This window comes from Bufo bufo, chromosome 8, assembly GCF_905171765.1.
Source record: "Bufo bufo chromosome 8, aBufBuf1.1, whole genome shotgun sequence".
In the NCBI taxonomy this organism is placed as follows: domain Eukaryota; kingdom Metazoa; phylum Chordata; class Amphibia; order Anura; family Bufonidae; genus Bufo; species Bufo bufo.
The window spans coordinates 98,138,435-98,210,523 of NC_053396.1; the positions used below are offsets into that span (position 1 = coordinate 98,138,435).

Below are 72,089 nucleotides of genomic sequence, written 5' to 3' on the forward strand. Positions count from 1 at the left end.
ACGGGTGTCCCGGATTTTCTCCGGATGCATTGTGGGAAACCCGCGCGAGCGTGCACACAATTTCAGTCAGCGATTGCTGAATGTGGTACCCAGACCCGAACCCGGACTTCTTCACTGAAGATCAGGTTTGGGTTCGGTGTTGTGTAGATGTTATTATTTTCCCTTCTAACATGGTTATAAAGGAAAATAATAGCATTCTGAATACAGAATGCTAACTAAAATGTTGCTTGAGGGGTTAAAAATTAACTCACCTCATCCAGGTCCTCAAAGAAGAAGAAAGAAAACGATGCCTGCTGCGCGATCAAGAGGATGAGTTGAGTTAATTATTTTTTTTAACCCCTCAAGCCACATTTTAGTAAGCATTCTGTATTAAGAATGCTATTATTTTCCTTTATATCCATGTTATAAGGGAAAATAATACAGTAAATTGACTTTTATCAATTTACTAACATCATCTCCTAGCAACCATGCGTAAAAATCGCACCGCATCCGCACTTGCTTGCGGATGCTTGCGATTTTCACGCAGCCCCTTTCATTTCTATGGGGCCTGCATTGCGTGAAAAACGCAGAATATAGAACATGCTGCGATTTTCACGCATCGCACAAGTGATGCGTGAAAATCACTGCTCATCTGCACAGCTCCATTGAAGTGAATGGGTCCAGATTCAGTGCGGGTGCAATGCGTTCACCTCACGCATTGCACCCATGTGAAAGGGGCCTTAGAGTTTCTGCCTCCCATACAGAAGGTCCTAGGGTTGAAACCCAACAGTGACAATCTGAAAGAAAAGACATAATGAAAGTTAAAACGGTTTTCTGAGATTTTTATGCTGATGACCTATCCTTTGGTCATCAGTATCTGATCAGTGGGGGGCCAACACGCAGGACCAGTGTCGGACTGGAGTGCCTAGGGCCCACCAGTAAAATTTATTTTGGGGGCCCACCGTACAGGTACATTCAAATATGACCTGCACACACAGCAGCAAGATGCTACCAGATAATTGAATATGGGGGTCCCTGCAGAAGCTTTGAGAAGGTGGGTCCTGGGGAGAAGAGGACACTGGTAGCTTTCCTCTATACCTAGAAGTCATCTCAGCTCTGACCGTGTCTATAGTAATAAACTGGGGAGTTTCTTTAATAATCTATCAGGTTTTTTATATGAACATCGGCTGGTTGAGGTGCTATACATTGAATATACAGTACAGACCAAAAGTTTGGACACACCTTCTCATTCAAAGAGTTTTCTTTATTTTCATGACTATGAAAATTGTAGATTCACACTGAAGGCATCAAAACTATAAATTTAACACATGTGGAATTATATACATAACAAACAAGTGTGAAACAACTGAAAATATGTCATATTCTAGGTTCTTCAAAGTAGCCACCTTTTGCTTTGATTACTGCTTTGCACACTCTTGGCATTCTCTTGATGAGCTTCAAGAGGTAATCCCCAGAAATGGTTTTCACTTCACAGGTGTGCCCTGTCAGGTTTAATAAGTGGGATTTCTTGCCTTATAAATGGGGTTGGGACCATCAGTTGCGTTGAGGAGAAGTCAGGTGGATACACAGCTGATAGTCCTACTGAATAGACTGTTAGAATTTGTATTATGGCAAGAAAAAAGCAGCTAAGTACAGAAAAACGAGTGGCCATCATTACTTTAAGAAATTAAGGTCAGTCAGTCAGCCGAAAAATTGGGAAAACTTTGAAAGTAAGGGCTATTTGACCATGAAGGAGAGTGATGGGGTGCTGCGCCAGATGACCTGGCCTCCACAGTCACCGGACCTGAACCCAATCGAGATGGTTTGGGGTGAGCTGGACCGCAGAGTGAAGGCAAAAGGGCCAACAAGTGCTAAGCATCTCTGGGAACTCCTTCAGGACTGTTGGAAGACCATTTCATGGGACTACCTCTTGAAGCTCAAGAGAATGCCAAGAGTGTGCAAAGCAGTAATCAAAGCAAAAGGTGGCTACTTTGAAGAACCTAGAATATGACATATTTTCAGTTGTTTCACACTTGTTTGTTATGTATATAATTCCACATGTGTTAATTCATAGTTTTGATGCCTTCATAGTCATGAAAATAAACTCTTTGAATGAGAAGGTGTGTCCAAACTTTTGGTCTGTACTGTATGTATGTAGTGCAGTAAGTCTACTGTGTTATGTGCACTTGTGCAGGGGTGGGACACTAGGGGCCCACCGGGGATTCACCTGTACCCCTGTGGGCCAGTCTGAGTTTGCCCAGGACCCCCGCTATTCAACTGTTTGAGAAGGCACTGGTGCTCCTGTGAGTGCTGTGGCCTTCTCTGTGCTTGGGCAACTTTCACACTAGCAATTTGGTTGGATCCAGCAGGACTCAGCAAAAACACTTCCGTTACTAATAATGCAACCGTCTGCATCCGTTATGAACGGATCCGGTTGTATTATCTGTAACATAGCCAAGACGGATCCGTCATGAACTCCATTGAAAGTCAATGGGGGACGGATCAATTTTCTATTGTGTCCGTTTTGCTCCGCATCCCAGGACGGAAAGCAAACCGCAGCGGTTTGCTCTCCGGTATGAGAACAGAACGGAATGCATTTTGGAGCATTCAGTTTTGTTCAGTTACGTTTTGTCCCCACTGACAATGAATGGGGACAAAACTAAAGCGTTTTCTTTTTCCGGTATTGAGACCCTATGACGGATCTCAATACCGGAAAATAGAAACGCTAGTGTGAAAATAGCCTTACCAAGCACAGCGCCGTACATTGTATAGCAGCAGTGCTTGGTATCGCGCTCAGCTCTATTCACTTCTATGGGGCTGAGCTGCGTCTAGGCCACGTGACTGATGAACATGTAACTACTTGGCCTAGGAAAAGTTGTGAGAAGGTCTCAACGCTCACAGGATCACCACTGCCTTTTCGAACAGCTGATCGGCGGAATCCCAGGTGTCGTACATCAACCAATCATATACTGATGATCTATTCTGAGGATAGGTCATCAGTATTAAAATATCGGAAAACCCCTTTAAATATACAGAGGTATCCCCAAGCACTGATACCTCTGACCTCCTCACTGTACATAGGCTGACTCCATAGAGCAGAGGGAAATGACAGGACCCCTAAGCCACAACTGAGACTGCAGAGAGCAGAAGTACTGGACTCCTAGGCAGCAAGGAAATGACAGGCTACAGTGCTGACTCCATACACAGCAGGGTGGGAGAGCATGGGACTCCTAAGCCAGGGCAGGGACTCCTAAGCCGGGGCAGGGATTCCTAAGCCGGGGCAGGGATTCCTAAGCCAGGGCAGGGACTCCTAAACCAGGACAGGGACTCCTAAGCCAGGACAGGGACTCCTAAGCCAGGACAGGGACTCCTAAGCCAGGGCAGGGACTCCTAAGCCAGGGCAGGGACTCCTAAATTAAGGCATAAAATCCTAAGCCAGGACAAGGACTCTTAAGCCAGGGCATGGACTCCTAAGCCAGGACAGGGACTCCTAAGTTAAGGCATGGAATCCTAAGCCAGGACAGGGACTCCTAAACCAGGGCAGGGACTCCTAAGAAGAGGGAAAGTACTCTCTAGAGAGCAGAAGGAAATGATAGCAGCACCTGCGAAGGACTGACCTCCCTTGGGCCCACCAGAGGAAATGATTGAGGCCCCATCGTCTGTGAATATTGTTTTATTAGGGGTCCATTATTATGAGCCTGGGCCTCCTGGAGGATCCGACCTCTGGTATTCTGGTGGGCCAGTCCAACGCTGAGCACCAGTAACCACCAGTTATAATAAAATACTGCCACTGGTGATTTACCATTTAGGTGCATAAAGTCCCCCACGTTGTGCAGAGTCAAAACCTCATCTTGCATTAACATCAGCACATCATGGCCGAGCAGCTGCAAGCCTCCATCTCCAAGCACAATGCCAATTGTGGGAAGGATGAATAGCTCTAGCATACAGGCTTGCATCAAACATATAATAACGGTGCTGCTCCAGTGACTTCGTCATCCACCTCACCCCACCATTCCCCGTCTTCTCTATAGCACGTCTTTTACAATTCCACCGAATTCCCGGTTCATAATAACAAGTTCCCACAACAAAAATGGCTGCGCAAGCTCCAAGGCGGCGCATGCGCAGCCTGCTCTGTTTGTCGCATTGCACTAGGCGGAAGGATACTTTGCGTTTTCTGTGCACAAATCACGAATAACCTTCACAAATCGCCCATTCATCGAATTAATGCCTTGTTCATTTTTGAAAACATTCGTTTTTACGAAACCGTTCTCTTAAGAAACCGTTCCTATCAGGCTAATTAAAGCGGGCGCGGAAGGAGACAGCGTTCTATTCCCCCCCCCCCCATCTGTAAGTAGATCCGGCGCTACAGCTAGGCGCCATTTCATCTTGCTGAGTGAGGCCGGAGCAGGGTTGAGCACGGACTCTCACCGACGACATGGCTGCATCAGTGGGGAGCGTTGCTGATAGTACAGGTAGGATGTGTGATGAGATTGCTGCTTTTATGTCGTGACATGGTGTCTGTCGAGGCGGCGGGCTGCGAGTCTCCCAGGGCGGGGTGTCCAGACAACAAAGCGGCGGGTGATACATTGTATGTGGCGGACACGCAGTCCCGCCGGCATAGCTACACTATATTGTATTCATCCGCGAGGCCGCACAGTCAGAGGGCCTATAGCAGTACCCCAGTCTAGTATTGGAGGGCATTACATGTGCCCAGGTGGCCTTTGTCACCCCTCGGGCCTCCAAGTATGGGCACCTACATGTAGAGGCATTGAATTGTCCCCAACCTCCCACAGTAAGCTCCTACACCGAGCTGAGAATGCAAAAACCCATCCGTGTGAACATGAACCAAGCCCAGATGTTACATTGGGACCTAATGAAATGCTTCCATTATTCAGAGCGTCTTTCCAGGTTAATGATGTGGGGCCGTCGGGGCAGACACGGGGTTAAAACGGGCCCATCCTATTTCTGCCTGAATTCAGATGATCCTGGGGGGAAGGCAGTTCCATCCTGAGCTAGGACGGCTTGTTTCTCTGCTTAAAGGGGTTGTCCCATCTCAGACAATGGGGGCATATCGCTAGGATATGCCCCCATTGTCCGATGGGTGTGGGTCCCGGACCCCCATAGCTCTGTGTGCTTTTATTGTGTAAAAAACCCGATTTGATACATATGCAAATTAACCTGAGATGAGTCAGGGATAGGACTCGGGTTAATCTGCATATGTATCAAATTGTTTTTTTTACACAATAAAAGCACACAGAGCTATGGGGACTGGGTATTGCGGATGTGCTAGCGGCCATCTAGCAACCCATGTCCTCAGCTCTATACACAAAATCCCGGTGACAGGTTCCCTTTAAAGTAAATGGGTCCGCGATTCGCTGCGGCTGCCCCATGGTCAGTGTTCGTGCATTTTGCGGTCCACAGCACGGCCACGGGGTGCACATGTTCGTGTGCAGGAGGCCTAAATGATAAAACTGTAGAAGAGGTTATAATGGAAAGCCTCTGAGCGGCGTGCCATAGCCCCCCCCCCCCCCCCCCCGGCATTATTATTCCTCGTTGTTACCATTCCCCTTTGTCACAGCAGTGTGTCCTTATGTACAGACCGACCCCCCCCAATAATGACACCCAGTTGTTTATAAGTTTCTATTGGAAATACCCGAGGAGCTATAGAACAGACGTGGTAAGAGGACCTGTCGCCACAAAATGCAATGTATGCTACAGCCGCAGGTTATAGAGCAGGAGGAGCTGAGCAGATTGATATACTTTTGTGGGACAAGATTCAGGAAATTTATAAATTTACAGCTCTGCTTTTTGTATCTTAAAGGGGTTCTGCATCTTTTTTAAACTGATCTATCCTCAGGATAGGTCATCAGTATCTGATCGGTGGGGGTCCGACACCCGGGACCCCCGCCGATCAGAAGGCAGCAGCGCTGCGACCTTCTCGCTGTTTACCGCAGACCCAGTGACGTCACGACTAGTATCAATGGCCTGGGCGGGGTTAAGCTCTGTTCACTTGAATGGAGCTAAGCCACGCCCAGGCCATTGATACTAGTCGTGACGTCACTGGGCCAGCGAGAAGGCTGCGGCACTACTGCGAGCACCATTACCTTCTCAAACAGCTGATTGGCGGTGGTCCCGGGTGTCGGACCCCCGCCGATCAGATGCTGATAATCTATCCAGAGGATCATCAGTTTAAAAAACTGCAGAACCCCTTTAAAGGGGTTGTATTAGACTGGAGGGACCTGTAAAGGGAAGATTACTTCCCGCTCCTCCAGCCCCGCGATGCTCCGCTGGGTCCATCCATGTGAATATCCAGTTTGACATTGCTGCAGTCAACCACTGGCCCGTCTCTGTACAGCATTGAAATGTATGGGCTTAGCGGAGGTGAAATTCGTTATAGCCGAAGTCTCGCAAGACTTTGAATAACTTCAGACTTCGATTATTCAAATTGAAAACGGTGAAACCCATACATTTCAATGCTGTACGGAGATGGGCCTTCCTACTGCATTCAAACAAAACGTCTTCGGATCTGTGATCCAAGGTGCACTTCGCTCCACACTAGGTAGGACAAATGGTCACATGACACAAGGGGATCCGGTCTCTGCTGCGGCCAGTGAGGGAGCCCAGCGGAGGAGCCAGTGCCGGAAAGCGGGGAACTCCTTCCCTTTACAGCTCTGGCCAAGTGTGAGGTTTTGCCAACACCACCCCCCAAACAGCAAAGCATGGCAAGTTTTACTGAATCTTTTCCCACAAATCGATATAATTCTGTTAAGAACGTGCCGCCTGCAGACTGCATTTTGTGGTGACAGGTCCTCTTTAAAGGGAACCTGTCACCATGATTTTGCGCATAGAGCTGGGGACATGGGCTGCTAGATGGCCGCTATCACATCTGCAGTACCCAGGTCCCATAGCTCTCTGCGCTTTTATTGTGTTAAAAAACCGTTTTGAGTGATATGCAAATTACCTGATATGAGTCCTGTAGCCGGAGAGGAGTCAAGCGGAAAGGAGCCCAGCACCGCCCCGCGTCCTCCGAATCTCCTCCTTGCCGGCTGACGTCACAGAGCTGGAGCGCTGAAATCTCGCGATGCGCGAGTTAGCGCATGCGTAGTTTGTTCCCTGTGCTGATGCCAGCACAGGGAATGAACATGATGCCGACACTGCGCATGCGCTAGCTCGCGCATCGCGAGATTTCGGCGCTCCAGATTTGAATCTCCAAATCGCGAGATTTGACGTCAGCCGGCAAGGAGGAGATTCGGAGGACGCGGGGCGGTGCTGGGCTCCTTTCCGCTTGACTCATCTCCGGCTACAAGACTCATATCAGGTAATTTGCATATCACTCAAAACGGTTTTTTAACACAATAAATGCGCAGAGAGCTATGGGACCTGGGTACTGCAGATGTGCTAGCGGCCATCTAGCAGCCCATGTCCCCAACTCTGTGCGCAAAATCATGGTGACAGGTTCGCTTTAAAGTGGTTACTAAAATGGACCTGTCAATTGAAGGTGACGGGTCCTCTAAGACAAATGGCATCATGCTTCATCTCAGATGCTGGTTTCAGGGCCTCTTGGGGAGAACATGATGTGATCCACAGCCCCAATAGAGAGCGGTGATTCATTTCCTTGTGCTTGAGATTTGTCTTCTCTGAGCTAATTATACACTGCTCAAAAAAATAAAGGGAACACAAAAATAACACATCCTAGATCTGAATTAAATATTCTTCTGAAATACTTTGTTCTTTACATAGTTGAATGTGCTGACAACAAAATCACACAAAAATAAAAAAATGGAAATCAAATCTTTTAACCCATGGAGGTCTGGATTTGGAGTCACACTCAAAATTAAAGTGGAAAAACACACTACAGGCTGATCCAACTTTGATGTAATGTCCCTAAAACAAGTCAAAATGAGGCTCAGTAGTGTGTGTGGCCTCCACGTGCCTGTATGACCTCCCTACAACGCCTGTGCATGCTCCTGATGAGGTGGCGGACGGTCTCCTGAGGGATCTCCAGGAGTTGGCAGATGCTTTAGTCCAGGACAGTCTGTGGATAGAGCGAGACATTATGTTCCAGATGTGCTCAATTGGATTCAGGTCTGGGGAACGGGCGGGCCAGTCCATAGCATCAATGCCTTCGTCTTGCAGGAACTGCTGACACACTCCAGACACATAAGGTCTAGCATTGTCTTGCATTAGGAGGAACCCAGGGGCAGCCGCACCAGCATATGGTCTCACAAGGGGTCTGAGAATCTCATCTCGGTACCTAATGGCAGTCAGGCTACCTCTGGCGAGCACATGGAGGGCTGTGCGGCCCTCCAAAGAAATGCCACCCCACACCATTACTGACCCAATGCCAAACCGTTCATGCTGGAGGATGTTGCAGGCAGCAGAACGTTCTTCACAGCGTCTCCAGACTCTGTCACGTCTGTCACATGTGCTCAGTGTGAACCTGCTTTCATCTGTGAAGAGCACAGGGCGCCAGTGGCAAATTTGCCAATCTTGGTGTTCTCTGGCAAATGCCAAACGTCCTGCACGGTGTTGGGCTGTAAGCACAACCCCCACCTGTGGACGTCGGGCCCTCATATCACCCTCATGGAGTCTGTTTCTGACCGTTTGAGCAGACACATGCACATTTGTGGCCTGCTGGAGGTCATTTTGCAGGGCTCTGGCAGTGCTCCTCCTGTTCCTCCTTGCACAAAGACAGTCCTCTAGACAGTAGGCCTGCTACTGCCCACCGCAGCAAGGGACGAAGCACACCAAAGCCAGCTGGTAGCGGTCCTGCTGCTGGGTTGTTGCCCTCCTACGGCCTCCTCCACGTCTTCTGATGTACTGGGCTGTCTCCTGGTAGCGCCTCCACGCTCTGGACACTACGCTGACAGACACAGAAAACCTTCTTGCCACAGCTCGCATTGATGTGCCATCCTGGATAAGCTGCACTACCTGAGCCACTTGTGTGGGTTGTAGACTCCGTCTCATGCTACCACTAGAGTGAAAGCACCGCCAGCATTCAAAAGTGACCAAAACATCAGCCAGGAAGCATAGGAACTGAGAAGTGGTCTGTGATCACCACCTGCAGAACCACTCCTTTATTGGGGGTGTCTTGCTAATTGCCTATAATTTCCACCTGTTGTCTATCCCATTTGCACAACAGCATGTGAAATTGATTGTCACTCAGTGTTGCTTCCTAAGTGGACAGTTTGATTTCACAGAAGTGTGATTGACTTGGAGTTACATTGTGTTGTTTAAGTGTTCCCTTTATTTTTTTGAGCAGTGTACGTTACAGGTTGAGCTAATTCCTAACTCATCCACTCGGAGGAAAGATTTGGAAGGCCCTGTTAACACCATGTTTTTGTACTGTCAGACATGGTCTTCCATAGGAAAAGCGTGCAGATGTTTATTGTAACTTGCGTATAGACTTTTATTCTGCAGAACGTTTAGCCTGTCGATATGACAGGTTGAGTCTGTATATGTGATATACACTGATCCGCCCTAGCCTGATAAGGCTACTTTCACATCTGCATTAGGTGCGGATCTGTCTGGTATCTGCACAGACGAATCCGTACCTATAATGCAAACGATTGTATCTGTTCAGAACGGATCAGTTTGCATTATGAAGAACAAAGTCAAAACGGATCCGCCCTGACTTGCATTGAAAGTCAATGGGGGACGAATCTGTTTTCAATTGCACCATATTGTCAGTGAAAACGGATCCGCTCCAATTGACTTACATTGTGAGTCAGGATGGATCCGTTTGGCTCTGCATCACCAGGCGGACACCAAAACGCTGCAAGCAGCGTTTTGGTGTCCGCCTCCAGACCGGAATGGAGCCAAACTGATGCATTCTGAACTGATCCTTATCCATTCAGAATGCTTTGGGGCTGAACTGATCCGTTTTGAACCATTTGTCAGAGCCCTGAAATGGATCTCACAAACGGAATTCAAAACGCCAGTGTGGAAGTAGCCTAACCTCCACAAGACCTCTGAATGTGTCCTGTGGTATCCGTCACCCAGACATTTGCAGTGAGGGAGGGTCTCCATGGATCAGACCTGTTGTTCCAGCACATCCCATAGATGCTCTATCAGATTGGAGTCTTGAGAATTTGTTGGCAAAGTCAATACATTAAGCTCTTTATCATGATCCTTAAAGGGGTTCTCTGGGAATTAAAAAAACTGAAAATACTTAATATTATTTTATAATATATTCACAAATACTTTTCATTACTTAGAATGGCTTGTTTGGTCTGGGGAGCAATCATTAGGAGAAATAAAATGGCCGCCATCCTATGAGTACACAGAGAACCTGTCCTAATCACACAGAAGGACAAGTTACTTCACCACACTGAGCCATAGTGCTGCCTTATCCTCCTCTCTGCTCTGCTTGTCAGGAATCCTGATCCTGAATACAGGTGAATCTCTGTGGGAATGGAGATGATGAGGAGACATGAGAGGAGGGTGAGGTGTGGATAATGAGCAGCAGCACTTGTTTACAGTCTCCATTACCACAGCCTGTCCTGTCCATCCTCTATGTACTTCATGTCTCCTCATGAACTAAATTCTCCAGAGATTCAGCTAATCCCTGACTAGCAGAGAGGAGGATGAGGCAGCTCTTTACCTCAGTGTTGTAAAGTAACTTGTCCTCCTGTGTGATCAGCACAGGTTTTGTGTGAACTAATAGGACAGCAGCCATTTTGTTTCCCCTGATTGCTCCCTAGACAAAACGAGCAGTTATAAGTAATGAAAGGTATTTGAGAATATATTTATGATTAAAGTAATATTTAAGTACCGGTATTTTCTTTTTCTCAATTCCCAGAGAACCCTTTAAACTATTCCTGAAGAGTTTCTGCGGTGTGGTAGGGTCCATTATCCTGCTGAGAGGCCACTGCCTTCAGGGAATGGCCTTGGTCCACAATGTTCAGATAGGTGGTACATGTCGACGTAACATCCACATAAATGCTGGGACCCTAGGCTTCCAAGCACCTGATTGTGCCGTCTTGTCTTCTACTGTAATCTGTTCCCCAGTCAGTGTCACGCAGGCAGTCCACATGAGGCAAACAAAATCTGATTGATCAGACCAGGCCTCCTCCCATTAATTCGTGGTCCAGTTCTGATTCTGATTTGCCCATTGTAGGCTTTGTGTGTGGGACGACAGGCGTCAAGACTAGCAATCTGTGGCTCTGCAGCCCCTTGTACTCAAGCTGTGATCTTCTGTGTTGAGACATTTCTACCGCAGCCAGCTTTTCCAGCAGTTTGTGCTGTAGTAGCTCTTCTGTGTGATGAGACCAGACAAGTAACCTGCGCTCCCAGCAAGTATCTGTGTGCCTTGGGCGCCCCACCACTTTGTCAGGTTACTGGTGGTTGTTCCTTGGACCATTTTTGGTAAGTACCAACCACTGCATATCTGGAAGACCCCACAAGATCTGCCATTTAAAAGATGCTTTCAGCCAGTCATATACCGTAGTCATCATAATTTGGTCCTTTCCCAAATCCTCTTTACGGAATTTGTCGTAGGCTAAGCATCTCAGTGCTGGAAATATACCCTAATCTGGTAAAACATTAAAGGGGATCCGGCTCCTGATATTGATGAACTGTCTTCAGGATAGGTCAATAGTACCTAATCAGTAAGGATCCCACACCCCACTCCCCCACCAGCTTCTGAATGGAGCAGTGAGCGCAGCTCTGGTCAATGTGTAGCGGCCGTGCCAGATTACTCTGCTCCCATTGAATGAAACCGATAGACTGGAGCAGCACCCTCCTACGACAGAAGATCCGATCAGATCCCATACTTGTAGTAATCAAAGTAGATCTACGGGTGCTGAAGGCTAAAGTTATTTTTTTTTGAGAACACTAAAATGTAATAAAAACTAAAACCTAGAGTGATACCATGTTAGCCTGAACAATCTGTGATGTTGTACTTTTGTGTTAAAAAAGAACAAAAGTATTATAGAGGAAACTTGCCTTTGGCTAACCCAAAAAAATTATCTCCGCTATATTTTATAATTTTTTTTATTGTCTTTTTAACTCAAAAGTATTTAATCACTTCCTGACCGCCCATAGGATATAAACGTCCTATGAGAGAAGGCAGGGACAGTTCCCAGATGTCCCTGCCTTCTAGATCGCTGTATACACAGCGGTCAGCGAGCGCTGTGTATACAGATCAAGAAGCGCTATGCGCTTCCTGTTCTGGCCCGGTGGTCATGTGACCGCCGGGGCCAAGTGGGTGCAGGAGCTGTCGGGTCTTCCACAGACCATAATCAGCCCTGCACTGAGGCTGTACAGTGCTGTATTATGCTGTACAGCCTCTCTGGAGGGTGTATTTTCCCTGTAACTGGGGCTACTATGTCAGCCCCAGTTACAGAAGAAATCATTATTTAAAAAAAAAAAAAGTTAATGTCCCCCAGAGGTCTTGTATGACCTTATGTGGGACGCTAAGTGTAAAATAAAAAAAAGGGGTTCGCATGTAAAAAAAAAATCCCCAATTAAGTAATTTAAAAAAATGTTTAAAATCGAAAAAAATAAGACATATTTGGTATTGCCCCATCCATGACGGCCGGTGTAATGTTATACTTCCCTACCCTCGTCACTTCCGGTCGCACCGGACATGACGTGAGGAGGTGTGCCGCGCAGGCGCACAATGACGGGGTAGGGAAATTTCACAGCAGAGTGCGCATGCGCCGGGAGCCTCGCCGGCGGATAGGGTAGGGAAGAATTATGGGCCAGTGCGCAGGCGCGGTGATCGGATGGATGTTCTCAGCTGGAGCTTCACTAGTGGTTAGGGTAGGGAAAAAGCACTGGCCCGTACGTCATTTTTCCCTAACCGCTGGTGATGCTCCCGGCGCATGCGCAATGTTGGCCGGTGTCCAGCTGAGAACATCCATCTGATCACCGCGCCTGCGCACTGGCCCATCATTTTTCCCTACCCGCCGGTGAGGCTCCCGGCGCATGCGCACTCTGCTGTGAAATTTCCCTACCCAGTCGTTGTGCGCATGCGCGGAACACCTCCTCACGTCTCGACCGGAAGTGACGAGGGTAGGAAAATATAACGTTACACCGGCTCTATAAATATATCACATTATCCACTCCGTCCGATAAACACCATAAAAAAAGCCATGTCACCTTACATCACAAAAAGTGCAACACCAAGTACAAAAAGGCGTATTTCCCACAAAATGGTACCAATAAAACCGCCATCTCATCCCACAAAAAATGAGCCCCTACATAAGAAAATTGCTAAAAAATAAATAAAAATGTAGCTCTCAGAACATTGAGACATTAAAACAGCATTTATTTTTGTTTTAAAAATGCTATTGTGTTAAAGTGAAATAAATAAAAAGTATACATATTAGGTATCGCCGCATCCGTAACAACCAGCTCTTTAAAAATATCACATGACCTAACGCCTCACGTGAACACCGTAATAAAAGTAAAATAAAAAGTGGCAAAAAGGAAATTTTTTGTCACCTAACATCACATAAAGTGCAACACTAAGCGATCAAAAAGGCGTATGCCCCCCCCCCCAAAATAGTACCAGTCAATCCGTCACATGATGCAACAAAAAATGAGACCCTAAGGCCTCTTTCACACGGGCGTCATGTTTTAGGGCCGGATCAGATGCGAGTGTGTCGCGGGAAAATGCACGATTTTTCCGCGCGAGTGCAAAACATTTTAACAGAAGTTTGGGATCGGTGTTGTGTAGATTGTATTATTTTCCCTTATAACATGGTTATAAGGGAAAATAATAGCTTTCTTAAAGGGTTTCTATCACTTCGTATGACATAATTAGCTCTCAGACACTAGCGATCCGCTAGTGTCTGCTCTGGCCAACCATCCTAATATAACTGTTTATTGGGCAGCCGTTTTGCTAAAAAAAAATTTTTTATAAATATGCTAATGAGCCTCTAGGTGCTATGTGGGCATCATTAGCACCTAGAGGCTCCGTCTACCTTCATACACAGCCACCGCCCAGCGCGTCCCTCCAGCCCGCCCATCTCCTGCTGAATGCGATCCTCCGTGTGACGCAACGGACGAATTCTCGCGCATGCGCCGTGCGCGGCTGTATTCGGCGCATGCGCAGTGAATGTCTGACGCTTCCCTGCTCAGACATCTCCACTGTGCCTGCGCCGATGACGTCATAGTGCTCCAAGGAACAGGCGCAGTGGAGATGTCTGAGCAGGGAAGCGGTCAGACATTCACTGCGCATGGGCCGAATACAGCCGCGCACGGCGCATGCGCGAGAATTCGTCCGCTGCGTCACACGGAGGATCGCATTCAGCAGGAGATGGGCGGGCTGGAGGGACGCGCTGGGCGGTGGCTGTGTATGAAGGTAGACGGAGCCTCTAGGTGCTAATGATGCCCACATAGCACCTAGAGGCTCATTAGCATATTTATAAAATTTTTTTTTTTTAGCAAAACGGCTGCCCAATAAACAGTTATATTAGGATGGTTGGCCAGAGCAGACACTAGCGGATCGCTAGTGTCTGAGAGCTAATTATGGCATACGAAGTGATAGAAACCCTTTAATACAGAATGCATAGTACAATAGGGCTGGAGGGATTAAAAAATAATTTAACTCGCCTTAATCCACTTGTTCGCGCAGCCGGCATCTCTTCTGTCTTATTTCTTCAGGAGCTGGGTGAAGGACCTGTGGTGATGTCACTGCGCTCATCACATGATCCATCACCATTGTGATGGATCATGTCACGGACCATGTGATGAGCGCAGTGACGTCACCACAGGTCCTTTTCATACTGCACAGCAAAGATGAAGACAGAAGAGATGCTGGCTGCGCGAACAAGTGGATTAAGGTGAGTTAAATTATATATTTTTTTTAACCCCTCCAGCCCTATTGTACTATGCATTCTGTATTAAGAATGCTATTATTTTCCCTTATAACCATGTTATAAGGAAAAATAATAATGATCGGGTCTCCATCCCGATTGTCTCCTAGCAACCGTGCGTGAAAATTGCACCGCATCTGCACTTGCTTGCGGATGCTTGCGATTTTCACGCAGCCCCTTTCACTTCTATGGGGCCTGTGTTGCCTCCAAAACGCACAAAATAGAGCATGCTGCGATTTTTTTTTCACGCAACGCACAAGTGATGGGTGAAAATCACCGCTCATGTGCATAGCCCCATAGAAATGAATGGGTCGGGATTCAGTGCGGGTGCAATGCGTTCACCTTACGCATTGCACCTGGGCGTAAAACTCGCCCGTGTGAAAGGGGCCTTACTAAGACAATCGGTCAAAAACTAAAAAAAACTATGGCTCTCAGACTATGGAGACACTAAAACATAATTTTTTTTTGTTTAAAAAAATTCTGTTGTGTAAAACTTAAGAAAAAGTAGACATATTAGGTATTGCCACGTCTGTAACTATCTTCTCTATAAAAATGTCAAATGACTTAACCCCTCAGGTGAACACTGTAAAAATAAATAAAAAATGCTAAAACAACCAATTTTTGGTCACCTTGCACCATAAAGTGTAATAATTAATGATCAGAAAATCATATGTACCCCAAAATTGTACCAATAAAAACATCAACTCTTCCTGCAAAAAACGAGCCCCTGCACAAGATGATTGGCAAAAAAATAAAAAACATATGGGGCCAGATTTATCATTATTCTGACAGCTCACTCCACTTTCACATATGGCTAAAGTCAGTTTTAGCCAAGTCAGATTTATGATCGGCCCTTTAAGACTGTGATAAATGTGGTTTGACGGTAGCAGTTTATTTGTCAGTAAGCAGCTTTACAAAAGTCGCACATCTTTACGAAAAAGTCGCACGTTTTTATGAAAAAGTCGCATGTTCTATTAAAAAGTCTCATAAGATAAGCATGGTCCTCACTGGAGTGAAATTGGGACTTTTTTGCGACTTTTTTGCGACTTTTTTAAATAGTCCCAATAGTAAATCTGTCTAGAGATTCATTTACATAAGAAAACACGCCCACTTTCAGAAAACTGGCGAGCATAGTGCAGAGCAGAAAAAAGTCGCAAATTTGTGCGCAGTTTTAGCGTTTGGGACTTTTTTGGGACTTTTTCACTCCATTATTCTGACCTGAGCTAATGATAAATCTGGCCCATGGTGTTCATAAAATGAAGACACAAACATAATTTATTTTTCAAGAATGCTTTCTTATGTACAACTGAAGCAAAGTAGACATATTTGATATCATTGTGTCCGTAACAACCCACTCTTTAAAAAAAGCACATGATCTACCCTGTCAGATGAATGTTGTAAAAAAATAGTGCATTTTTTTGTTACCTTGCCTCACAAAAAATGTAATATAGAGCAACTAAAAATCATATGTACCCCAAAATAGTACCAATAAAACTGCCACCTTATTCCCTAGTTTCCAAAATGGGGTCACTTTTTGGGAGTTTCTACTGTAAGGGAGCATCAGGGGGGCTTTAAATGGGACATGGCATCTAAAAACCAGTTCAGCAAAATCTGCCTTCCAAAAACCATACAGCACTCCTTTCCTTCTGCACCCTGCCTTGTGCTTTTACATCAGTTTACAACCACATGTGGGGTGTTTCTGTAAACCGCAGAATCAGGGTAATAAATATTGAGTTTAGTTTTGTCCATTTAAAGAAAAAGAAAAAAATTAAAATGGAAAATCTGCCAAAAAAGTTAACTTTTGAAATTTCATCTCCATTTCCCTTTAATTTTTGTGGAACACCTAAAGGGTTAACAAAGTTTTTAAAATCCGTTTTGAGTAACTTAAGTGACTTCAGACCTGAACTGGTCCTTAGGCTACTTTCACACTGACGTTTTGGTTTTCTGTTAGTGAGATCTGTTCAGGGCTCTCACAAGCGGTCCAAAACTGATCAGTTTTGCCCTAAAGCATTCTGAATGGAAAAGGACCCGCTCAGAATGCCTCCGTTTGCCTCCGTTCAGTCTCCATTCCGCTCTGGAGGCGGACACCAAAACGCTGCCAAACGGATCCGTTGTGACACACAGTGTAAGTCAATAGGGACGGATCTGTTTTCTCTGGCACAATAGAAACCGGATCCGTCTTGTCAATATTAAAGATAATACAAATGGATCCGCTCTGAACGGATCCGTCTGTGCAGATCCATGACGCATCCGCACCAAACGCGAGTGTGAAAGTAGCCTTAAAAAGTGGGTTTTGGAAATTTTCTTCAATTTTTTTCTTGAATTGCTTCTAAAATTCTAAGCCTCCTAATGTCTTTAAAAAAAAGGGCATTTACAAAATGATGCCAACATAAAGTAGGCATATGGGGAATGTTAAGTAATAAATATTTTGAGGTATCACTTTCTGTTGTAAAAGCAGAGAAATTCAAATTTAGAAAACAGTGAATTTTTACAATTTTTTTAACTTTTAGATTTTTTTTTTTATAAATAAAAGTAAAACACTGACTCAAATTTACCATTAACATGAAGTATTTGTCACGAGAAAATGATCCCAGAATGGCTTGGATAAGTAAAATCGTTCCAAAGTTACCACATAAAGTGACGCATGTCAGATTTGCAAAATGAGGCCTGGTCAGGAAGGGGGTAAATGGCCCGGTCTGGAAGTGGTTAACCTCAAGTAGACTACAGTTTCAAAGGTTGCATATGGTACACAGAATTTATACATAAAACGAATAAAAACATATAAACCTGCAAAAAATAATTTATTATAAACAAAATGTGTCAAAAAAAGATGATAAAATGTAATGGTCATTTCATTCAGCCCATCCGCCCCCCTCTGCGATTTACAGTCTAGTTTCATTCTCAGTTAATGGTTGGAATGTGTTCTTCACGTTATTAGGGATCCAGTTGATAATAGTAAGGTATGAAGGCAATGTCAGGACACACCGACAGTATTTTGATTTATTAATATTAATCTGAAGCGCATAGTTTATATGGTATGACCCACGTATTGAAATCTGCATTCTAACGTATCTCACGAAAGAGTAAATGCAATTGAAATAACTTTTATCTAAAAGTGTTTGGATACTGTAGAAACAGGAGGCACTGCCATGTGATTTAATATCGCCCCATAGACATTGGATATGGTCACAGCGGAAATTACCAACATTTACGGTATTTGGATTGACTTTGGAATTACGCACAGAAGGGAGAGCACCTGTAAGAGGAATTGACAAACTAAGGCTACTTTCACACTAGCGTTAGAAGAATCCGGCAGGCAGTTCCATTGCCTGCTGGATCTGGAAAGTCGTATGCAAAGAGATATCATTTGTTTCCGGATGCGGATCCGTCTCTTCTGGAACACCTGGTGCCAGATCTGGCAAGTGTTCCGGAGAAAATACTGCAGCTCGGCCAATTACTGTAAAAGGGACTGACCTGAAGACATCCTGATGCATCCTGAACGTATTGCTCTCCATTCCGAATGCATTGGGACAATACTGAAGCGTTTTATTTCCGGTATTGAGCCCCTGTGACGGTACTTAATACCGGAAAACTTTATTGCTAGTGTGAAAGTACCCTAACAGTAAATATAAGGGGTATTTTATCACTACCTTCAAGGGGGCTTAAATGGAGATCAGGAATATCCTACTTAATCCTACATTAAAAATGGCTACTCCCAAACAATGTGCAAATTATCTATAGAAATTAGAAAAATATGCCAGTGTGTCTCGACACTTCCATCAATATAAGTGACCCATCGTTTCTACGCCTTCCCATTATTAGGCTACCTGCACACCTTGCGGATTATGCATGGAGAGTAATACAGTACCAGAAAAGTGTATGAGATTGGACAAATTTCAAGTATACTTAGCTTTTTTCTTCCACCTGCTACAATGTCTACGGCGAGCGCTTGTTACAGCTAATCGCTGGGTGTACAGGGAGTTAGACCCCAGCCCATCTGATATTGATGACCTATTCTGAGGATAGGTCATAAATATCCAAAAACCAGAAAACTCCTATAAAGGGTTGTTTACATCACACCAAACATGAGTGCTGTCTTGCACTAGTACCACTTTGAAGAAGTACCTGAGCTTGGCGTCATCGGGACCTCCTAGCACTGGCCAAGTCACGGAGTCATTGCTACAACCCCGCCTGGCCAAATATTTGTTGAGGTGTTTGTCACCAGCTTTTGTTGACAGCTTTTTGCTTTCATGTGAAAAGATGTTCGACCACATGACTCCTCTTTGGAAATTAGTTATTACATAAAGATGGACGTGTTATGATACGTTATTCCCTGATTTTTTTCGTCGCATGAAAATAAACATTTTATTTAATATTTAAAGGACCTTTTCACTCTTTAGATATCCAGATAGGTCATCGATATCAGATTGTTGGGGCTCCAACACCTGGCACCTCTACTGATAAGCTATCTTTGGCAGGTGCAGGAACCAAAACAGTGGACATAGCCAGAAACCAAAGGCTCCCTCCGCTGTTTAGTGGGCATGCTGAAGCTCAGGTCCCAATTAATTGGCTTAAAGGAGTTGTCCACTTTTGTAATATTGATGAACTATCCTCAGGGTAGGTAATCAATATCAAATTGGCGTGGGCCCAACAGCCGGCACCCCTGCTGATCATCTGTTTGAAGAGAACACAGCACTCATATGAGCACTGCTTTCTCTTCTCTATTTGCCTTCCTGCCGTCAACATCACAGCAGAGAGCAGGTGTAATTACAACTCCGCAATCCCCATTCACTTCAGTGGGACAGCTCCATCCTATTCAGTTGAAGCCCTTTAAATACCTTTTTCTAATGACTGCAGACAGAGGCCCCTGTGCTAACCAGTTGTCTTACATCCAGACACAGGACAGTGAGGAAGGAATGGGGCATGACTGATCCCCTGGGGGACACACACAGGAGATTCCTTTTAGATATGTATTCTTTTACATGCAAATTCACATAACCAGTGTATCAATGGTCAATCAGATAAAGATGATGGGTAACCCCAGAATGGTCAACAGTATGAATATAGTGGGTGACCTGTGATACTTAAAGGGTAACTGTCATGTTTTCATCAAAAAATCCATTTTAGCATATGTTACTGCTGCAGCATTATGCATAAAGTGATCTTTACTTTCTTCACATACCACTATTTTCTTTGAGTTTTCCCCTCAGTTACGGCTGTTTAAACATTTACAATATGGGGACCTTCTCAAGATGGCTCCTCCGCCAGTTCTCAGAGGCCAAAACTGATTTCCCTCACTTCCCATACACTTGCTGTAGCCAGCAGCTCCCTGCCAGCCAATCGGATTGGATTACTGAGACACGCCTCCTCACTCTGAGGCCTAATGCAGGCGTGCAGTGTGAAGGACCGCCCCTCCGTCTTCTGTTTACATTAAGTTGGGAGACAGACAAGCCCTAATAACGGTCTTTTAAGGGAGCAGTGGAAAGGGACAGAGGACATTAATGAAAGCTGTTATTATAAGGTAATTACAGATCTTTTGCCAATCATTGACAGGCTAACTTAGGTATACATGCCTAGCTCTAATAAAGTAGCAAAAAAAAAGTTACACTTTAACTTTTAATACGAAGAAGGGTCCTACTACTTTGTCGATTTGTGGTCCCTTTTGGGGGTCCCTTATGTCTAGATGCTGGGTCTCTGACCTTATTCGTCCATGCTTGGCCTGAGCTAATCTTTACACTCGGGGAGCAGAGCGCTCACCCCGACAAGGGTGACCCCACTGAGCTGACCCTTACATCTAACTAGAGGTCCCTGCTTGCCCCTGTTGAACTTTTGACTGCCCAGCTTCGTCAGGGGACTGTAAAAGACAGCCTCAGCATTGGTCAGCAGCTGAGGCTGAAAAAGTAATGCCCTACATCAATGACAGTGTTGACATGGTGTGGGCTGGGAAGTGAAGCGTATGGCTGCCATACAGTCCCCTGATTTGGCTTTATACGCCAAGGAAACGTGTCGGGACATAATTTACTTAGTTACTGGGGCCCGCTGCTATTACCCTGACGAAGCTGGGCAGTCACAAGTTCAACAGGGGCAAGCAGTGACCCCTAGTTAGATGTAAGGGATGGCTCAGTGGGGTTGCTCTTGTCAGGGTGAGCGCTTTGCTCCCTGAGCGTAAAGATTAGCTCAGGCCAAGCATGGACGAATAGGGTCCGAGACCCAGCATCCAGCCTTAAGGGACCACGAATCCACAAAGTGGTAGGACTGTTCTTATTTCCATGCACGGAGAATCATGCGTCACTTTTTGTACTGTTGTTTGGGCTGTTTATTTTCTAATGATGTATTAAAAGTTAAGTATTACAGCCACTATATTCATACTGTTGTATATTTTTTTATATCAAAGAAAGGAGATTAGAGGACCTTTCATGGGTCCAGACTTTATAAACTAAGTATCAGGTTATGTAGGGCATACAACGGGGATCTAATGGTGCATTATATTTATTCTGGGTGCCGCTCCATTCGCCCACTGTGGTACCAGTTAAATTCTCCCGCCCTGTATACTAATTTTAGCGTCGGCACAGGGAGAAGGCGAGCTTTTCTCCCTGGCTGTGACGATCTCCGCTCTGATTGGACAGCGCTACAGCCAGGGAGAAGGAGACGCCCATTGAGAAACCCTGGCGTCTCCTCCTCCCTGTGCCGATGCTAAAATTAGCATACAGGGCGGGAGAATTTAACGGGTGCCACAGCGGGCGAATGGAGCGGCGCCCAGAAAAAATAGTAAGCGCTATTAGATCCCTGTTGTATGCCCTACATACCCTGATACTTAGTTTATAAAGTCTGGACCCATGAAAGGTCCTCTAAGAGGTGTAATATTTTTTCCAATTTTGTGCTCTTATGTTTGGTATTCTTTTAAAATTGTTAATGTTGATTTGTACTGTAACGGGCCTTGTTACTTCTGGTAGGTGATACTTTCCCATGGTGTTATTTGGATTGAACTGTAAAAACATTTTACCTTATGTCTGTCCTAGAGCCATGGTAAAAGGAAATGTTGTTTGTGTGTCCCCCTCCCCCCTCAGCATTTTCACTCTGTGCGTCTTCTTTCTTTTTATTATATTTCATTCACTTTGCGCCTTTAGTTCCTTGACACTATACTTGTGCCTGCTACAGTAACCACAGCTAAAGCTGATGCATATTATTATTTAGGTGGAAAGCACCATTACTTTCATGGCGCTGTACATAATAGAAATAGTACTGCCCGCATACAATACGGCATATTGGTGGATAAAAATGATGCTGGGGTGGACCATTTACTGTAGACTTTAGGAGTCACTTGGATATTTTTGTAGCCAAACCTTTTCTTGATCCCAGTAATCCCATACAGCGCAAAAAAAAAAAAAAAAACTAGTTCCGACCCTGGAATAGATGGAAAGGCGTACCATGCTGGCTTTGTAATCTGTAACGACGTAGGTCTTCATGGACGATATAAACACAATAAGGTAGAACTTTTTAATCAAACCTATTTGCACAGTTGCTCCTTTAAATAGATGCACAGACAATAAAAAGCGTGTACTTGTGCACATAACCGTACAGTAGTTCCGTGTATGTGTTTCCAGGGCACTGATGACTTTTAGTTAAAACCTAGGCTTCATTTTACTTGCTTTGCATCACTTTTTAGTTTGTCATTTTTTTTTTTTCCATTCTCTAATTTTTCCTTTCCCCCCCGAATGTTTGGTGATTCTCTAGAACCAACGAAACGTATGCTTTCCTTCCAAGGGTTAGCGGAGTTGGCTCATCGTGAATATCAGGCCGGGGACTTCGAAGCCGCTGAAAGACATTGCATGCAGCTTTGGAGACAAGAGCCTGATAACACCGGTGTTTTACTACTTCTCTCTTCCATTCACTTTCAGTGTCGTAGACTAGACAGGTCAGTATTTCCTCGCTTGCTCTGTATACATGTAGTTCGGGTTGCTGAATGTGAACTTCTGTTGGGCTCATGACATGGCGGTGGCAGAGGTCAGACCTCGGCATCAGTGAATGTGTGTAGGACTGCTTGCATCCTGACCAACCTGTATGACTGAACTATGTTGAAGTTTCTTAAGATGTCTTTAGATTCCAGTGTCTGGGAAGAATAGAAGCTGTAGTAGACGGCGACCACTGAAATAGGGTGTTTTTGTATTTACGGGTGTAATTCGGTACTGAGCTTTGACTTGTGTTTTGTAGGTCCGCACATTTTAGTACACTGGCAATTAAGCAGAATCCACTACTTGCTGAAGCCTATTCCAACCTGGGAAATGTCTATAAAGAAAGAGGACAGCTGCAGGAGGCCATTGAGCATTATCGGCATGCACTACGTCTGAAACCGGACTTCATCGATGGATATATCAATCTCGCTGCTGCTCTTGTGGCAGCTGGGGACATGGAGGGAGCAGTGCAGGCCTATGTGTCAGCTCTTCAGTACAATCCTGTAAGTGACGGACTACCATACACATGCTATAGCTCCAGATTACTGCAACTTCCTTCTTACTCCGTTTGCCTGGAGCCTTAACTTTCTTTTTTCCCCATTCACATAGCTGTATGAGGACTTCTAGTGGGAAGCTGGAAAACAAATTCTAGATGGGGTGGAATTGGAACAAAAAAAAAAACAATTCCACCTTAATTTTTTTTTAATAACCTTTTTATAGTTACATTTACAGAACTAAGTAAGGACTTTTTTTTTTGTGGGGTGATCTGTAGTTTTTATTAACACCATTTTGGAGTGTGTTTTTTTGATCACTTTTTATTCATTTTTTTTAGGGAGATAAAGGAAGGAAAAAGTGGCAAATTGGCCATTTAGATTTTTTTCTTTTTTTAAATATTAAGTCTGGCTGTGCAAATCTTTATTTTTGTTATGGGGAAGGGGAGTTATTTAAGGCTACTTTCACACTAGCGGCAGGACTGATCCGACAGGCTGTTCACCTTGTCGGATCCGTCCTGCCGCTATTTCACCGGACCACCCCTCCGTCCCTATTGACTATAATAGGGAAGGCGGCGTAGCTCAGGTGTGAAAGTACCCTAAAATATTTTGAAAAACACATACCTTGATTTACCTTATTATTTGATGACTTGTCCCATAGACTGCAGTGAATTACCATTGCAGCCTATGGGACATTCAATATGTTCATATGGAGCCCTGCCACCTGCAGGCCTCCATAGTAACTACTGCTGTGTGAAATAGCAGAAACCTGTCGGCCATCTTAAAAGTCCCGACCAGCGATAGAGCTGGTCAGAAGGTTGGCTGTCTGACTCTTCCGAGCACTGTACTGGCCTTCTGATTTGATTAAATTCTACATTTTAGATAATTTCTTGCTGATGATCATTTAGTCCTTGATTATATACTTCACTGCTCATTGATATATATTTTTTTCCTGCTAGGATTTGTACTGTGTGCGCAGTGACCTGGGTAATCTACTTAAAGCCCTAGGTCGCTTAGAAGAAGCTAAGGTACGTTTCCGGTTTCCTGGCGCTAAACTATTCTATTGCAGCATCAATGCACTGATTCATCAGTTCTGCCACAGTTTAGCTTCATACAGTGTTTACTGCGGTGTGTTAATAGAATGAGGCTGTAAATTAAGAAGCGTGACCCAAGGAGTGTAGTGGAATGTGCAGCACCTCCAAATTCTGAGCAGCTGTCCAGCTGTTTGGTAAACCTGTGGAGGTTTCCAATATGCAAAGGTACTTCCGAATTCTTAAATTGTCAGCCATTCACAATTGGCCTCAGTCCCCTAGGTCATCTCAGCTGATGAACTTAGAGGCACTGCAAACCCCAACCAAAAATCCCACTTTTTTTTTAAACTCTTCTGTTCCCGCAGTACATGTTTCTTCTTTATGGAAGAAAGGCTGTTAGAAAAATAAAACCAATCTGTCACGGAATACTTTACCACCGTAATAGGATGGCTCATTTAAGAAGGATTGAGGCTGGTTTGTATTAAGAGAATGGATTGATGGAAAGAAAACAATGTTATATGAAGGTGGCTTCTAGCAGTTCAAGGAAAAACATAACCAAAATTTTATTTAATACATTTTACAGCTTTGCACTCGGTTGTGAACTGTGATTGTGGATTCCTTAAGTCTCGTTACAAGCCACCTTGTGCGTCTTGCGCAGCTAGGGAACGGAGTTGGGAGAAACGCGAGGTCGAGTGAATATCCTCTGTTACTCCAAACCCCGCGCGCATGCAATCGCATGAAGTGCTAATGACGTGTAGCTGTCCATTTGTCATGAGACCTTAAAGTTAGTGAATTGTATTAACCGTGAGATCGCCAAGACTGATCTAGTTATCTTTCATCTAAGCTATGAAATTAGTGAAATACGTAAACTTGAATAATTTTTTGACATTTTGTGGTTCTCAGCCATCAATTGGCTAGCTAACACATTGCACTTCACAGCCGCTTTAGCGTCACTGGCAATAGGAGCAAACCGCGCCCGCTCAGGATGCTGATCTCTTTATTTCAGACTTCTGGAGGCACCTAGTGTGAATTAAAGCAAATAAATATTTCAATCAAATGACTTTCTTTGTAATCAGTGCATTTTGAATATCAAACCAGCTGTTTCCTCATGAGAAACCCGAAATTTATAATCTGCCTTTGAGAGCCTTTCTTCCAGCCATGCACTTTGCCACCACCCCTAAACCTCCTGCATGATAAACATGAAAGCAAGCTTTGTCCTTGTCTAAATCATAGAGCATATCCAAAAAGCATTTCACTTGCTTTGTTGAGATCTTTTTACTAATGATATTGTTTTATTTTCTCTCTTGTTTTTGGTTTTTACCACTGATATTGTATTTAGAAGGTTTCAGGTGGGTGAAAACTGCTATTCCATGCGTAAGGTGCCTCGCTGAAGGGAGCTCGAGGCCTGGATCTAGGCAGACATGCACCTCCTCCTCTTCCAGCAAGGAACGCACCGAAAAGTCACATGAGAAATATGGTAACGGGTTTGTAACTGCCACAACAAAACCATTTGCTCCATGCCTGAATCCTTCTGTCTTGTGGCTTCCAAAAACAGCTTAAAATGTTTTATTTACAAGCAACTAAAGTACAAAGTTACATACCAATGGCCACAATTCTTTAACGAAAAATAGACTACATAAGAGAAATTGGAGCTAGTTTAGATGTAAGCTTCTAACTCTTCCAGATATTCATTATTTTTTTTCCTTTTATTATTTCCTGTTTGGACTGAATCGTTCTGCTCCTCATCATGCGCTGTGAGCCTGCAGTAACGCAAAGGCTGCGCCGCGGTTTGCGCCTTGCGTGAGGAGGAATCCAAGTAGACAGTCAATTTGATGATTAACCTGTACTGTGTGAAACAATTGGGTTTCTAGTTCTGTTGTGGAAGGGAAGGGTTGGGACTTTAATTTCTCCTCCTTTAGTTACTCTTCCTATACTTTGGGTCAGTGTATCAGGTTGGCTGTTTACTTTTGCCAGTGCGTCGGCAATTTGCGGCATTAGCGTAGTATTGCGGTTTAGCATGGGAGCGCTCGCGATTTTTGCGCTTGCATTACAGGGACCCAAACCTGCTTTGCAATTTTATCATTTCTGGTTTCTGTGCCACTTTTTGCTTTACATATAAATATACGGGGTGGGCACTGCAAATAATGCCATGGGGTGAAGGAACGTTTTGCTTTCCAGTCTTGTTCCCAGAGAAGAATATATTATATATGTAATTCTCACTAGGAAATAAAGTAATTTCACCAATTGCACTTGTTTCCTTATGGCCTAACTCAGAAATGGTTGCTTGCATTCGGGTGTGGGTTTGTGCAGGCGTAGGACTCATCGACTTGCGCAGAGTTTCAAGCGCTGGCACGCCTATACTGCAGGTTCACTTTTTGCTCGTTTGGAGAATGGATTGTAACATTTTTTTCTTTTTTTTTCCCTCAAATTCCTTCTCTTCCTTTCGTCTGCTGAAATCCTTCAAGGCTTGTTACCTAAAAGCAATTGAGACACAGCCAAACTTTGCAGTTGCATGGAGTAATCTTGGTTGTGTATTTAATGCACAAGGAGAGATCTGGCTTGCAATTCATCATTTTGAGAAGGTATGTATTCTCACAGAATTGCCTTACGAACAAAACTATTTGAGTTTTGTTATATTAAAATGGTGAACAATATAGCATTTACTTAACTGTTACTCCTTAGACATGATGGAGGTCATGCAAACCCATAAAGTTTTTTCATAGGAATAATTGTGCTTTTCTTCTGAATGCCGTATGTTTATGTAACAGCTCTTCATTACATCCCATGTTAGGCTGTGTTCACATCAGTGTTCAGCCTTTCCGTTCTCGGAGTCGGCATATAACTGAACCGAATGGAGCCGATGGACTATAATGGGGTCCGTTGTGATTCCGCTCAGTGGAAGATTTTTGAGGCGGAGACAAAAGTTGAGCAGGCAGCACTTTTGTCTCCACTTCAAAAATCTTCCTCTGAGCGGAAAACTAACGGACCCCATTATAGTCTATGGCAGGGGTCAGCATCCTATAACTGAGCAGGAGAATGGAAAGGCTGAAAGCTAATGTGAACTCAGCCTTTCTTCTATTTATTTTAAAGAGTAACTAAGCCTTTGAAATTTTAATATGATGTCCCCAAATGCCCTAAAACAAGTTTTCTAATATACTTAATTTTTGTATTCTTTTTCTTTTCCATCCCTAAAGCGCACCAATGTGCGCTTAACTCAGTTCTCGGTACACCACTGACTGCTCAGCGGTGTACAGAGTCTGAAATTTATGAATGAAGCCGCACCAGCAGTGCTGTGAGTATGGGCAGGAGCGAATATTTCTCGTGAATGGCATTGGGGGAGACGGCACCATGGGTATATGCTCAGCTGACACTAGAAAGGAAAAGTCTCCTTAGGAGGCACACATGACCGGCTCTGTTTTTTTGCAGATCTTGCTGCTTTTTTCTCGCCCAATTTCCTTGGGGGACACAGAAGACCTTGGTATAGCTCATCTCGATAGGAGGCGTGACACTAAGTGAAGACTGTTAAGCCCCTCCTCCACAGCTATACCCTCAGCCTGGAGAGAGAGACTGCCAGTTTTTGCTTAGTGTCCAAGGAGGCAAGACACTCCCTGCTCTGCAGGGCTGGTTTCTCCTTGTTTCAATTTTAGATTTTTACTTTGTTTTATTTTCTTTTTGTTCCAGATCATCAGGGATAACAGAGACGCACTAGTCCTCTCTGTTCTCCCGGGGTTGAGCTGCGCCAGTGCCGGTCACCCGCACTGCTGCCTCCCCCACAGAAGGCAAGGTGGACCAGGGCAGCCCAGCTCCCCTGCATCCCGCCAGCGCAAGGGTCGCCCGCACGCCAAGTCCCTCCCCCGGCGTCCTGCCACTACGGTGCCAGTAGCTGAAGGGGTGACCCTGCTGGAACGGACCGAGGGTGAAGACGGCTATGGTGAGAGATTGGCTTCTCCAGCCCTACGTCCCCCCCCCCCCCCCCCCCCTCGGTCTCCTGCGTGCCTGACCCTTACCTGGGCCTATGGACCCTTCTGTCCCTGCTAGACCTAGGCTGGCCCTGGGCTGCCGCAGGGCGACATCTGCTCCCTCTCTCCTGGCCTCCAGGACATTGGCACCCTTGTTCCTACAAGAGGAATGCCTAGGGAGCTGCGGAGGTCCGCACCTAGCTGCCCCTGACGGAGGAGTCATGCAGGCATCCCACCCTCACAGACCCGGTCTCAGGGTCCCCCTCCCTCTTACCGGCCACTACTTCAGGGCCAGAGGGCCCGCGCCTTGCTGCCACTGACCCTCCCTGCTCTCACGGGCACCGGTCCAGGGGAAAGGTGGTTGTAGCTGCCGGCAGGGGTGAAATCATATGGAGCGCTGTTCTAGGCCAGGGGCCCGCTCCAGGGGTAAAATGGCTGCCGGGTGCAGGGTCCTGACTTCCGGACACCTGGGTGGGCACCGCGGCCTGCAAAGGAGCGCTTCAACAGCCCCGGCCGACCGTCGGAACCTTCCGGTCGGCCGGGCGCCGAAGTCTTGTGTTCCACTTCAAGACGATCCCGCTCTATCCGGGTCCCCGGCTCGCGGGGTGGGCACCCGCGGCCGGTATGTGCCGCTCCGTAGGCCCGGCCGCTACTTTAAATACTGTGCGGCCCCGGTTCGCCGGGCGCCGCTAAAAATTTAGGCCCCAGCTTCACGGCCTACTAGGCCGCAAAAATTCAGGCCTCTGTTGGAGGGGGCTGGAACTTCTCCAGGCGCGAATTTTTCCCGCCTGGAGGTTCCCCCGCCCACAGAGGATGGGCCTGTATGGGTGGATCTGTGCCCTGTAGGTGGCATCTGCCTCAGTGAGGCTGTGTGTTAAAAAAAAATTAAAAAAATTATTTATTATATATATGACTTGTGGGCTGCGCAGGACGCTGCAGCCTCATCTCAGAGTGCTGCCTGTATACATGCCCCCCTTCCATAGGCGGCATGGTGTCGCGCTCCCCGGCTGCGGCGCTGCCAGGTTCTTTTTTCCCCTTCTGGGTTTTTTTTTGCCCTCTCCGCGCTACGGCGCTGGTCAAGGTGCATGCCTTTTCTGTAGGCAACATTCGTCACCCTCTCCAGTTATGGTGCCTGCCATGTGCAGGACCCCCCTCCTGGGCGGGATACTGCACTCTCCCTAACTGCGGGTTGGCCTTGTGCATGATCCCCCTTTCTTTGGCGGCCTACTGCAGTTTCTTCGGATACAATGCTGGCCATGTGCACGACCCCCTTACATAGGTGGAACACGGCACTCTCACTGGATTCGCTGCTGGCCATGTGCGTGCCCCCCTTCCATAGGCGGAACGCTACACTCTCACTGGATTCGTTGCCGATCATGTGCATGACCCCCTTTTTTAGGCGGAATACTGCACTTTCACCGGATACGGTGCTGGCCATGTGCACGACCCCCTTCCTTAGGCGGAACGCTGCACTCTCTCTGGATTCGCTGCCTGCCATAGGCATGACTCCCTTCTGTGGACGGCATTCGGCACTCTCACTGGATTCACTGCCAGCCATGTGCATGACCACCTTCCATAGGCGATATGATGTACTCTCATTGGATTCACTACCGGCCTTGGGCATGCCTCCTTCCCGGGTGGCGGCATACATACACTCCCTCGGTCGGTGGTTGTTCTCTCGCCTGTACATTGTTGGCCATGTGCATGACCCCTATACATGCACTCTCTCTGGATCCACCGTCGGCCACATCATGACCCCCCTTCCGTGGGCGGTGTACGCACTCTCACTGGATTCGCTGCCGGCCATGGGCATGCCTCCTTCATACACACATTCTCACCGACTGCTCGCATTCTCCCTGAATGCGATGCTGGCCTTGTGCATGATTCCCCCCCCCCCCCCCCCTTCCTTTTCTGGGCGGCATACTACGCTCACCAGATACGTTGCTGGCCTTGAGCATGGCCTCTAACATGGGCGGAACGCTTGCGCTCCCCTTGGATACGGTGCTGGCCTTGTGCGTGACCACCCCTCATTCCATGGGTGGAATTTTGCACGCTCACAAGATTCAAGGCTGTCCTTTGTATGTGCTGTACTGGACTTGCACATGTTCCCCTTCTTTGGCGGAGTAGTTACACTCTCACGAAATTTCGGTGTTGGGTGAATTGTTGCACACTCACTTAATGCTAGGATAGCCCTATGCATGTCCCCCTTTTCCCTAGGTGGACCTCCTGCGTTTCCGCTGGATACTGTGTGGCCATGTGCATGGCGCCTTTCTGGGCGAAGTATGGTATGCCCTACTTCTCTGACGTAGGTACGGCCTTGGGCATCTCCCCCTTTTTGGGGCAGGCCTTTGCATTCTTGCCCACTGCAGTTTGCCAGGTACATTTCCTCCCTTTCGGGGCGGTCAGTTTGCGTTCCATCGCATTCCATATTAGTCTTGTGCATAACTCCTTTCAGTTTGCACTCCCGTAGATACTGTGGCACTCTGTGGCTGGCCCTCTTCGCGGTGTTATATTTTTGCAGTGAGCGGACGTTCTTGTGCGTTGTTTGGGCCGTGTATGCCTTCTCGTCCTGTAGGTGGGTTGGCCTTCTCACTGCTTACGGGGCTACTCGTACGTAGCCTCCTTCCTCCTGCGACATTCTTTTTCTCTTGGGATACGATGATTGCCGCAAGCCTTGCACTATTCTCTAAGGAGATCATTCTGGTGCAGTGTGGTATGATTCTTTCCGGATTGGCGCCCTCGGTGCTTCAGTCTGATCTGCTACCAGGTTCGGGCCGCTCTTCTTGGGAAGGTCACCCAACTTCTCTTGGGTGCTCGCTTATACAGGTCCGGGGGACCTCCACCTTGGGTTCTTCAGGGTATTCGCCTTCTGCGTGGCGGTGAACCGGGCGTCTCTGTGTAGCGGTGTTCTGCTTTTGAGCTGTCCTATGGCCTCTCTGTTGCCCACTCCCCCTTTTTTGGTTGGAGGGTGTTATACCGGCCTCTGTCTCGCCTGCCTTTTCTCGCCGGCTCTGTTTGACTCCCACTCGGTACAGATCATTCCGATGTGGCGTCTGTTCCGGCCACGCTTCAGAGGCTGTTCCTTCACTGCCCTTCCCTCTGGGGAGAGCATGTTTGTTCATTTGGATGGTTATGGTGTTCCTTTTCAGTCTCCCTTGTCCACACTGGCTGTACTAGCTGTGTGCCTAGTTACCGGGTCTACCGCTTTCTGTCCTCCCGCTGGGTGCAGATTGCGTTTTTTCCATTCTAGGCAATGTTTCGGCTTTGGATTCACCTTCTCGGTAACTTGGGAGGACTACCATTTGGTCAGGATTGTCTTTTGATCTCCCACACCGGAACTGTAGTCTGTCTTCCTGTGGTGGCTACATTGGCTTCGGCTTTAGCCTGTCTTGTCCTGGCGGTTGCTGGGCGGACCCTTCGGTTCCTGTCCGTTTGTCCTTCTGCTTCCCCACTCTGGGGGGATACGGGACAACCTTGCTCGGGGGCCGACGGGACCAGTTCTACCGACTGTTCTACCCGTGTTACTGGTCCGCGCCTGATCATTGGGTTTTCACCCGCTTGCCCAGGCGACTCTAGTGGGCTCGCTAGTGTTCGCTTCTAGCCGAGTTTTCGTCCAGGATCTGTGGTAGGACTTGGGGCTTTACCTGGGGTTCTGTGGGAAGCTGGGCGTTCCCCCACTCTGCCTTTCTCCATGGTTCTGTCTTTCTCCAGTCCGGCCTGGACCTGGGGCTGGGACTCTGTTGCTTGAAGTATCAAGTGTCATTCCTGTCCTTCCTCTTTCAGCGTTCACCGTCCCTCTGGGCCTGTCAGGAACTTCTTCCATGGAGCGGCTCTTGGGTTCCTTTGTACTGCCCTCCGGTACCGTCCTGGGAACTACATACTGGGCTCTTGGCGCTCCAATTTTTCCTTGGAGCCGTTACAGAAGTTCTCTCTACTCCTTCTGTCGTGTACGGTTGGGTTTCTGTAGCCATCGTGTCTCTGACGGGTGCCTGAGTGGCGGCCCTTCTTGTTCCGAGCCTTCTGTCTTCCCCCAGGACAGGACTGTTCTCCATTCCGTCTCTTCCTTCCTTCTGAAGGTGGTATTTGTCCTTCATTTCATTGAGGCAGTCGTCCTCCCCTTCCCCCCCCCCCCCCCCCCCCCCCCCCCCCCCCCGGGAACGGACACTTCACCGATTTGGACGTTGTTTGGGCCTTGCAGTTTTTACTTGGAGATCTCCGACTCTTGTCGACGTTCGGTCTCTTATGTTTCCAGGAGGTCCGAGCAAAGGGTTGACGGCCTCCAGGGTGGCTTTCTTCCGCTTTCTCAGAGTGGCTCTTGTTGTGGTTGCCGCACCAAGGGCAGGGTTCTGCTTTTGGTGTCACCATTCATTTGGCCAGGGCCGTCTGTTTTTTCCTGGGCCGGAGGCTTTAGGCTTCGGCCATCCATTTGTGCAAGGCGGTCACTGGTCTTCCTTGCACACCTTACCGAGTTCTACAGGGTGCATACTCGGGCTTCGGCGTATGCTGCCTTGGGCCGCCTGGTCTGCAGGCGGCGTTTTTTTTTGATGCCTTCGGGTGCTTCGCCTTGGTGCTGTGGTCCCTCCCCCTTTGGACTGCTTTTGAACGTCCCAAGGTCTTCTGTGTCCCCCAAGGAAATTAAGCGAGAAAACGAGATTTTTGTATAACTTACCAGTAAAATCTCTTTCTCGCTCTTTCCTTGGGGGACACAGCACCCACCCATTCGTTGTTCTTCTCTGACTGTTTCCGAGTTTGTTTTACCCTTAGGGTAGTTGGCTTGTTGGTTCCAATTTTTTGGACTTTGCCTTTTCTCACTACTTGGACACGCAACTGGCAGTCTCTCTCTCCAGGCTGAGGGTATAGCTGTGGAGGAGGGGCTTAACAGTCTTCACTTAGTGTCACGCCTCCTAGGGAGATCAGCTATACCCAAGGTCTTCTGTGTCCCCCAAGGAAAGAGCGAGAAAGAGATTTTACTGGTAAGTTATACAAAAATCTCGTTTTTATTTTTTTTATTTTATTTTTTCTTCTTCTGCAGCTCTCTGCCTGCTGCAGAATGGGGTTCTATCGTGGATCACAACTTTGTATTTTTCTCAGTGTTTTTCCTATCTAAAGCAACCATTCACAGTGCTTGTAAAACTCAGTTCTCTGTACACCGCTGACCGCTCAGCGGTGTACTGAGTGTAAAATTTATGAATGGGGCCACAGTAGTGCTGTGAGTGTGGGCAGGAGCGCATATTGCTGCTCCTGCCTGTGTCCACTGGAGGTTTACCAACTCCTGGCATAGCACATTGGTACTCTATACACATGTACTATGCCAGGATTAGCTGAGCGGAGCGGGCTCCTGACATGCAGTTTTCTTAGGATTAGCTGAGTGGAGCGTGCTTCTGCCTGCTCAGCTAACCTTTCTAGTATCAGCCTCCTAGTGGCAGCTGGGCATATACCCATGGTGCTGTGTCCCTCAATGCCATTCACGGGAAATATGCGTTCCTGCCCATACACTCAGCACTGCTGCTGCGGCTTCATTCATAAATTTCACACTCCGTACACCGCTGAGCAGTGAATGGTGCACTTTAGGGACGGAAAAGAATAAGAAATTACAAAATTAATTAAGTATATTAGAAAACTTGTTTTAAAGCATTAGGGACATATTAAAATTTCATTCAAAAGTTTAGTTACTCTTTAAGCTCTGTTATGTGCTGAAATGTTCCTGTTAATATTCTTATGCTTCAAATATTGATTTTGAAGATCAAAAGTGACCGTTTTCCCATGAGCTGTCTAGGTGCAATGAGATTGGTCTGCAGTTATATTTCAGCTCAGTTATTTGGTCTGCTTTTCATTGTTTTTCAGGCAGTAACTCTTGATCCTAATTTTCTGGATGCCTACATTAATTTGGGCAATGTCCTCAAAGAGGCTCGTATATTTGACAGGTAAAAACTTTCTTTAAAAAAAGTTGTAATGGGCATTTTGATGTTTCCTCTTCCATTATTATATAGTCTGTTTTTTTGTTTTTTTTGTTTTTTTTGTTTTTTTTGTTTTTTTTTTCATCCCTTAAAACAGTCTTGTGCCTATTGACTCTGCTCCCCCCTTCTTATTGAGGATAAGGGGGTTATTGGATAATAGGTTATATTTTGTCTAACGGTGCCCCTAGACATTAGAATTAAAAAAAAAAAGATGTGGTTTACGTTGGATGAAGTTTTTACACAAGTGAAACCACTAGTGCAGGGATCTGAAACCTCCACCACTCCAGCTGTTCTAAAACAAACTCCCAGAATCCTCCTTTCCCTTCTTTTGGGGGGGGGGGGGGGGGGGGCTGGAGTGCTGAAGGTTGCTCACCCCTGTCCTACTGAGTATTCCTCAGCAGCTGTTTTATTAAGGAGGTTGCCCTATCTTAGCCAACATGGGAATAACCAGTAAGTGGCGGCCGTTGGAGTTATGGAAATGGCGGACAAGCTGGCACTCCATGGTCTCCATAACTCCCATAGCAATGGGAATGGTGCAAACAGCAAGGCATTGGATGTTTTCATAATTCTGGCCACCGCCCTGTCTGGCATATTCCAATCTCACCCATAAAAGGCTGAGATGGGACAACCCCTTTAAGATAAGTAGCTACATTCAGGACAACTGCAGTTTAGGTTACTAGAAGAAAATCAGCCATATAATGCAAAGTGTATCTACCATATGATTCCATACTTATTGTGCTGAAGGCAGAGCAATAGCATTTGGGTGAAACTGAAGATAATTGTCCTCTTTCTCTGCACTTTGTGGGCTGCACAATACTTTACCAATGTAAGTGAATCTTTGCTTTCTGTTTGACTTGTAGAGCTGTGGCAGCGTATTTGCGAGCTCTTAGCCTCAGCCCAAATCATGCTGTGGTTCATGGAAACCTGGCTTGTGTCTACTATGAACAAGGACTTATTGATCTTGCCATTGACACGTACCGAAGAGCTATAGAACTTCAACCACACTTTCCTGACGCTTATTGTAATCTTGCTAATGCCCTCAAGGAAAAGGGCAGTGTAAGTAGAAACAGAAATTTCAACTGCTTTTATATGGCTTTAATCGTTCATGAATCGATCACAGTTGAGTCAAATTATTGTGTCCAATATCCAGAAAAACTTCCATGTGCAGCATGGAGACCACAGCTAGACGGGCTGGGAGTGACTCCATAAGATCCTGGTAGGTGGTCACGGGTCGTGCATCCCACAGCTGCTGGAGGGGGCGTGGGGAGGATCCATAAAGTGAACACAACAATCAATGTGGCCTCACAGATGCTCAATTGGGTCCAAGTCTGGGGAATTAGCAGGCCAGGGTAGTACATGGAAGTCTTGTCCATCCTTTTCCATCCATGCTCTTCAGAAATACTGCCACCCAGTCATCCCTTTTTTGCGCCCTACCAAGCCATCTCGTGATACGTGACTTTCCACATGATCTCATAATAATGTGACTCGACTGTGTAGTATTTGGCTACTAATACCCTGTTAGGCTTTTTATTTATAGGTTGTGATATACTAAATTCTGCTTTTGTATTCTTCTGCTTCAGCTGACATAAATTTGCATGTTTTTTTTTTTCTTAAGGTGGTTGATGCTGAAGAATGCTACAATACAGCTCTTCGCCTCTGTCCAACTCATGCAGATTCTCTGAATAACCTTGCCAACATTAAGCGAGAACAAGGAAACATTGAGGAGGCTGTGCGTCTCTATCGGAAAGCTCTTGAGGTAGATACTGATTAAGTTGTTGGGAACAGTTTCCTATTGTGCTCTTAAAGTTGATTGATAAAATACATTATTTTGCATTTTAGGTTTTCCCAGAGTTTGCAGCAGCTCATTCAAATCTTGCCAGTGTTCTGCAACAACAAGGAAAACTTCAAGAAGCTCTCATGCATTACAAGGAAGCCATTCGGTAAAGCAAGCTTGTATGATAAGTCAGCAAAAAATGTTTTGTGTACATGCACGTGATTTCTTAAAAATCGGTTTTTCTTTTCAGAATCAGTCCAACATTTGCTGATGCTTATTCAAATATGGGGAACACATTGAAAGAGATGCAGGATGTCCAAGGAGCCTTGCAGTGCTACACCAGAGCGATTCAGATCAATCCAGCATTTGCTGATGCCCATAGTAACCTTGCATCCATTCATAAGGTACATAAATGTTTATTCTGTGCTTAAAATCAAGACTTGCATTATTGAGAGCACTTGGGCAATGAACATGGTCCCTCTTTCCCTCTTACCCTCTTAGGACTCTGGTAATATCCCAGAAGCAATTGCTTCGTACAGGACTGCTCTGAAGCTCAAACCGGATTTCCCAGATGCATATTGCAACTTGGCACACTGTCTTCAGGTGAGAGATGCAAACAGTCTTTTATCGTATGTAAGCACTTGGAAGCATCTCTAGGGCTCTGCATACCTTGAATTCAAGCCTGCCGTTGGATATATACGTGTGACAGATGATACAGTGACATCTCTTACCCATATGACTTCTTTTTTAGATTGTCTGTGATTGGACGGACTATGACGAGCGGATGAAGAAACTAGTCTGTATTGTAGCAGATCAGCTGGACAAGAACAGACTTCCATCCGTACATCCACACCACAGTATGCTGTATCCATTGTCCCATGTTTTTAGGAAAGCCATTGCTGAAAGGCATGGAAACCTGTGTTTGGACAAGGTAAAATTGTTGCATTATGATAATTTTTTTTCTTGTTTGAGATTTCACAACTACAGAATTAAATGTGTTCTAATTGGCTATCAGTTACATTTGGTAGTGATTGTTTCATAAAACGTGGTTGTCCTGCAGATTAATGTCCTTCACAAGCCACTTTATGAGCATCCAAAGGATTTGAAGGCCAGTGATGGAAGACTAAGGGTTGGTTACGTCAGCTCAGATTTTGGAAATCATCCTACCTCTCACTTGATGCAGTCAATACCTGGCATGCATAATTCAGACAAGTTTGAGGTAAGAAGTCATTTGTCTATCTTCATTCTTTCTTGCATACATTATCTCTCTATCATGTGTGTTAGGACATACCACATGTTTAGTTTTGGCTTGTCGTACTACTTTACACCAACTGCATTGTATTTTCTTCAGGTCTTCTGTTATGCTCTTAGCCCTGATGATGGCACAAACTTCCGGGTGAAAGTTATGGCAGAAGCAAACCACTTTGTTGACTTGTCCCAGGTGAGACATCTTGTTGTTCTTCTCACTGTGTTTTATCTGTTTTAGCTTTGAATTCTCATTCAAATCTAAACTTGTATTTTGTAGATCCCTTGTAATGGAAAAGCAGCTGATCGCATACATCAGGATGGAGTCCATATTCTAGTTAATATGAATGGCTACACCAAAGGAGCAAGAAATGAGCTATTTGCACTGAGAGCGGCCCCAATTCAGGTGTGTAAGCAGTTAATACACAGTGTTATGTTTTCTTATAGATCCAAAATAGAATATTATTATAGATTGTATCAATGACACCCCTTTCTCGCCCATATTCATTGGAGGACATAAAAACTGTGGGTATAGCTATGTCCTCTAGGAGGCCTGTGGAGAGAGAGCTTCAGTTTTTTCTAGTGTCAATAGGAGGCAAGACCTCCCTGCTCTGCAGGGAAGCTCCTGAAGATTTTTTATTTGTTTTTTTTTCCCTCTTTTTTTTTTTTTTTTTTTTTTTTTTCAGATGGGAAAACAGTGGTCTCCTCCCTGTTCTCCCGGGGTCGAGTTGTGCCAGTGCCGGTCATCCGCACTGCTGCCTCCCCCACAGAAGACAAGGTGGACCAGGGCAGCCTCACTCCCCTGCATCCCGCCAGCCAAGGGGTCACCCGTCCAAGTCCCTCTTCCAGCGTCCTGCTACTACGGTGCCAGTAGCTGAAGTAGTGACCCTGCTGGAGAGGAGGAAGGGTGAAGATGACTGCAGGAGAAGAGGATAAAGATGAGGTGAGTAAACTGGACTAGGAAGTATGAATTTTTCCCGCCCTGCTTCCCCCTCCCCAGACACCTGCTACCTCCGCCCTCCAGTCCTAGACAAGTGCGGACCCCTTTTTTCCTTAACCCTTCCTGCCCAGCTTCCTGTTTACACCAGCACCTGATTACTGGGGGTCTACCTCTCGTACAGGTGCTATAATGTGGAGAAACCCCTTCCTGCCTCTTGTTATTGAGGCTGGCTTCCTAGTTTAAAAAAAAATTATAATAATAATAAAGAAAAGAAAATGTGCATTCATACGGGTTCCCCTCCTCAGCCCTCATCACCGCAGGACCACCCTGTCTGTGTTGTCCCAGCCTGGGCCCATGTCCTATCTTGGATAAGGAGAACCTCTGGAATTCCCAATCCACCCTCCGGGGTAGTATGGTTGATAATTCTCCACCAGCGTATTCAATAAGGGACCTCTGACGTTCCCAGTCCACCCTCCTGGGTCGTTTGGTTGATAATTCCCCACCTGCGCAATTCCAGTGAGGGACAACTGGAACTTCTCAATCCACCCTCTGGGGTCATTTGGTTGATAATTCTCCGCCGGCGCAATTTTATACAGGACCTCTGTTCCCAATCCACCCCCTCGGTAGTTTGGTTGATAAGCCCCCACCTGCGCAATCCGCAACTGGCAGGTGCGAGATTCTGAGGGGTAGACCTGCTCGCTAGCGGACCACAGCAGGTCATCTTCTCCTCGAATATCTTCACACCCCCTCCCTTCCTCCCCGGGTCACGCTCAGGCACACCCTCTCTCACAGAAGTGGGTCCGTCCGAGGGGTGAGTGGGGGGGAATCACTGATTCAGACCCTGACATGAATCCGAAGCAATCTTTTAAGATGGCGTCTACGGTGGCCAGCAGCACTTGTCGTAGGCCTTACCCCCTTCCTTAGGCGGAGTAATTGCACTACTTCAGGATACAGTACTGACCTTATACATTGTCCCCTTAGGTGGACTAAGTACAATAACGTGCTGGACGTATACATTTCCCCTTCTGTGTGGCGGAATTGCATCTCCACTGGGTTCAGTACCTGCCGTATTCATTAGCTCCTTCCATAGGGGGCGCGATGACATTCTCACTGGTTACAAGGTGAGCTGTATGCATTACCCCCTTACTTAGGGGCTAATTGCACTCCCATAGGGTACAGGACTCTCCATATGCACTAGTTCTCGCCGTGGGCATTAACCCCCCCTTCTTAGGTGGGGTATTTTCCCTTCCACTGGCTTAAGTACTCCGTACGCATTCCACCTTCCATAGGTAGGGTAATTGCACCACCATTGGATACGGTCTGACTGTCGTGCTATCCTTCCATAGGCGGAGTGTTGTACATCACTGTACTTCCTGCCTGCCTTTCCCCTTTTCGCAAGTGATCCACTAGCAGGGGAATACCTGGACATCTTCAGATACGGCAATTCAACTGCGCCACGGCTCTTGGTGCCTTCGCTTATTTCACAAGGGGGTGTGGCAACAGTCGGTACTAGACGGTGCCTGGTACTCTTACTCTAGTGCTATGAGTGCCGTGAGTGGATACGGTGGCTATTCCTCATTTTGTTCTTTTGGTGCTGGTTTTGGGCATGATTATAACTCCTGTCGTCTTAGGGGGTTTACTAGCATCACTTGTGTCCTCGAGACTCCCATCTCCATGGGCCTCCATTGTTCCAGTCGGTTATGATAATGTCCGCATCAGTAGTAGTGCGTACACCACTGCACATATGAGTACGTTCCGACGAGTCAAGTGCTTCACTGACTGTATTCTCTATCCACAACGACTCCTTCTCTGGGAAAGTGGTTATGCTGGCACTCTGGTAGCAGCTACAGCGTGTTCTCCATAGGTGCAGCCTTTCGCTAATGCTCGAGTTCATGGTCGCTGCAGTGTGATATCCCCTCAGGTAGGGACCCTACCCTGACGCTAGCTTGGCAGTTGCTCCTGTTCAGCGCCGTTCCAGGTAGTTTTTAAGGTTGCTCTACTTAAACTGGGGCAGTATGGTACGTGGCTTCTACAGATAGTCTCAGGCCTCCCCCTCAGTTTTGCGCTGGCAACTACTGTGGGAGCGGTATTGCGCTACCACTACATACTTGGGTTCCGTTCTGTCTGTTAAGATATTTTGTCAGGTGATGGACTCTTCTAGCACAGAGTTCGGTGGCCTTTTGCGGGTGCCCCCCTCCTCTGCTGGTATGGGGCTAGCAATACAGTGTGACTCCCCTTGCCTGGCTTCCTCCTCAGGCAGTGTTTTTTGCGCAGCCACTTAATCCTTGGCTACTTCTGTATAGTGCCATTCTCAGATGGGAAATGGACTTGGACCTAGCCTATTCTTCCCCTGTCCTTTTCCTCCTCTGGATCATGGTTCATGGACACCCCGCATGCCTTGGTAGTTCCTGTTACTACCTTCCCTCATCTGCATTTGCACAGGGTATTCTTTTGGTGGCCTTCCATTCCAGACACGCTCCGGTCCTGACTGGTGGGCTGTGGCTCCCCTCCACATCCCTCCTTCTATGGGGACTTCTTCCATTGGTCTGGGTGTGCTAACGATATCTACACGAAAGCTCCCCACCTTCTCCCCTGAGCAGGAGTCCCGGAAGCATACGACATGGATGCCCTGACATCTCCTTGGCGGGAGTTCTCCCTCCTTATGTGTTTTTTCCTCTCCTACCCAGGGTTCTATGGAAGGATCAGATGGAGGGCATTCCAACAAATCCTAGTCGCTCCGGATTGGCCCTGTCGCACGTGGGACATTCCTTCACTTTGTTTTTTCTCTCTCCACGGTCCTATCTTTTCTACAATCAGGGTTGGACCTTGGTTTAGCCCTTAGTTTTCTTGATGGGTCAGGTGTTGGCGCTTCTATCCTGGGGCAGCTTCCAGCGTCCTCTGGTGCCCATGGAAACTTTCCTTCAGGTAGTGGCACATACGGTTCCTCCGTACCGTCCTTTACCGCCTTGGGATCTGAATATAGTTCTCTCAGCGTTCCAGTCTTCTCCCTTTGAGCCCTTGGGGAGATATCTCTCTGGCTCCTATCCTAGAAGGTAGTTTTTTCTTGCGGCTATCACATCCATCAGACGGGTGTCCGAGTTGGGGGTGCTCTCATGCAGAGAACCCTTCCTGGGTCTTCACAAGGATAAGGCGGTTCTCCAGCCCATTCTTTTTTTCTCCCGAAGGTGGGTTCTGTCTTCCACATCAATGTAGAAATTGTCCTTCCTTCCCTCCCTAGAGAAGGGAGTTACGTCATTGATGTCAGGGCTCTGTTCATTATTGGCAGCCTCCAGTCCCTTCCGGCGTACGGAACCCCTTTTTTGTCATCCAGAGGTTCCATGCAAGGGATTGGCGGCCTCAATGGTGGCAATTGCATGATGGATTCGGTCTACACATGCTGTACCATTCCGCACCCGGTGCGGGGTTCCGCCCTTAGGTATCACGGTTCGCTGAGCGGTGGGCGCTTCTTGGGCTCTGTGTCATCGCGCTTACACACATTCACAAAATTTTACCAGGTGCATACTTATGCATTGGCAGACGCTTCTTAGGCCGCATGGTCTTGCAGGTGGCAGTTTCTTAGATACCAGCGGGGACGCTTGCTTCCATGGGTCTGTGGTTTTTCCTTCCCCGTGGGCTGCTTTTGGACGTCCCACGGTTCCTATATCCCCCAATGAATATGGGTGAGAAAAGGAGATTTTTGTATAACTTACCAGTAAAATCTCTTTCGCGCTCTTCATTGGGGGACACAGCACCCACCCAGTATTGTTGTTCGACCACAGTTGGCAGTTGCTGGTTTGAACCCCGTTGGGTCTTTTAGCATGGTTGGTGTTCCATGTTTTTTCTTTTATTGGCTTGCTTCTCCTACTGCTTGTACACAAGCTGAAGCTCTCTCTCCAGGCTGGAGGGGGTATAGCTGCCAGGGGAGGAGCTAACAGCTTTTACTAGTGTCAACGCCTCCTAGAGGACATAGCTATACCCACGGTCTCTGTGTCCCCCAATGAAGAGCGAGAAAGAGATTTTACTGGTAAGTTATACAAAAATCTCCTTTTTAGGTCATGTATTGCATTGTCCTCTTAGTCCTCAGTGTTATTGATGGTTTAGAATGTGTCATGTTCAGATACTTACATCCTTAAAGTGTTTGTCTAGGCATACTGTAGTCCCTGATTTAATAACGGTTGTAAAAAGTCGCAACCTCACACTGTGTTGGATACCCAACAAGTATCATACACGGGTCCCACTTATTAGAATAGGTCCCACACACTGTACTCGCTGGTTGTTGAACGATTGCCAGTTAAGTTGCATCTTGCGATGTCCAATGTGAAATGACGTGCAAGATTGACTAGACAACCCATTTTGTTTTAATTGTTCAAGTACTAGGGCTCATGTGTTTTGAGAATTTGGATCACCCCAACTAGGAGGAATGTGTGCACTTTGTCTTTTTGCTGTGTCTTAAATGTAATAAAGGTAGAAACAAAATTGTTTGTCCTCTTTAAAGACAGCAACTGGTTAAATATGGAGTTGCTTTGATATTTTTAAGGCTATGTGGCTGGGGTATCCTGGAACGAGTGGGGCATCATTTATGGATTATATTATCACTGACAAAGAAACCTCTCCAACTGATGTTGCGGAACAATACTCTGAGAAAATGGCATATATGCCCTACACTTTCTTCATTGGAGATCATGCCAACATGTTCCCTCATCTAAAGGTACAGTATTTATGCTCTATACACAGTTGAACTGTGGGCACCAACAATGTCTTATGATGTTAACCTTTAGGTTTTTGAAAGCAAGTAGTAATCTGTTAACCCATTTCCAACATGCACCGTATATGTACAGCGCATGTCTAGTCTTTCAAGATGGCATCCACTTCTTCGGTGAGCTTTATCGCCATCAGATGCATACTGTCCTACACAGCAGACCCATAGAGGCAATGTCTGTGATTGGTGATGATGCCGGTCAGACATTTAACCCCTCAGATGCCATGATCAATTGCAAGCACGGCCATTCCCCAGAAGTGCTTTGCTCCTGGAGCCTAAACTGCTCCCCTGTGTAGCGATCAGAGGAGCCGTTTAGTTGCTATGGCAGCCTCGGACCCTCTGAAAGATTCCCCTCACCCTCTTCCTCATATTAAGAATAAAGAACAAACATAAGTATTTCTGCATCCCAAATGGTTTCTCAAAACTATACAGCCAGTGTCATATCTAGAACAATATTTATTTTAACTGTCCAAAGCTTCTCCTAGTTGTCCATTTAAGCCAAAAGAAGCAACAACAAATTTTGCCGTTTTTTTATTTCATGTATGGTCTTTAATATTTTTTTTTTTTTTTTTTTTTTTTTACACAGAAAAAGGCAGTAATAGACTTCAAATCTAATGGCCATATCTATGATAACAGAATTGTTCTAAATGGGATAGAGTTAAAAGCATTTTTGGAAACTCTTCCTGATGTAAAAATTGTAAAGGTGAGAACACATTTTATATTGTAAAAGTACTTTGTGCTTTGTGTTCATTTTCTGTTTTTCTTCTGCGATACATTGGTTCCTAGTTTCTACAGATTCTGTATGATGATCAAACAGCAAAGGGATCCTAAGTGCTCCCTTCTGGAAAGCAAACATTGGTTGACATAGGTGGCACTTTCGTAATCCAATAATTTTTGTTTCTAAGCCACCTTCAGTGACCACTTTATTTTATGTCTTCAGTAAGAAGATTTACTCATAACCATGTTTTTCTGTGTCTATCTGCCCACATTTAAAGATTTGTTTCCCTGTTGTAGATGAAAGGGCCAGAGAGCGGAGACAGCGCTGATAGTAACGCTGCACTAAACATGCCGGTTATCCCAATGAACACCATTGCAGAAGCCATTATTGAAATGATCAACCGAGGTCAAATCCAGATAACAATTAATGGATTTAGTATTAGCAATGGTCTGGCAACAACACAGGTGTGTGAAAGCTGGAGTTCCCTATTCCTTTCTGCACAAGTGGAATTATGTTCAGTACCTTTTATTTCTCTGTTACTGTGAAAACTATGTATTTTCTATTTTTTGCAGATTAATAATAAAGCAGCTACAGGTGAAGAGGTTCCTCGTACAATCATTGTTACCACACGCTCACAGTATGGTCTGCCAGAAGATGCCGTAGTGTACTGCAACTTCAACCAGCTTTACAAGATTGACCCTCCAACTTTACAGATGTGGGCTAATGTAAGTAGCTGACTTTTTTAAAACCATGAGTAGTGTGAAGAGGTAATCTACTTTTAAGAGGGCCTCCTCCTGTTAAGTGTGCTTTTTTCTGTAATACCTCAATTAGTGTTGGTCATGTATCATTAGTATTTTTTACTTAGTTTCTTTTAACCCCTTTGCTACCAGAGCTGTATATGTACCACGCTGGAACGATAGGCAAACATGGTGCACGTTGCAGTGGGCGTCATGGCTGTCAGGTCCCTGCTGTTTCAGACAGCAGAGACCTGCGGCTAATTATCGCGACTAGCAATAATGCCAATCGTGGTAATTGAAGGTTTTAGATGCGGTGATCAAATGAGATAATGGCATCTAAATGCGCAAAAACTGGAAGCTTACGCTTCCTCGAGCGTTACTGGCATCCTCTGCAGCCAAGGGGGATGCTGGTAATTGATTTGAATGGGCTCAGCCTTGCTGAAAGCATTCAAAGTACAATTCTTATTTTGGCCACCAGATGGCAGCCCAACATGAGAAATTAGCAATTCTCAATATTAAGTGCACTTTAAAAATACGGTACATGATTGTTCAAAATTAAAAATAAAAAAATAGATTTTGTAGGTTCATATGAGCTTTAAAATCATCACAAAAATAACAAACTTAAATACCGTATTTTTTGCCCTATAAGATGCACCTAGGTTTTAGACTAGGATAATAAGAAAAAAATGTTCCATTACACTACAGGTCAGACCAGCAATCAGACCCCCAGTGTTAATCAGACCTCAGCTCACAGCCCCAATCAGACCCCGAATGCCTCAGATCAGCCCGCCATGTCGCCAAGCCATCAGCTCCGATTGTCAGCCATAAGGACCAGATCAATTCCACAGTCATAGTTCGTGCTGTTAGACAAAAAGGCGCACCATAGGGTAATACCGTACAGAACAGGTAAATATTACTTTAGAATAATGCTCACCTTGCGGAGTTGTGCTACCTGTAGGCACAACTTTAGATAAAGCTCATCAAGATGTAGACTGAAATCGGTTGGTCTGCAGCCATGGATGGAGGTCTTCCTATCGGAGGTGCCTGAAATCCCCAGGAAGATGTAAGCTTTCCAAAAACCAAATTCTCCTACGGCGCAAGGAAACTAACCATGGTCCAGATAGTTGAAGGTTGAGGTCTTTATTGCAGAACAACAACTCATTTCGGGGAATCTCTCCCCTTCATCAGGTAAAACATTGCATTGTGCAGAAGGGGCGAGATTCCCCGAAACGAGTTGCTCTGCAATAAAGACCTCAACCTTCAACTATCTGGACCGTGGTTGGTTTTGGAATTTGGTTTTTGGAAAATCATGCTTTCCCCCCCCCCCCCATGTCAGCCATCAGCACAAATAAAATAACCACCAGCGCTCTCTCTCTCTCTTCCTGGTTGTCTGCTGTCAGCTGTGAAGGCTGCGCACAGCGTGAGGTCACATGGGGCGCAGCCCTGCACAGCAGACAGCCGAGCGGAGAACCTGGAAGCGGTGAGTACAGACCCTTCAACGCCTCCCGGTCCTCTGGTACTAATGAAGCGCTTCCAAAATGGAAACGCTTAATTAGTATTCGCTCCATTAAATGCAGGGGCATTTTCCCCCCACTTTGGGTGGAGAAAAAATTGTCCTATGGGGTGAAAAATACCGTATATAAATTTTAAATCGCCCCCCTTTCCGTATAATAAAAATATAAATGCCTAAATAAGAAAAAATAACATCATGGGTATCACTGCGACCGAAAATGCTCGTACTATTAAGTTATAAAAATATTTTTCCAATACGGCGAATGGCGTAACGGGGGAAAAAATAGTCAAAATGGCCAATTTGCAATTTTTTCATTGCTTCTCTTACCCCCAAAAAATTAATAAATATGCTCAAAAAATCACTCTCCAAAATGGTATCAATAAAATCCTACAGATTGTCCCGCTAAAAATGAGCACAGACACAGCTCAGTAACCATAGAAAAGTTATGGGGGTCAGAATATGGGGATGTAAAAAAGAAAATGGAAAATTTTTACATTTTATTTTTACAGTATTTAGACATAAAAAACCTATACATATGGGGTATTGTACTGACCCAGAGAAAGAAGGGCATGGGTCAGTTTTGCCGCAAACGGAACACCGTGCGAACAAACCCGTAAAGGGTGGAGGAATTGCATTTATTTTCCAATTCCACCCCATTTGGATTTTTTCTTTTTTTTTTTTTACCTCTCCCACAACAAATAAGCCCTCATACAGCTATGTGACCGGAAATATTAAAAAGTTATGGCTCAATGAAGATGGGGATGAAAAATGAAAAGGCAGAAACAGAAAACCTTAGGGTTAAAAATCTTTTTGGCAGCATTTTCCTTATTTAAAACGTTTTCTTATTGTTCCTTTTCAGATTTTAAAAAGGGTTCCAAACAGCGTCCTGTGGCTGCTGAGATTTCCTGCAGTAGGAGAGCCCAACATTCAACAGTATGCCCAAAACATGGGACTTCCACAGTCCAGAATAATTTTTTCCCCAGTTGCGCCTAAAGAAGAACATGTTCGAAGAGGACAGCTGGCTGATGTTTGTTTAGATACACCATTGTGCAATGGGCACACCACTGGAATGGATGTCCTTTGGGCAGGGACTCCAATGGTCACTATGCCAGGTAAAGGACATTCTCACAATGTTCTTCAGTTCTGTTAATGTTGGTGTTTTTTATCTTTTGACATTATAGATCTGTTGCAAGGTGATATTGATTGGACTGTAAGCAATGCTTCCTGCTTGGAGATCCAGTCAGTGGAGCTTTCCATTGATTTGTTAATTCATTTCTGTCGATTAAAGCTTTGTTCACATCACCGTTCAGCCTTTCTGTTCTCCTGCTCCGTTTAGGAGCAGGAGGATGGAAAAGGCACATAACTGACGTAAAACGGAGCCCTTACGACCCCATAGACTATAATGAGGTCCGTTATGTTTCCGCTCAGATGATTTTTAAGCGGAGACAAAAGTTGTGCATGCAGGACTTTTGTCTCCGCTTAAAAATCATCTTCTGAGCGGAAACATAACGGACCTCATTATAGTTTATGGGGTCCTAAGGGCTCAGTTTGGCATCAGTTTTGTGCTCCTAAACGGAGCAGGAGAACGGAAAGGCTGAACGGTGATGTGAACGAAGCCTTAAATGTCTTATGCTACTGTGAGATTGGACTTATCTATGTGTTTGTTTATAGGTGACACACTTGCATCTCGAGTTGCTGCCTCACAGCTGACCTGTCTTGGATGTCCAGAATTAATTGCTAAAAGTAGGCAAGAATATGAAGAAACGGCAGTGAAAATGGGCACAGACGTAGAATTGTAAGTAACATGAACAAGTGACTGTTTTCAGGTCCCCAGACATTTTGAGTAGCAGCCAATACCACTTGTCCATATAACAGTTGCAATACGTACATCACATAAAATCTGAAAATAAATAAAAAAGCACCCTGACATCTAATATATAAAGCTGTGTGTGTATGTATGTCCGCTAAAGGAATCTGCACAGTCGCATAAGCCACACCCCTGATCCGGTTAGGCCATGCCTGCTCAGCAGACGAGGATTGAAAAAATTAAGTTGATCAACTTCTATCAGCTGCAGAGGTGGGAGGGAGGGTGACTTTCTCCGTGCAGCTCACACTCAGACATCAGTGCTGCTCTCTTAGAGTGAGCTATTCAAAAGGCCAAGCCCCCATCCAGTTAGGCCATGCAGCCTCCCACTCCGCTGACATGGATTGAAAAAATTAAGTTAAAAATCAACTTCTAGGTAACGCTAAGTGACGCCCACTCCTCAGCCGACAGTGATTGAAAAAGGAAGTTAAAAATCAACCTCTGTCAGCTGCAGGGGTGGGAGGCAGGGTGACTTTCTCCCTGCAGCTCACACTCAGACAGCACAGTGCCGCTGTCTGAGAGTGAGCTGTTCAAAAGGACATCCTTGTGTCCGTCCAGGCCCTGCGCCAGGAGGATAGGGAGTTTGAAAGCCAGACTGTCCGGCCTGAAACTGGACCTCGGCAGGCTGCTGTGAAGGTCACAGTTAAGGGGATGGTCTGCTATGAAGGTCAGTGTTAAGGGGCAGATTGCTGTAAGGCCACTGTTAAGGTGATGGACCTCCTGTGGACATCACTCTTAAGGGGGTGGTGTGCTGTGATACTCACTGTTAAAGGGGCAGGCTGCTGTAAAGGTCAAAGTTAAGGGTGTGGGCTGCTGTGGAGTTTCAATTTTAAGGGACAGGGCACGTGGGGGGCGTCATTGTTAAGGGGTGGGGGCTTTGGAGGTCACTGTTAAGGGGGCGGGGTGCTGTAGATGTCACTGTTATAGTGGATAGTGTTTATCTTTTAACAACACACACAAACATTAAATTAAATAGATTAAATATACCCGAGCGAAGCTGGGTCCTTCAGCTAGTCTACTAATAAAGCCTTACACAGCCAGGTACTAATATTGTAACGTCAGTACCATTGAAAGGCCCTCTTTAATTTTTTGAAAGTTGTTTGTTCTGTCATATAGTGCCTGCTTTATAAGGGGTTCTAACATTTACCAAATGTACATTATGGAGCTGTCATACAGATCTAATATCATTATGTAATTTTTCTTTTTGTTTTCTTTTTTTTTTTTTCTTTTTTTTTGTAGCCTGAAAAAGATCCGTGCAAAAGTTTGGAAACAAAGGATATCTAGTCCGCTTTTCAATACCAAACAGTACACAATGGATTTGGAGAGATTATACTCACAGATGTGGGAGCATTATGCAGCTGGTAATAAAACTGATCATCTCATCAAGCCAGTGGAAACCACAGAATCTGCATAACCAGACGTCCTCTACAAGTTGGATATTTGTTGCTTGTACGTTTTCACAGTGGGGACACATGGAAATCATTTGTTTTCTCCTTTCTCTCGCTAAATGTACAGGAAATCTTGCAAATCACCCTCCAGTTATGACTCGATGGACACTTATTGTTCTTAAGAAATTTTTAGTTTTGTCTTGCAGTATGCATATTTCAAGTTTGGGCTTTTAAACATAAGTTCTGTGTGTGTCTGCTAGCTCAAAACATTAATCTCCGCTTGAATCTTGTAGCTAACTGTGCAGGTTCGAAGAGTTAAAAAAAAATCACAAAGCATCATTAATGGTGTCCTAGTCCTTTTTATAGGTTTTATAAACCACTTGTAGCCTTTTTAATGTTTGGCATTTTGTTTCCAAGCAGTCCTGTACATGTGAGCTTTGGGTATAAATGAAATGTGTTCAGAAATGTCTCCCTTCAGATGTCTGCTTGATTTGACATTTACTCAGCCTTTCCTCATGTCAAATCCTTATTTGCCTATTTGCCTAATCCATTAAGTGTAAACTGCACAAATGGAAAGCACACAGCCTATAAATGAAATGTGCTGCGGAGGAGTGTAGAGCACACATACTGCAAACTCAGTGTCCCACTATTTAATGGACTAAATGAGATATATTTGGTGTACGTACTTGTACTTTGCGCGCACTAGACTCCTTGAAATGTTGCTCATACAGAAACTTGATAGGGAAATGTTTCATTGTGTGTGTGTTTTTTTTTTTTTTTTTTTCCCCCATTGATCTTGTATGGATGTAACGCTTTGTGTGGAAAATAAGCATGTACTGCAACAGATTAGAAGAATTAATGCGCCTCTGCACATTACTTATTTGACTTAATAAACTCGGTTGGCTTTTTTTGACTGTACAATTGGCACTTTTTATTCAAATGTATGAATGGGATTCTTCACTACGGTAGTAGTTTCCATTATGACACCCCTCAGTGGTTTTTCTTTCCCTGTGCAGGACAGTTGTGTGAAGAGGTTGGGCTTTTTTTATTTTTTTTTGCCCAGGAGTTTTACAGCGCTCTACCCCTTCATGTTTCTCTGGTGATGACGATACCCTGTGGAGTGTAACCCACCCCTTATTCCGGTTAAACATGCGTGTTATTCCATCATCAGCGTTGTGACATTGCCACACAGGGTAGCTCATGTTTAGGAGGTAAGCGGGAGTATGTCCCAGCTATACAGCGCATTGTGTTGTAATACATCCAGGTCAGGAGCTGGGGATCAGGTCACTTATGGTGAAGATGCTAGCATGGCAGAGTGAAAATGGCACTAAGGAAGGCATGCATGAGAACTCAGTTCTAAGATTCAGGCTGCAGTTTCAGAGCTTGCTTGTAGCACAGGGATCAGCAACCTTTGGTACTACAGCTGCTATGAAACTACAACTTCCAGCATGTACATTTACTCAGTTCTTGTAATTCCCATATAAGTCAGAGGAGGATTCTAGGAGTTGTAGTTTCTGAACAGCTGGAGATTGCTGAGCCCTGTTCTGGCAGGTCAGCCATGGATAGCAGCCCGGAATCTGTAAATTGGCTGGATTTATGTAATTCCTACTGGCTAGTGAGACTGGTTGTCTGATGTTATGTATAATCAAGCTTAGTCATTTTTTTAGTTTCCGTTGTATTTTTTTATAGGGTGATAAGGAGATGACTAACAAGACAGGACCTGTGCAATTTGTAATAAAAAGCAGGAAGCATCGTTAAGAAACCACATTCTCGTGAATGGCATTGGGGGGGACACAGCACCATGGGGTATATGCCCAGCTGCCACTAGGAGGCTGAAACTAGAAAAGTGTTGGCTCCACCCAGATGGGCTATACCTGTCAGGGATGTAAAGAAAAGGCTTTATATATAAAAAACAAACAAAAAACTAATGGATCAAAAGAAAAATTATTTAAATGATCCACGAAGTGGACATATAAACACCTCAAAAGCGTTCAATCAAGAACCTAATTATTTTGTGCAATCCGTAAGAACAGGGTACAAGCATCTATGCAAAAATATAAATTATTTATTATACAATTTAAAATGCAATCAAAAATGTATGTAAATTTCAATGATATGCAGTACCCATATCCAAAACACTATTCAACCAACACAAGAATATTATGCAATACTGCTTTCAATTTGAGAGATATACCAATCAATTGATTATGCACAGAAATTCAATCAAGAAAATGACAGATACGAGCCCTTGCTCTGTTGAAACTATGACCAATCTCGGATTGTATTAGTAGTATTGCAATAAAGCTTATAAATTTATCGGCTTGATATCAAACTAAAGAATATAAAGATTCCCAACAGAGAAGTATTCTTGTGGTTTCAATATTAATCTTTTATTCAGTTATATGCATTGGAACTGAACAGCGCCAATATTGATGTACTACTACACGCATAAAAATCATACATTACCTGAGAAGGTAGGTGATAGGGGAAGTCAGCTCTTAAGAGTTTTTCTGATAATCAAGATCCTTCTCCCAGCTTTCTTTGTTCCCCTCCCTTTCTTTTTTCTTCCTTTCTCCTTTTATCTTTGGTATGTGGTTTCTTAACCAAAAATGTATCAGATGAACATGCCTTCCTAGTTTGGAACTTTCCAATCATTGTCAGATAGGCGTGTACATTAATAAGGAATGGAATGTCATAACACTACCCAGAATGCACTTTTGCTACTGCTGTAGTGTTACCTGCTCATACCTAGATGGCACTGTTGTATACCATTAAGGGTTAACTCATACATGTCTGATATCTTCAACACTACACATACCTCACATCTGGAAGCCTTATCTCAGAGCTGAGGGACAAACTTTGATACATGAACCAATTATAATATAGATTTAGAAGAACATCTTGACACTTTTCACATTGTGGAATTTATGTTCAGATAAGAAATACAATGAAGCCTCTACTACCACAGGTGGCATGTATCTTCTAACTGTCTAAATGATGATTGAATATTGGTTACAAAAAACACAACTTCCTCTGAGCAAAGTCTCATTCCCAGGGGGCGGAGCCTGGCCGCGGACTGGTATGGCTGCGGGAGTCTGACCTCTCCTGCCTCACACACTCAGCCTGGAATACCTTTTTAGCTTGAAAATGGGCAAAGTCGGCCGGTATCAACAGGGAGAAGGCAGGGCTCCTGGAAAACCAGCAGCAAATCAGGCAGACGTTGCTGATTTTTTTTTATTTTTTAAACGCCACAAACATATCTCTGCGTCTCCCTCCAAGATGGCGCAGGACGCCAACTCACAGCTAGAGCGGGAAGAGGAGATAGCCTCAAGCGACGATGTGGACTCAAGCCGAGAAAAGGCACTCACGGCAGTGGTGTTGAAAGAGTCCCTGCTGCAGGCCCTTCAGCCGGTAAGAGATGACCTTGCTGATATTAAAGCGGATCTTCAAGCCATAGGCACTCGTTCAAACTTCAAAGTAAATGTCTCAAAATTGGAGATTTTAAACATAACACTTAATAAACGACTTGTAGGTCTACTCAAAAATACTTCCCCTTTTGCGTGGGCTACGTCCACTATTAAATACTTAGGGGTACACATACCTCCCAAACTATCTAAAATATGATGCCAACTTTAAGCCCCTTCTGAAAGAATGTATGTAATACCCAAGATAACCTATAAGTTACAGATGCTCCCAATTGCACTCCCTCAGTCCTTTTTCAAGATCATGAGAACTACCTTCTCGAGATACCTGTGGAAATTAAAGAGGCCACATTTAGCCCATTCTCTGTTAATCAAAACTAAAGACAAAGGTGGACTGGGCTTGCCTGATGTTCAGACCATATATAAAGCTATACAATTAGGTCAATGGATGAACCTGGCCTTCCTTCATGATTATAATCCCAGCAGAGCAGAGTTGTCAGATACTCTAAAAGGGCGCTCGCTTAAAAACCTATGGATTCCCCCCCAAACCCAACAACCAGAATAATAAATCTGAAGCTGAATTGCTGGTTAGAGGGTCTTCACAAACCTGGAGCTCACTTGCCCCTCATCTGGCCCCAACACCTTCGCCGTTACTTCCGGCAAGCCTGATACCTGTGGTTGTAGGGAAAGACTCACCATCCTTTAGGCCAATGTGGGAACATTTGGATCACATATCAGTTGGGGAGTTCCTTGTGGGTGGAGTGGTTCCTGACCTAGAGAATTTGAAGGAATACTTACCAAACTTTTCACTCACATTCTTACATATTGCTCATTTTAATAGCTGTTGTAAGGAATTTGTTGGGAGATTTTTCCCACTTAGGGAAAAGACAAATTTTGAGTTATCCATATCCACACCTGAAAGCCGTAAGAAAAAGCTGTCAAAACTGTTGCGCACATGCAGAGATGCCATGGACACTGGCACTCCGGGGTATATAACCTCTTGGGAAAAGGAACTAAATATCATGCTGTCAAATGTGGAAAAAAACCCACATACTTCAAAACTCACATGGATTTTCCAGGTGTGTTCGGCTGCAGGAAACTCAATATAAAATTGTCTCTAGATGGTATAAGACACCTGAATTCCTTTATACCCATGGTCTGTCATCCACAAATGTATGCTGGAGATGCAAAACACAGATTGGTTCACTCACCCATCTATGGTGGTCCTGCTCTATGATTGTACCTTTTTGGAGTGAAGTAGAGCGAGTGATAAATGAATTCAGAGGTAAACATTTGGCATTAACCCCCTATTGCCCTTCTTGATTGTATCTCGGAAAACTACAGACCTTCCTCTTCAAACTTAACAACCCATTTGCTGATGGCGGCCAGGTCCCTGATCCCCCTGAGATGGCTAGATACATCACCTCACACGATAGATCAGTGGTTAGAGAAAGTAGGCCAAATATGTAGATTTGAAGAGATGTGCAGCAGATCATCTAGGTCCCACCACAACTACATACTGATTTGGAAACCATGGTTGTCCTCCTACTGCACATTGGATATGTAGTATGACTAGAAGCAAGTGCAGCACCCTATGAGAAACTTTACTGTGAGGTCCCCCCCCCCTCCTCCTTCTCTCTCTCTCTATATATATATATATATATATATATATATATATATATATATATATATATATATATTACAGTATTTCCCTTATTTTTGTTTCTTTTTTTTTTTCTACAAAATCATCTCCATATTATATTTTGTTCATTTATCACTGATTAGTGGAGTATTTGTTTCTATTACTCTGATATGGCTCGCATGAATCAGTACTTGTATCTGCTATTTGTAAGAGCCGGTTCTGCCGGCAACTTAATTGTTACTTCACCTGTACTTATTGGTAAATGTCTGATATCGTTGTATTGGAGTATGTAACTCCCTTATCCTCAAAAGCTCTAAATGTTGACTGTATGTATACTTTGGTCAATAAAAACATAGTTGACAAAAAAAGTCTCATTCCCAGAAATCCATACCAAATATTGACTATAAACTGTTCATCATAACTAGAATAAGTAGATATAACTGTTCACACTTCTGAAAAGGCACAACAAATCCCCCCTTCATTACAATGTAATCCAAGAGATTACACCCCATACAGGGAGTGCAGAATTATTAGGCAAGTTGTATTTTTGAGGATTAATTTTATTATTGAACAACAACCATGTTCTCAATGAACCAAAAAAACTCATTAATATCAAAGCTGAATATTTTTGGAAGTAGTTTTTAGTTTGTTTTTAGTTTGAGCTATTTTAGGGGGATATCTGTGTGTGCAGGAGACTATTACTGTGCATAATTATTAGGCAAATTAACAAAAAACAAATATATACCCATTTCAATTATTTATTTTTACCAGTGAAACCAATATAACATCTCAACATTCACAAATATACATTTCTGACATTCAAAAACAAATCAGTGACCAATATAGCCACCTTTCTTTGCAAGGACACTCAAAAGCCTGCCATCCATGGATTCTGTCAGTGTTTTGATCTGTTCACCATCAACATTGCGTGCAGCAGCAACCACAGCCTCCCAGACACTGTTTAGAGAGGTGTACTGTTTTCCCTCCTTGTAAATCTCACATTTGATGATGGACCACAGGTTCTCAATGGGGTTCAGATCAGGTGAACAAGGAGGCCATGTCATTAGATTTTCTTCTTTTATACCCTCTCTTGCCTGCCACGCTGTGGAGTACTTGGACGCGTGTGATGGAGCATTGTCCTGCATGAAAATCATGTTTTTCTTGAAGGATGCAGACTTCTTCCTGTACCACTGCTTGAAGAAGGTGTCTTCCAGAAACTGGCAGTAGGACTGGGAGTTGAGCTTGACTCCATCCTCAACCCGAAAAGGCCCCACAAGCTCATCTTTGATGATACCAGCCCAAACCAGTACTCCACCTCCACCTTGCTGGCGTCTGAGTCGGACTGGAGCTCTCTGCCCTTTACCAATCCAGCCACGGGCCCATCCATCTGGCCCATCAAGACTCACTCTCATTTCATCAGTCCATAAAACCTTAGAAAAATCAGTCTTGAGATATTTCTTGGCCCAGTCTTGACGTTTCAGCTTGTGTGTCTTGTTCAGTGGTGGTCGTCTTTCAGCCTTTCTTACCTTGGCCATGTCTCTGAGTATTGCACACCTTGTGCTTTTGGGCACTCCAATGATGTTGCAGCTCTGAAATATGGCCAAACTGGTGGCATCTTGGCAGCTGCACGCTTGACTTTTCTCAGTTCATGGGCAGTTATTTTGCGCCTTGGTTTTTCCACACGCTTCTTGCGACCCTGTTGACTATTTTGAATGAAACGCTTGATTGTTCGATGATCACGCTTCAGAAGCTTTGCAATTTTAAGAGTGCTGCATCCCTCTGCAAGATATCTCACTATTTTTGACTTTTCTGAGCCTGTCAAGTCCTTCTTTTGACCCATTTTGCCAAAGGAAAGAAAGTTGCCTGATAATTATGCACACCTAATATAGGGTGTTGATGTCATTAGACCACACCCCTTCTCATTACAGAGATGCACATCACCTAATATGCTTAATTGGTAGTAGGCTTTCGAGCCTATACAGCTTGGAGTAAGACAACATGCATAAAGAGGATGATGTGGTCAAAATACTCATTTGCCTAATAATTCTGCACGCAGTGTATATAATCTGCCCCCCCATGTCCAAACGGAGGGATTTAATAAATCATTGTCTGATAGATGTTGCTTCGGATTTTCCCTCTGCATGAATACTCATCAGGTTCCGTTTCAGTGAACCGATCTCAAGTTCCAATGTCTTAATAGAGATGGAATTAACAGCTGATACACTGGTGGCAATGACTGTGCCCGCTACTCCAAAGATTATGGCAGCTGTAATCGCAGAAATGAACTGCTTTGGCTGTTGACTTGTTAAAAACTGTTCCCTGGTCAAGGTTTTCCTTGTCTGTTCCAGGATCTGTGTAATCCTTTCTTGGGAATAACAGACATGTATTTGATACCACATCTTTCTCTCTGGAGACAAAATCGCTGAAATGTTGAACTGTCTTTCAACGAAGACGCGTGGATCCAAAATGACGTAGATCTTTTGGGATAGAACCCTCTTATTCGTCAACATGAATCTTGTGGTATTCTGCAGCATGATCCCAGATTAAGGGCTTGGTACAACGATCGGCTCGACGTGGCACTCCTTCCCCAAGATTAGGACGACGTAAATAACGACGACAACCCTCGATGCCATCATGCTCCTGTAATATATTGTATGATAAATATAAGCACATACATCTTTCACTTTTTATCACTCCTGCAAGAAAAGAGTTCACACTACCATACTTCTTTGATTTGGCATAGATTCTTTTCTTGAACAGAGCAAGTTCTCGATTCAAAAGTGAGTCAAGAGATAATTAGTTACAGAGGAAAATACATGTATAGGTTAGTACATTTGCATGTTGATACTTTACCAATCCTGGGTTTCCATCTAGCTGGAACCTTGATATCTCTTTACTCATCATCATCCGGTAATCTTTCCATTTGGCAAAGTTGTCTCTGCCTACACTTATCAAAGAGCCATCAAAAAATTCAATCTCAGCCTCTTTGCTGTCACATCCAATACCTGTTGAAAATAACTATATGACAATATAGTGGCGCGTGATCCTGTGTCAAGTAAACCCCTGATTGGCCCGATAAGTTCATCTTGGAGATAAGAATCAAGAAAATATCGGCCTTCAACCTGAAATAAATCACTTAAGAAATTAGAATGTTCACTTGTTTGATGCTTTTTGAGGACCTGATCCTTTTGCAGCGATGCGTCCTCTGGTGAACCCTGTACATTCCTGCTGCACGGAGGAGCAGCAGCCCCCTCCTTTGGGGAAAATCATACTTTTATCATATGCAAATTTCTTCACTACTAGCAAGTTGGGCGTTTACTTGCTGGTAGCCGCCGCATTTGCTGCTTCTAGACACGCCCTATCGCCTCTTGATAGACAGGGCCAGCAAGCGCTCTCCTCCTCCCGTTGGCCCCGTCTGCTGCTGAATTCCCGCGCCTGCGCCGTAACGTTCCTCGATCGACGCAGGCGTACTGAGTGAAGGACGAGCGCTTGCCAGCTCCTTCCACAGTGCGCCTGCGCCGATGACGTCATCCTAATGTGAAAGTAAAATTGAGGCACACAATTTTGGTATTTGCAATTCAGGCGATTTATTCTTTGTATCATATAGTGATATCATCCATTTGCCCAATCTGTTTCATGATAGGAACATTTTCATAAACCGGACGTTTCGGTCGCACAGGACCTTCATCTGCGGTTTTATCTATAACATAATAATCAACATGAGCTGGATCATAGCAACTGTAACGATCTAGTTAAGTGCATATATGCATATATAGTTTAATAAGTCCTAAGGGTATAGCAGAAAATATAGGATAGTCATGTATTGAATTTGGGGTATACGGAGTGTATATGTAGGACTGCTTGAAATGTAGGTGCCTTATAATACACGTCTGTGGGATTACTGATGCCCAATCAAGGCAGTGCCACATATATCTGCATATGTCCCCCAACTTCACATAAAAAAAGGTATTGGGAATTCAGCGTGCCGCCACCTGGTAAAGATGAGTAACCGCATTTGATTCCAGCCACATCATAGTCCCAGTAAACATTTTGTTGGTTGCATGAGTAAAATACAGCAGGACATCATGAGGCATATATACAATATATAATGTACAGTGCATTGGCTTGTGCCCCTAGCCGCCCGTTCTGGAGTCTTGCAAAGTAGGTCGCTATACAATATCAAGAAACCTGAAAGGAAAAAGTCTTGTTAAAGTCATTAAGTTCTAAACGATACCTGTTCAGACGGGTGTATGAGCTTGTGGGGCGCTGGATGCGTGGCGTCTGGATCGCGTGGCCGCTATTTAAGAGTGTATGGGGCTTGTGGTAATTCCGGTCATGTGATCGGAAGTCTGGGGCAGGCGTGTGCGTTCCAACTGAGACGTCACGTGAGCGCTGCGTTCCACTGTGGTGTTCATGGTGGTTCCGGTCATGTGATCGGAAGACTGGGACAGGCGTGTGCGTTCCAACTGTGATGTCACATGAGCGCTGCGTTCCACTGTGGTGTTCTGTAGGCATAGCGCTGATGCTCGTCTAGGGGGCCAATGTTTGTGGTGTTTATACATTGATGCTGCATAAAAGTTCTATGTCGAAGGACCAGAAGGTGTGGCCGGAATAATGTAGATTAGTCAAAATGAATATATGATGGGAATTATAAATGGCAGTATGTGATATATATATATAAAGATTATATAATAAAAGCTAATACTCTATAGTAGGTGGGATAACAGGAAAATTATAACCAGGGACAGGTAGTGAGATGGAGGGGGGGAGAGAGAAGAGAAAGAGGGGGAGGGGGGAAGGAAGGAGGGGGGAGTATCTCACCCACACCCGTTGCAGACAAAAATTATTCTTAGCGAGTCTGTGGAAGAAAGGAATAATATTTAGAACATCTTCTTAACGTTAACACAATAAAGGTAGGTATTGAACACAACTTAAGTATTGATAAGGAAGTTCAAGTATTTATAAAAAAATCACATTCACGATTCAGACCATTGGGTGAAAGTGTCCCCAATCTGTGAATCCAAAAAGCCTCCCTTTGTTTCAGAAGGAGGGTCCGATTGCCACCCCTCCTGGGTCGATCCACTTGTTCCAAAATTTGGAACCGGAGTTGTGAAATTTGATGTTTTCTGTCCGAGAAATGGTGTGGTATAGGTAAAAAATTGTGTCCAAGTCTGATGGTTGATTTGTGCTTGCTTATTCTGTCTCGCACATGTTGAATGGTCTCCCCAACATATGCGAGACCGCACGGGCATTTTATCAGGTACACCACATAACTCGATTCACAGGTATAGAATCCTTGTATTGCAAAGGTCTGTCCGGTACGTGGATGCGTGACATACTCTCCTTTAGTTACATTAGAGCACTGTGCGCAGTGCAGACAGGGATATGTGCCATGTCGTTTGCTCCGTAAATGAGTCTGTATTGAAGGTTTAATAAGGCTTCCCACATCCGCCTTGACCAATTTGTCCCTGATGTTGGGGGGTCTCTTATAACAGGTTAACAGGGGCCGTTTGAATTCTTCTATCTCAGGGTAGGATTTAGTCAGTAAGGGCCAATGTTGTTTAAAGGCCTGTTGTATCTTTGGCATAAGGGGGTGATATGTGGTTATGCATGCAACCCTCTTTTGGTTAGTGGGACGTGGCCCACGGGTCTCCTTGAGGCTGTTTAATGCCCTTTTTAGAATGTTCTCAGGATAACCCCTATTGGAAAATTTTTTGGTCATTGTGTCAAGGCGCTTGACTTTAATTGTGTCATCGGTAACAATCCGGTCAACCCGTGTATATTGGGAACGTGGTAGGGAGTCTTTTGTTGCCCGTGGATGGCAGCTCTCATAATGCAGAAGGCTGTTACGGTCAGTAGGTTTACTGTAAAGGTCTATTGTAAGTGCCCCTGTTTGGTCAATTTTTACGAGTGTATCAAGAAAACTGATCTCCTTTTTACTGGTGTGTGAGGTAAAGCCTAGCTCACTGTATACCTGATTGAGGTTCTCTACAAAATTGTGTATAGTGGATGTTGGTCCTCTCCAGATACAAAAGATATCGTCTATAAAGCGGTACCATACTTCTGCGTACTGGCGGAATAGGGGATTTGTATAGACAAAGTCCTCCTCAAATGTTGTCATAAAGGCATTAGCATAAGGCGGAGCCACATTGGACCCCATAGCGGTGCCCCTTCTCTGGCCATAATAAGTGTCACCGAAAAGAAAAAAGTTTTTCTTGAGTATTATATCAAGTAGGGTGAGGCAAAATTCTTGCTGTGTGGCAGTTAAATTGGAATTATTCTGTAGAAGTCTTGCTGTGGCTTCTATGCCCTTATCATGTGCTATAGATGTATATAGGCTATTTACATCTAGAGTGAGTAGGGTACTGTCTGGTGTAAGTGTTATTTCTTTCAGTTTTTTAATGAAGTCGGAGGTGTCCAATATAAAAGATCTAGATGTTTTGATGAGTGGTGTGAGAATTTTTTCCATATAAATGGCTAGAGGGGAGAGTACGGAATTGGTTGATGCAACGATTGGACGTCCTGGAGGGTTAATGAGGCTTTTGTGGATTTTTGGTAACGTACAGTCATGTGAAAAAATTAGGACACCCTTTGAAAGCATGTGGTTTTTTGTAACATTTTTAATAAATGGTTATTTCATCTCCGTTTCAACAATACAGAGAGATTAAAGTAATCCGACTAAACAAAGAAAACTGAAGAAAAGTCTTTTCAAGATCTTCTGTAAATGTCATTCTACAAAAATGCCTATTCTAACTGAGGAAAAAGATAGGACACCCTTGCCCCTAATAGCGAGTGTTACCTCCTTTGGCTGAAATAACTGCAGTGAGACGGTTCTTGTAGCCATCTACCAGTCTTCGACATCGGTCTGAGGAAATTTTACCCCACTCCTCAATGCAGAACTTTTTCAGCTGTGAGATGTTTGAGGGGTTTCTTGCACGTACAGCCCTTTTCAAGTCACCCCACAGCATCTCAATGGGATTCAAATCTGGACTTTGACTTGGCCATTCCAGGACTCTCCATTTCTTCTTTTTCAGCCAATCTTTGGTTGATTTACTAGTATGTTTTGGGTCATTGTCATGTTGCATGGTCCAGTTCCGCTTCAGCTTTAATTTTCTAACTGATGGTCTCACATGTTCTTCAAGCACCTTCTGATATACAGTAGAATTCATCGTGGATTCTATGATGGTGAGCTGACCAGGTCCTGCTGCAGCAAAGCAGCCCCAAACCATGACACTTCCACCTCCATGCTTCACAGTTGGTATGAGGTTCTTTTCTTGGAATGCTGTGTTTGGTTTACGCCAAACATGTCCTCTGCTGTTGTGTCCAAATAATTCAATTTTGGACTCATCTGTCCAAAGAACATTATTCCAGAAGTCCTGGTCTTTGTCAACTTTATCGCTGGCAAATGTCAGTCTGGCCTCGATGTTTCTCTTGGAAAGCAAAGGTTTCCTCCTTGCACACCTCCCATGCAAGTTAAACTTGTACAGTCTCTTTCTAAATGTAGAGGCATGTACTTCTACATCAACAGTAGCCAGAGCCTGCTGTAGTTCTCGAGATGACACTTTAGGGTTTTTGGATACCTCTTTTAGCATCTTGCGGTCTGCTCTTGGGGTGAACTTGCTGGGGCGACCAGTCCTGGGCATGTTGGCAGTTGTTTTGAAAGCCCTCCACTTGTAGACTATCTTCCGGACAGTGGAATGGCTGATTTCAAAATCTTTTGAGATCTTTTTAAATCCCTTCCCGGACTCATAGGCTGCTACAATCTTTTTTCTGAAGTCCTCTGACAGCTCTTTTGCTCTCACCATGGTGCTCACTCTCACTTCAACAGTCAGGAGCACACCAAACTAAATGTCTGAGGTTTAAATAGGGCAAGCCTCATTCAACATGCAGAGTAACGATCTACTAATTATGTGCACCTGGTGTGATATACCTGTGTGAGATCTGAGCCAATTTAAGAGGGAATACATGTGAGGGTGTCCTATCTTTTTCCTCAGTTAGAATAGGCATTTTTGTAGAATGACATTTACAGAAGATCTTGAAAAGACTTTTCTTCAGTTTTCTTTGTTTAGTTGGATTACTTTAATCTCTCTGTATTGTTGAAACGGAGATGAAATAACCATTTATTAAAAATGTTACAAAAAACCACATGCTTTCAAAGGGTGTCCTAATTTTTTCACATGACTGTATAGAATACTGGTGTAATAGGATTGTGTTCAATCAAAAAATTGGCTGTTTTGCCATCTATAGTCCCTAACTTGGAGTATGATTCTATTGTATTAGTAATCAATACCTGTATCTGCATGGTGGGATCTCTCGGAAGTATTTCGTAAGTTTCGGTATCTGAGAGTTGTCTCATGATCTCTGTCATGTAGTCTCTCTTGTCCATGACAACTAGGGCTCCCCCTTTGTCTGCGGGTTTTACAATGATATTTTTATTGTGTTGCAGTGTTTCAACAGCTGACTTCTCACTAGGGGACATGTTGTTTGTATGTTTAAACTGGCCCTGCGTATTCTCCATTAGTATATTTTGTACTGATTTTTGAGATAAAGAGATGTATGTTTCCACTGGGTGTTTGTTTTTGGGCGGCATATAGGAACTCTTGTTCCTCAGGCCTAGTTTGTCAACGGATAGGGGTCCCGGTAGGGTAGTGATGTCAGGTTGTGGCAAAGGGGTTTCCTCAAAATGAGCTTTGAGTCTTAATGTTCGATAAAACCTCTGCAGTTCTTGTTCCAATATAAAGGTGTTTAATTTTGGTGTAGGGCAAAATGACAATCCCTTTTGTAGGACAGAGATCTGCTCAGGTAATAGGGTAGTGGATGAAATGTTAATAACTAAATTGTCTTCCTTACCTGGGATCGCGTCTGTATCCGTTCGTCCAGATCTCCTGCCGCCCCTCCTGGTCTTCCGTTTCTTGATCTGCCTCGGCGGTTGCCTAAAAAACGGGAAGGATATCGCTGGTTGCCGGATCTGTCACTGTCGGAGTTTGATGAACCGGAGTAGTGCGGGTTTCGGTAGCCTCTGAAGCCTTGATTTTGTTGGTTCCCTTTCCACCGATACACTGTGTCCAATCTGTAATCTTCCGCGTCACGGATAAACTTCTGCCTTTTATTCTGTTCTGTATTCTTCTTGTATTCTTGCAACTGTTTTTCAATTCTTTCTTTTGATTTTGTCAGGTCTTCCTCGGGGGTGGTGGAGGTTAGTTGCGTCTCAGTACTCTCAATTTTCTTGGTTAGCTCTCCGATTGCGGACTGTAGTTCTTCTATCGTTAAGAGGATGAGGTCAAAGGAACATTTGTTCAATATATTTTCAAAGCGCTCGCAGAATTCCTTCTTGTCTGAAAAGAGTGTCGGTCTCAGGCGTGATCGCAGGCCTCTTGGAATACGGTTATTCTTGTAGTATTCAGTTAATGTACTACAATGTAACTCCCACCCAATGAGACGTCTACGGTCACGTTCGTATTCACGAATTTTCATCTCGTGATTGGGTATATGTAGGAATTCATTGGGTAAGTGAACCCCAGATACAATACTTTCAGCTGTGTTTGTATCATAAGAGAATACATTTGTCATATTTGGACGTAGGTGCAGGTTTCTCACAGTAGTCAGAATTTGAAGAAAATTGAGAACCGCACACTACTAATATTTTGGTGCCGATCAAGGGCTGCAAGCAGCCAATATACATGAAAGTAAAATTGAGGCACACAATTTTGGTATTTGCAATTCAGGCGATTTATTCTTTGTATCATATAGTGATATCATCCATTTGCCCAATCTGTTTCATGATAGGAACATTTTCATAAACCGGACGTTTCGGTCGCACAGGACCTTCATCTGCGGTTTTATCTATAACATAATAATCAACATGAGCTGGATCATAGCAACTGTAACGATCTAGTTAAGTGCATATATGCATATATAGTTTAATAAGTCCTAAGGGTATAGCAGAAAATATAGGATAGTCATGTATTGAATTTGGGGTATACGGAGTGTATATGTAGGACTGCTTGAAATGTAGGTGCCTTATAATACACGTCTGTGGGATTACTGATGCCCAATCAAGGCAGTGCCACATATATCTGCATATGTCCCCCAACTTCACATAAAAAAAGGTATTGGGAATTCAGCGTGCCGCCACCTGGTAAAGATGAGTAACCGCATTTGATTCCAGCCACATCATAGTCCCAGTAAACATTTTGTTGGTTGCATGAGTAAAATACAGCAGGACATCATGAGGCATATATACAATATATAATGTACAGTGCATTGGCTTGTGCCCCTAGCCGCCCGTTCTGGAGTCTTGCAAAGTAGGTCGCTATACAATATCAAGAAACAATATCAAAAAACTTTCATGTATATTGGCTGCTTGCAGCCCTTGATCGGCACCAAAATATTAGTAGTGTGCGGTTCTCAATTTTCTTCAAATGATGACGTCATCCTACACCCGGAAGAGAAGACTGACGGCATCGCTGGGAAGGAGGCGGAGAGTCCGGTGATGTAGCTGGATGCTTGTTTCAGGTAAGTATTTGCCTGATACCAATGCAGCCATCGTTCCCACTAAATCCACCAACGTTTAAGGGGGCATAAAATTACTATATGTAATTTTACATACACTATACCACCAACGATTAGAACCATTATTCCCATATTAAATATATAGATCTCATAAATAAATATATAACACACACACACCAGCCCTCTTGGTTAGTTGCGCCTCCAACCACCTATGCCTCTCCCTGGCTTTCCTTTACTTTAGTCCCCGGCTTCTGCCTGGGACTGGGCCGCATCTTCCCTGCCCTGCCCTCGGGCCACTGCTGCTCCGTTTCCCCGGTTTTTCCCTCCTTGGGCATCGCTTCTCCTCAGGAGCCCCCCTCACCAGTTCTCTTCCTTCCGGAGGGCCCCTGGTCTCCCGCGGTTCCATCACGCCAATGGCACTCCTCTCCCAGGCGCTCCATTAATCGAGGCCCCGGCTTTTACCTAGCCTAGGCCGCATCCATCTTGTCCCCTCCCCTCGCTTCCCTGGCTTTTTTCTCGGCCCCTCCCAGCTTCTCTTGGCTCCTGGGAGGGGTCTCCTTCCTCTCCTATCCCAGTTTAGCGCGGGCTTTTGCCTGGGGGCGGAGTTTGCCTCCTTCTGGTTAGTTCTTCCTCTGGGACTCCATCTTGCCAGCACTCCTAAGGGACGCTCTCCAATCTCCTGCAACCTTCCTGGCACTCTCCTGTGACTGCTGCAGCATCTCTTCAGGGACACAGCACCTGGGGTCCGGTAGGACAGCCTCTGGCTGGCTGCTTTTCTTTTTTTCAGGCTCTCACTCAGCCCTCATGTCCTTTTCCAGAGAAGACTACCAGCCCCCCGCGGGGTCGTCACGTATTATAGTTGCCTTGCGGTTAGCCTGAGCCCATTTGTGCGCAGTGCCTTGCCCCCCAGACGCTCTCAGGACACCGTGACTGAACCTGGCCTGACTCTCCCAATCCAAAGGTTGAGTCGCTGGACCGCTTGCCTGCCAAAATTGCAGCCGCATCTGTCCCTCCCAGGGACTCCTCCGCCGACGGGGCACGCTCACGTTCTGACACCAGGTACCGCAAAAGACCTCGGGTTGTCACAATCATGTCCCGCTCCTCCTCGGGTCATTCCCAGGACAGGTCTGAGGCTGGCAACGAATCTTCCCCTGCCGCACCTTCTGCTGCCTCGGGGGACTCTAACTCTGATTCCGAATCAGAGCAGAGAACTGCCCTGTCTGCGACCATGCAGGATCTCATCAGGGCAGTTAGGAACGCTTTCCATGTGCAGGAAGACCCCTCCTCCTTGGCTCAGGAATCCATATTATTCCGCCGTTCCAGGCGCCCTGCTTTGGTTTTCCCTAACCATGCGGATCTGGACGCACTCCTGGCCAAAGAGTGGCGTCACCCCGATAGGCGTCTTCAGCCCACCAAGGGTTCGGACGTCCTCTTTCCTTTTTCCGAGGAGTCCATTACTATGTGGTCTGTCCCTCCTCAGGTAGATCCACAAGTGGTCCGGCTTGCTAAGGCCACCACCACCCTTCCTTTGGCCGACGCTGTGTCCTTGTCTGATCCATTGGACAAGAAGATAGACTCCTTGTCCAAGTCTGTATTCGTTGTAGCGGGTTCCGCTATCCGCCCTGCCTTTGCCGTGTCGTGGGTGGCTAAGGCCTGTATGGTCTGGGCCAAACAGCTTGTTCGGTCCTTACCCACAGATGCTGCTCAGGGGGAGCTCCATCTCCTTGCCTCTCATTTTTTCCAGGCCTCCAGGTACCTTTGTGATGCTTCTCTGGAATCAGCATGCCGCTCTGGTAGGGTGGCTGCTAACTCGGTGGCCATCCGCCGCACGGTTTGGCTTTGGGCCTGGGTTGCGGATGCCGCCTCCAAAAAGGCTCTCATATCTCTCTGATTCCTGGGTGGTAGGCTTTTCGGGAAACGTTTGGAGGAGCTTATTTCTGAGGCCACAGGTGGGGAAAGTTCCCTCCTGCCCCAGAACCGTTCCCGCCGTCCTATGCCTTCTTCGAGGTCTCAGCGTTTTCGTTCCTTTCTGGACTCCTCCTCCCGTTAGGACCAAAAAACTGCTCGTCCTTCCTTCAAGGCCAAGCCCTCCTGGCACGCCTGCCCTAAGCCTTCCAAACCCCAGTCTGCAAATACGTTATTTGTATGATGGGTTTCCCCTGCTCGAGTTGCCCCTCGGGTGGGGGGGTCGTTTGCTCTCTTTTCAGGACCAATAGAGCGCAACCGTGGACGATGCCTGGGTTTTGGAGGTAGTATCCTCCGGGTACAAAATAGAATTCTCCGCCCTTTCCACGGGTCGGTTCTTCCAGTCATCGCCGCCCAGGTACCCCGACCGGGCGGTCGCCTTTTTTCAGTCCATTCATTCCCTTCACACGCACGGGGTGATTGTTCCTGTTCCAACCTCGGAACGTTTTCAGAGGTTACTCGAACCTCTTCATGGTTCCCAAGGACGGTGCTCTTCGCCCCATTTTGCATCTTTCAAATGGAGTCCCTCAGGTCGGTGATTGCTTCCCTTGAGGTGGGCGAGTTTCTGTCGTCCATCGACATCCGAGACGCCTATCTGCATGTCCCCATAGCTCAGTTTCATCAGAGGTACCTTCGCTTCGCGGTAGGTTCTCTGCATTTTCAGTTCGTGGCGTTGCCCTTGCCCTGGTCACACTTCTCCGTGGCAGTGGAATTGCCGTAATACCCTACCTGTCACGGCCATGGCTATGACCGTGACTCCTGAACCGCATGCGGTTGTCAGCGGTTTTCTTTGGTGTTCAATCACAGGTGAGGGCTGTGGTATTTGCCTCACCTGTGGTTGCCGCTGGCAACAGTGTGTATGTGGCAGCGTAGCAGGCTGAGCTGTGCCATTGCAGCTCGCTACGTTGTGCATGCGGTTTTGTGTTATGTGTGTATGTGTGCACTTCCTTTTTATGTTATTGTGTGCACATCTCCTTTAAGTGGTGTTTTCCCTTCCCTGGTGTTGGAAGGGTTAATCTCCTTCCTAGTGTGTGTGTGCACTGGGTGTGTCCGACTGTGGGGTGTGGCTTCTTGGCCTATAAAGCCTCACTGCTTTTGCAGGCCTGCAGGTTGCTTCAGCCATGCTTAGCTGAGAGCAGCCTCATGTCTTTATTACCTGCCAGTAAGAGCCACCCCTGTGGTCATAACCATAATGTCGCTTTAAGTTATTTCTAGTTATGTGTGATGTCCGTGTGATGTTTTATATGTGATTTTGTGCAGCTATGGATCTGGGTCCCTGTGTGGGGATGCGTTTGTGATCTGCACCCTGCTAACACAGGGATCCAGTCAGCAAGGCTGTGGCAGGTAGGTGGAACTCTTTGTTCACCTGCCATATCCATAGAGCTGTTTATGTCTCCCCTTTTCCTGCAGCTTGGCCGTTGAGACTCCTGCTCCTCCGTGTCTAGGAGGAGTGGGCTTGTCTTACTCAGCTCCTAGGTGAGGGTCATCTTGAGGGCTAGCAGGGACTTTTAGGTTCCGGAGCATGGGCCCTCCTACCATCAAGGTTGGCTCATGTAGCTAGGAGCCAGGGTCAGGTTAGGGATGCTTTAGGAGGTGACCTGCTCCCTAATCCTGTCTTCATGGCCAAGCAGCCGTAACATCACCGGGCTCCACACGGCTGAGGATTTCCCCCATCCTCAGCCGTGACAGTATGACCACAGTCGCTTCTTACGTGGCGCTCCCTCGAAAGAGGGTAAAGCATGCACCGCTATCTCCGGATGGGGTGCATGCGCGTTCTCCGGAGGGAGAGCGTTATGGGGCTTTCACCATTTACGGCGCGGTGAGTGGCATTCCCCGCCATTCCTTGCTCACTGTGTCCGTGTTGGTGTCCCCTTTTGTTTGTCTTTCCCCTCCCCCCCCATTGTTTTCTAAGCCTCACCAACCTTCCCCTTTTTTGTTGGGAGGGGCTTTGAGGGGTGGGAGTATGTTCCCTCGAAAGAGGGTGAAGCATGTACCGCCCTCTGCGGAAGGGGTACATGCGCGCTCTTCTGAGGGAGAGCGTTCTGGGGGTTTCGCCTCTGACGGCGCGGTGAGTGGCTTTCCCCGCCATCATCGTTGCCTCGTTTGGCGTTCCCCCTGATTTTAGTTACACGTGGTGTTTGTTTGGTGTGCGGTCTGCACACCTTCGAAAGAGGGTGCAGCATGCAGTGCCATACCCTTGTGGCCTGCATGCGCGTTCTCCGGAGGGAGAGCGTTCCTGGGGGTTCTCCGTTAACGGCACGGTTGGTGGCGTATTCCCCGCCACCTTACCTTCCGTGTCCGTGTTGGGGATCCCTCGTCCCTCTCCATGTTCCCATCTCTGGTCGTTTGCTGGCAGCACTCCGTAAGTAGTCCAGCTGCGTGCTGGTTAGGGGTGTCTGCTGGCAGTGACTGGAGTGGGGACGTGAGTGGAGAGTCCCCTCGTCCACTCTCAGTGGTTCCATTTCCGTGTCGCTGGTGCGGGCTGCTGGCCTCGTCGGACTGGCTGTGTTGTGTGCTGGGAGAGGATGCAGCTGACAGCGACTTTCTGGGAACCATGTCCTGAGAGTGGACGTCCCCTTCTCTCATCCCCTTGTGCGAGTCCCTCACGTGTCTTTTTTTTGGTGGGGGGGCTTTGAGGGGTGGGAGTGTCACGGCCATGGCTATGACCGTGACTCCTGAACCGCATGCGGTTGTCAGCGGTTTTCTTTGGTGTTCAATCACAGGTGAGGGCTGTGGTATTTGCCTCACCTGTGGTTGCCGCTGGCAACAGTGTGTATGTGGCAGCGTAGCAGGCTGAGCTGTGCCATTGCAGCTCGCTACGTTGTGCATGCGGTTTTGTGTTATGTGTGTATGTGTGCACTTCCTTTTTATGTTATTGTGTGCACATCTCCTTTAAGTGGTGTTTTCCCTTCCCTGGTGTTGGAAGGGTTAATCTCCTTCCTAGTGTGTGTGTGCACTGGGTGTGTCCGACTGTGGGGTGTGGCTTCTTGGCCTATAAAGCCTCACTGCTTTTGCAGGCCTGCAGGTTGCTTCAGCCATGCTTAGCTGAGAGCAGCCTCATGTCTTTATTACCTGCCAGTAAGAGCCACCCCTGTGGTCATAACCATAATGGCGCTTTAAGTTATTTCTAGTTATGTGTGATGTCCGTGTGATGTTTTATATGTGATTTTGTGCAGCTATGGATCTGGGTCCCTGTGTGGGGATGCGTTTGTGATCTGCACCCTGCTAACACAGGGATCCAGTCAGCAAGGCTGTGGCAGGTAGGTGGAACTCTTTGTTCACCTGCCATATCCATAGAGCTGTTTATGTCTCCCCTTTTCCTGCAGCTTGGCCGTTGAGACTCCTGCTCCTCCGTGTCTAGGAGGAGTGGGCTTGTCTTACTCAGCTCCTAGGTGAGGGTCATCTTGAGGGCTAGCAGGGACTTTTAGGTTCCGGAGCATGGGCCCTCCTACCATCAAGGTTGGCTCATGTAGCTAGGAGCCAGGGTCAGGTTAGGGATGCTTTAGGAGGTGACCTGCTCCCTAATCCTGTCTTCATGGCCAAGCAGCCGTAACATCACCGGGCTGCACACGGCTGAGGATTTCCCCCATCCTCAGCCGTGACACTACCTGGACGATCTTCTGGTGAAGGCTCCGTCCCGGGAGGACAAGTCCAGTCTCCATATCACCCTACCCGTGCTGCCCCAGTTTGGCTGTCTGGCCAATCACACTAAGTCCTCCCTGGTTCCCAGTCAGAGGATGGAATTCCTAGGCATGGCCCTCGACACTCACCTTGGCCGAGTGTTCCTCCCTCAGGATAAGGTAGTGGCTCTTTAGTCGGGGGGTGTCTCGCCTTCGCGAGCTGTCTCCTCTGCCCATCAGGGCGTGTATGCGTGTTCTGGGTCGGATGGTTGCCGCCTTCGAGGCAATTCCTTATGCCCAATTCCACATCCGAGCCCTTCAGGTCTCAATTCTTGCCAGGTGGAACAAGTCTCCATCAGGCCTCGATCGCCTGATCCGTCTGTCCACTCAGGTCCGCCGGGACTTGCACTGGTGGCTGAACCCACTAACCGTCTCCCTCGGCAGATCCTTCCCCTCCGTTGGCAGGTGATCTCCACAGATGCCAGCCTGACAGGTTGAGAGGCAGTCTTCGGGTCTCTCTCGGCCCAGGGTCAGTGGTCGATGCGGGAGAGCTCCCTATAGATCAATATCCTGGAACTCAGGGCCATTTACCTAGCTCTGTCCTGTTGGACTCACCTCCTCCGTGGTCATCCTGTCCGGATTCAGAGGGACAACTCCACTGCAGTGGCTTTTTTAAACCACCTGGGGGGCACGAGAAGCGCGGCGGTCCTGAAGGAAGCATCTCGCATTCTGCATCTACATCCCTAGAGTCGACAATTGGGCGGCCGACTTACTCAGTCGCCAGCGTCTCGACCCAGGCAGTGGTCTTTCCATCCAGAGGTGTTTCAACAGCTCTGTCAGAGCTGGGGAATTCCAGATGTGGGTCTTTTTGCCTCCAGTCTGAACCACAAACTTCCTCTTTACGTTGCAAGGTCTCGGGATCCTCAGGCTCTGGCGGTAGACGCCTTGGTTCTCCCGTGGTCCCAATTCAGTCTCCTATATCTCTTCCCTACCCTTCTGCTTCTTCCTCGTGTACTCAAACGTCTCAAAATGGATCAAAACCTTTCCAAAGGTCCTTGGCTTCTCGTTCCCAGGTTAAGACTTTCCTTCAGGGGGTGGCGCATCGCGTCCCTCCCTTCCGTTCTCTGGTGGAACCCTGGGATTTGAATTTGGTCCTAGATGCCCTTCAGTCCTCTCCCTTCGAGCCCTTGAAGGTCTCCCTTTCTTATGTCTCCATTAAAGTTGCGTTTTTTGTTGCGATTACTTCTATTCGCAGAGTCTCCAAGCTGGCGGTGCTCTTGTGTCGGTCCCCCTTTTTGGTTTTTCACCAGGACAAGGTTGTCCTGCGCCGAGTTCCCTCCTTTCTTCCCAAGGTGGTCTCTTCCTTCCACATTAAAGAGGAGATTGTTCTACCTTCTTTCTGTCCCAACCACTCTCATGCCAGAGAGAGGTCTGGATGTGGTTGGGGTGCTTCGGCTGTATTTTCAACTAACGGAGCTCTTCCGTCAATCTGACTCTCTTTTTGTTGTCCCTGAGGGCTCACGTAAGGGTTTACAAGCCTCCAAAGCTACCATCTCCCGTTTGAATAGGTCGGCCGTCAAGGAAGCCCATGTGGCGAAGGGTCGTGAGCCCCCCTTCCGATTAACCGCTCACTCCACTAGGGCGGTCGGGGCATCATGGGCGGTCCGGCATTTAGTCTTGCTTCCCAGGTCTGCAAGGCCGCCACCTGGGCCTCAGTTCACACCTTTTCCAGATTTTACCAAATTTATTCCTTGGCCTCTGCTGATGCCAGTTTGGGTCGCAAGGTTCTGCAAGCG

General features: G+C 45.8%; 1 protein-coding gene across 1 annotated transcript; it reads left to right on the top strand.

Annotated features, from left to right (window-relative positions):
• The first annotated feature begins 4,336 nt into the window (after positions 1-4,336).
• Positions 4,337-49,158, top strand: OGT (O-linked N-acetylglucosamine (GlcNAc) transferase). The gene is made up of 22 exons (XM_040405815.1): positions 4,337-4,451; positions 22,539-22,719; positions 23,016-23,259; positions 24,207-24,275; positions 26,744-26,860; positions 34,082-34,161; positions 35,055-35,250; positions 35,810-35,950; positions 36,034-36,134; positions 36,219-36,372; positions 36,470-36,571; positions 36,720-36,899; positions 37,029-37,187; positions 37,320-37,409; positions 37,494-37,619; positions 42,691-42,861; positions 43,499-43,615; positions 43,927-44,094; positions 44,203-44,355; positions 46,740-46,992; positions 47,552-47,675; positions 48,984-49,158. Exons 1-22 carry the CDS (start codon positions 4,415-4,417, stop codon positions 49,156-49,158), a joined length of 3,138 nt encoding a protein of 1,045 aa, XP_040261749.1. The 5' UTR covers positions 4,337-4,414.
• The last annotated feature ends 22,931 nt before the right edge of the window (positions 49,159-72,089 follow it).

Excerpts from the sequence above, each read along its gene's own strand:
- OGT (XM_040405815.1), top strand. The coding sequence starts at position 4,415 with ATGGCTGCATCAGTGGGGAGCGTTGCTGATAGTACAG. Across the intron at positions 46,993-47,551 it reads TCCAATGGTCACTATGCCAG|GTGACACACTTGCATCTCGA; the intron begins GTAAAGGACATT and ends GTTTGTTTATAG. Across the intron at positions 47,676-48,983 it reads ATGGGCACAGACGTAGAATT|CCTGAAAAAGATCCGTGCAA; the intron begins GTAAGTAACATG and ends TTTTTTTTGTAG.